This window comes from Neolamprologus brichardi, unplaced genomic scaffold (assembly GCF_056152115.1).
Source record: "Neolamprologus brichardi isolate AB-2024 unplaced genomic scaffold, ASM5615211v1 NODE_ptg000031l+_length_7269946_cov_1, whole genome shotgun sequence".
NCBI lineage: Eukaryota > Metazoa > Chordata > Actinopteri > Cichliformes > Cichlidae > Neolamprologus > Neolamprologus brichardi.
The window spans coordinates 3,204,010-3,276,098 of NW_028270136.1; the positions used below are offsets into that span (position 1 = coordinate 3,204,010).

The following is a 72,089-nucleotide window of genomic DNA, read 5'->3' on the forward strand; positions in this document are numbered from 1 at the left end:
TCTTTTCCAATCCCATGAGCCCCTTTGCAGCCAAAAGTACGGAGCCCCGCAGGGGACATGGGAGAAAAAAAATAAGACGGACTTTTGCGAGATCTCGCAAAAGTTTTGCGAGGTCTCGCAAAACTAACTTGGGATCTCGCAAAAGTTGAATTCCAACAATGGCGGCAGCTACTTAGTTGTAATATTACTCTTTCTGGGTCACAAAATACACTTTTAAGATATTTTGAGGTGTGAATGTAGTTGTGTAAACGTCAGATACCTGCTCGGTTTACAAGACATCACATATTTGCAAAAGTGCTCCGACGTTTTCGGAGATCTAACACCCACTAGCTCAAAGCTAACGGGAGGTCGAGACCTACTACAGCCGGGAGGAACACGGCTTTCCCGGCACATCGTGCCTCGACCTCCCAGTCGGGTTCGAGCTGGCAGCCTCCGAAAAATGTGGCTAAAACTTTTACAGATCTCGCAAAAGTTTTGCGAGTTCTCGCAAAAGTCCGTCTTAATGTTTTTTTTTCTCCCATGTCCCCTGCGGGGCTTTTTTTCATGTGTAATATCTCTGCTTATATTGGTAAACAGATTGTAGTCAATGGGCTTTACAAAGGATTTATATATAAAATAAAAAAAAATAATTCCTGTTGCAAGTATCCTTATGATTCCATGATATTGTATCTAAATTTTATTCAATTCAGTCTTTTCTGGCCACTATCGTTATTAGGGCTCGGTATTGTCACTGAATTCTAGAATCAATTCGATCCACGATTCGATTTGAATTGGGGACATTTTGCCTCAGTCAGAAATATTATAATTTAGATCATGTATCAGTACATTTCCATATTTTTATATCTATAAAAAGAAAGCTGACACTTGCGAGACTTTATCAAAGGTGTGAGCATCACAGCAGATGCTTTTGTGTCAAAGTAGCTGAGGATGGTAAATGGTAAATGGACTGGTTCTTATATAGCGCTTTTCTACTCATCTGAGCACTCAAAGCGCTTTACACAACTTGTGCATTCACCCATTCACACCCATTCGCACAAGCACATCTCTCTAAGTGCTTTATAGCTAACATTCACACACACTCATACTCCGATGGATGCATCGGAGAGCAATTTGGGGTTAGTATCTTGCCCAAGGATATTTGGCATGCAGACTAGGCGAAGCCAGGAATCGAACCACCAACCTTCCGATCAGTAGATGACCTGCTCTACCACCTGAGCTACAGTCACCCCATGTAAAACAGAAAAACATGAAGGTGATTTTCCTGGCCTGGGATTTAAAAAAAAATATTCTGCAGTAGATCAAAAATGAAAGAAAACCATTAATCAACATATGAACATTACCTGATGCTGCTGAAGTGAAGCAGAGCAAAGTTACAGAGGTTTTATTAGAGACACAGCCATGCTTTTTGCAATTTTGCATAATTTTAAAAAGTTTAAATTTTTTCAGTAGCCTATTAAACAGCGGAAGTGAGGCTTTCTTTTCGGAAGTACTTAAAAGGAAAAAAACAGTGGCCGACAGCGCTGTAAACAACGGTAGACTTGTGCGCAACTGAATAACGAAGAAAACAGATTTTTAGATGGGAAACTGTTCTTGAAGTACACTGGGGGAGAGAGAGAGAGAGAGCTGTGCATGAAGTGTGATTTTTTCATGGTGGAAGCAAAACAGGAAAAGTAAGACGGAATTCATGACGACGTTTATCAAATGTGAAGCGTGTTTCATTGAATTTTGGTTGGAGAGAGATAAAACCTGCAGCTCAGAATCTAGCGCAAAAAATACATAAACATAAAGCGCGGACCTGCTGAAACATCAGAATCAGTAAGCTGTCAGCTTTCAGTCCCGACGACATGTCCGTGCCGTTGGGTGAGAAAGGCGACATCTCGCTGATTCTGATGCGTCGGCGGGTCCGCGCTTTGTGTTTATGTTTTTTTGCAGAATCCGTGTTCCTGCTCTCATTTACTGTTTTAGCTGTTTGGTGGTTGTTGACATTTTGTGAGGTTTAACCTGAGATTCTGGCTTTTCAGGCAAAATAAATTTATATAAAAAAATCGGTTCAGGATTTTAATGAATCGATATCACGTTATCCAAGCTAGAATCGATTTTAATCGATAAATTGATAATCAAAACCCACCCCTAATCATTATGCTGCTGTTATATTATTCTTATTTCAATTTCTGCTGCCCTCTTGACCAGCTCACTCTTCAAAAACTAAAAACTAAAAAAAAATTGTAATGTAAATGAAACTGTTCAACCAAATAAATAAAGGACATCTAAATGTCAACAAGTCATTTACAACAGCTTCAATTTTTTTGGCAAATACTGAAATTCCTTTTTGGCAATTACACCGAAAGCTTCAACTGAGAGATGGAGGATGGATTTTTTTTACAGACGCAAAGGAAACATTTTTTTTAAAAGAAAGCCATTTTTCATGTTAATTTTATACATGTTCAGTCATATCTAAGATGTGAGTCAAGACATACAGATTTTATATGACTGATATGTCCATTTGTGAAGTTTAACTATTTAGATGTTAAAGATTTTGCCTTTGTTAATTAACCAACTGTAATGTGTGTTTCTGTGTATCAACAGATGTATATCTTTACAAACTCAAAGCTTTTTACAATTGCTGTTGTTGGTGTGCTGTTCATCATGTTTGCATTCTATATGGGGAATTCGTATAAATGTGCAAGTGAGCTAGTCAACAACAATCTTCCAACATCAAAACAAAGGTAAATTATTCCTGTATCGTGTGTGTGTGGACAAACTGTCCTCTTCAAATTTGTATGTTATACATTTTTCTTTTCATGGCAGATAGACTGAAGCAACTGAGTGAGAAGGATAAAGTGATGTAGCTAAAACAGTGTTGTGCTGAAAGTGACCCGTGCACAATATTTGTAAGACCCTTTGAAAAGAAGCTGAAAGTCTGCACGTCAATTATGTATTGATTATTTGATAGTGTCTTTGTCACAATCATTATAGAGGGCACTGCATATATGTTCAGAAATTTTCTGGGAGATTTATGAATGATCACTAATTCATTTTATTCAACACTGTACATTTACTGTTTCAATAATGACCAATCACTAGAAATTAATAGTGGAGACAACAATTAGTGTAAATAACTGAGTTCAGGTACATCCTCTTTTGTCAGATGGCCATGAACACACACACACACACACACACACACACACACACACACACACACACACTAGGTTCCCTAGCAACTACACTTGAAATGTTTGCACAATAGAGCCTCACTTCCATGCCAACAACTCCTCTGTTGGCAGCATCATTGTATCATTGAGCTTTTCTGGTAGATTTGGTGTACAATGCTTTTTTGAGGCCTTGCTCAGAGGTCAGTGGGTGTCAGCACCATGACAAGGCGATATATAACCTAATGCCGGGCTCACACTGTGCGATTTTTGGCCCATTTTGAGCCGATTTTTGAGTCGTGCGACCGTTTTGGCGATCGGCCCAATTTTGGCCTTCATCGTGCGTCGTGCATCGTGTAGTATACGTGGGGTAACGAGAAGCGATTAACACCTCACGACCAGCTCCCGATCATCAATCGCTTGGTTGCGAGAATTTCAAGGTTTGAAATCCTCGCGACCGTCGTGAGGGTGTCACCGCAGTTTCTCACACTGCGCACAAATGTCAGCGAAAAAGACGGTGCAGCACGGCAGTGCAGCGTGTGATCTGGACACAAGCGATGGAGGCACTTGTAGAACTTTGGAAAGCTCATCCGAGCCTTTTCGATGTGGCCTCACCAAATTATCACGACCACAACAACCGTGAAAATAGTTGGATGGACATTGCTGCTCAATCACAGCTGCCTGATCATGTTTTTCATTAATAATTTAGCAAAGTTGATGGTGGTGGTGTGTGTGTCTGTGTGAGTGAAAGACAGAGAGGGAGAGCGAGCGACAGAATTTCTGTTATAACCTTCATTTTATGGACACACAGTGTGAGTGTAACCCGTTCATGTGTTACGCCCGTCTTTGCATTGTGTTCTGGCGTGAAAGTAAGAGGCAGGAGACAGTACTGGGTCTTTGGCTCTTTACTGCACATCTGCAACACAGAAATAAGTGTCTGTTCTGTGTGTGTTACGCGACTGCCAGTACACCTCTCCTGACGAAGGAAAAAAGAGTGCACGCTGTTAAAAAAACTGCAGCGAATACGCTCACAAGCCGCTAGCGATCAGGCTAACTTAGCATGCTAGCATTTCAGCTGCGTTCTTGGCTAAAACTCATCAAAAGCGTATATTAGCGAACTCCGCCCTCCACAAAAGTTATCCTGAATGAGTCTCTTAATGACAAACAAAAACGCGGCGGTTCTGCTGTATTCACATTGCAGCTTGGGCTCTGAACAAACTTTAATTAGCAGAGAGCAACGTGGCAGTGACTTACCTCCGGCCATGCTGAAAGGAGCTGTGACCGGGCACACATGCACGCACCTACGTCACCACGCAGCGCGCACACACAAACGCACACAGACTCAGATCACACAGGTAGGCGATTGAGATGCAAAATGACATATTTAATTAAAAAAAGGTGTTTTGGGTGAAATTCAAAAGTATTTAACACATATGTTACATGAGCACTCGGGTCGCATCAGAGCATCGGGTCGTATAGTGTGAGACTCTGCATCGTCACCTATGAACTTCTAACCTCTGCGAGTCAATCGTGCAGTTTGAGCAGGAGCTGAATCGCGCGACTGACAAAATCGCACAGTGTGAGCCCGGCATAAGTGAGGCTCTTTACTACTTATTTGATCACTACACTGGTGAGGACGAGAGAGGACAGGAAACTGACAGTGGGGATGCATTAGAGGAGAAATTGTCTGCATCTGAAGGTGGCACAGAATATAATCCATGCAATCTAGACCAAGAAATGACTGATGAGGAGGAATCCAATGATGACTAAGATGGCCATGCTGAGGCTGCCATTAGGATCACATCATATAAGGACATACTTTCTTTTATACTTGACTGTAGTAGTTCATTTAAATGTTGATGTTGAATTGTGACTCTTCAGGACTTCCATATTACAGGCACTCTTCAGGATCTCTGAATTATAAGTCATCTTTGCCCACACAACGTCGCTTACCTGGTCCATGCACCTGTCCTGATGGCTTTACAGTTCTCAAAGACCACATCCCAAAAGACCAGTATGAGGAATTAATGCAGCGACGAGCTAAAGAGTTCCAGCAATACAAAGCCAGGTAGAAGATGGAGCTTTCTGTGAACTGTTAGACTTACAGTTCAGTAATAAATGAATTAAAATGTGTGTGTGTGTGTGTGTGTGTGTGTGTGTGTGTGTGTGTGTCATACTGAGCATTCAAAATTATTTTGTGTAATTTTTTCCAAATCCATCTCCTCAACAGGACTAATTCAATACTATCCAAGCTACTTTTTGCTTTGCCTAACTCTCCTCTGCAGTATCCTATCCAGGGCGTTATAGCACGACCCTTGACTGCAACTGCAATACCAGGTATGTTAAGTTCAACATATGCTTCGGTCACCAATGTTTTAGTTTTTATGTTCCCATAAAAATGTAAATACAAATAGAAAAGGAAGGCAACAAGGCCATGGTTCACAATTGTTTATGAACATAGGGTTAACATGAAAGTGATCATAGATGTTTTTATAAAAGTATGCTGTCAGTAGATCAAAAACAGCACTGAACAATTACATCTGCAAAGAAGTAATTATTTGGTGATTCAGAGTCAATAGACTAGGTAAACTTAAGTCATTTAAAACACAGCTAGAAAAAGTTACATTTCCTGTGAAAATGCCAGGTGAATGCCATGTAGTGGAAATGGTCTTTGAAAAACTGCTGAAGAAGCAGAAGTATCTGCTGAAAAGAGGTAAAAAAGCTGAAAGGCCACAGTAAGTCAAACGTATGCCCCCTGTTGTCAGGGTGCCTGCTCATCTCAGTGAGCTACAACGGTGCTCATGGCAGCGAGCCAAACCGGTGTGCAGAAGAAACTGCACTGTCTGCTGAAAAAAATGTTGCCACGAGAAAGATTAGAATTCACGCCTCCCGCTCTCAGAACGCCTGCTTATCTCAGTGAGCTAAAACATGGCTCACCCCAGCGAGCTAAACCAGCAACCACACTTGTAGTGTGGTCCCAATCATGTCAATGGGACAAAAAATTGCACAAAAAGCGTAATATTTTAAAACGTATAAAAAACTGAGTGAAAGATAGCTGAGGTTTCCTCAAGAACTCACCTTGCAACACTTGTGTAAAGTGAAAAGATGATGTGAATATGTGTATTTGAGTAGAAGTGACACTGAAGGTAGTTTTTATTCCAGGTTTAGCTCTGCATGCTGAAGAAGGAAAGAGCTATAAGGTTGGTCTGATATCACAGATTGGAAACAGGCAGATCTCCCTGACTGAATGGTAGAGGTTGGCTGGTTTATAAAAGATGGCTGCTGAATGTTTGTAAAGTTCAAAGATGTGTATGCTTATTTTATTTTATAAAAGACAATGATGTTCAAAACAATTAAATTGTACTGAAAAGTTAAACATAATTAATTGTCTCTGATCACCTCTGAGACTGTCACTAATTTTGATGTAAAAATCTGGGGATTTTTGTAAATATTACAAGCAATTATACTTCTTTCTTCTTTGACATGATTTTTTAATTAATGTACAGCAGCCATTTTGGGTGACCTTGGGATTTTATAGAGCTTGCTACTGAAAATGCTTTGATTTTGAGAGCCAGTATCTTATTCTGAATTTAAGTTCACATTTTCTCATTCTTATTCCAAGAGAATTATATACGATATACTAACTGTCAAAAAATGTATTATTGCATTCATGTGTGGCAAACAAGGCTTGGTATAATAATAATATCAGGCTGATCCTGCCACAATTTGTTCCCCCTGTCCAAATCATGGACAAAGAGGATCCCACAGTTGTTGTTTTTTTTTTTTTCAACCCATTTTGCACGGAGAGGCATTTTTTGAAAAATGCATAGCAAGCATAAGTACAGAGAAGGATGAGAAACTACGAAAGGTTATTAGGAACCCGACCAGGGCTAAAGGCGAACCTTCTAGCCAGAGGAGCAGACCGTCCATCAGCATGGGTGCTGGCAATGGCGCCGGCCCTCTAACGGCAGGCATAATTATCTCTCTTTTCACCACGACAGACCAGTACAGTGTCTACATCACTGCAGCCGCAGCACCAATCAGTCTGTCGATCTCCTGCTCCCCTAACTCGTAAACAAGAACCCAAGATATTTAAATTCCTCCACTTGGGGCAGGAACTCTTCCCTGACCCAGAGTGGGCACTCCACCCTTTTTTCAGCTGACCTAACCCCCTAACTGTGGCATAGTTTTCAAGAAAACAGCAGGAATCACCTGATTTGTGATACGATATGTATCACATGAGCAACAGATAGTTGTTATAGTTGTTTGTTCATTGGCCTTGAGACTAGACCAGAAGAAATAATGAAGGACGTTATTGTACATTTTTCTGATTCCCAAGTGACCAGAGAAATAGGCTAAATTTTGAACCTGCAGGAATGGAGCTATCATTTAGTACAGTTTTTATGTATAAAATCAGAACTAGGAGTCTAGCAGTACACTGAAACAGCAATGACCAAAAGGACGACAAGCTTTTATAAATTTTCTTCCATGAGGTTCTCTTTGTACAGAGTGTTGTGGCTGAAGGCTCAAGCTCTTTTTTGAGAAAGGTAAAGTCTGGGTGTGATCTTGTTGGATCTGCATCATTCATAAGAGTCACTTAGGCTACGTTCACACTGCAGGTCTTAATGCTCAATTCCGATTTTCTGATCAAATCCGATTTTTTTGTCTGCTTGTTCACACTACAAATAAAATGCGACAGCAAACGCGCTCTAGTGTGAACGCTCAAAGCGGCCGCATGCGCAAAAGAAGACGTCACACACAACGCGCTCTGTTTAGACCCAGAGCAACAGTATTGTTTGACTGATGGCCCTTAATATAAAGACTTCGGACTTTACGTTTCCCAATTTTTGCTTTAAGTTATTTTGTTATTTACATAATAATGTAAATAACCTAATAATGATTCTTATTGCTGTTTTAGAGGAGCGCTGCTTCAAAGGATAGTTGCAGATTTCTGTCAGAATCTGCAGATTATACAGTACAAATAAAATGTTCACGTTTCTCCAACGTTGTCTTCCCAACAGTTTCACTGACATCTACACAGGATGGCCAGGAAGCGTTCGCGATGTCTTCTCGGGCGCTTTTCTGGCGCTGATAATTGGCGTCTGTCTTGTGTCGGTGACGTAAAAGACGGATTTAATGCAACATGAACATTCAAACAGCAGTCGCTTTCTAAAACATCGCATATGTGTCGGATTCAGTACCACATACGAAAGTGACCCAGATCGGATTTGAAAATATCGGATTTGCGCCGTTCACACTGTCATACCATGATCGGATATGGGTCGCACAGGGTCAAAAAAATCGGATTTGATGCGCTTTCGCCTGCAGTGTGAATGTAGCCTAAGGTCCACTAAGTCTCTAAGCCTGCACACACGTCTGTTAATTGTGTTTCAAACAAACAAGCTTTATTCACCACATACACAGTCATACAGAGTACAACATGCAATGAAATGTTTTGTGTCCGAGCTGCGGACAGGCTGCAGACGTAGCCACGCCATTCCAGGGCTTGGTTTTTAGCATGGGGGGTCTAGCCAGGACCCTTATTGAATACTGGGAGGGAATCAAACTTGTGACTCCCACTCCAAAGGTGTGTAGTCTTCCCACTACAATAATAGCTGCCAATTATCAATTACAGCCCCTTTTGGTAGTTGATTTTGTAATTTCTCAAACAGCACAAGCTCACATGATCATGATAGGTTTTAACTTTACTAGCCTTTGACATTTGTCAAAAAGCACGCTCTTGCAATCTCTACATAAGTTGGGGTGGCAGATTTATTTTATATTCCTAAATTTTTACCTTTAAGATTCAAGCACTGAAACCTATGCTTGCAGGACAGTGGATTTCACAGTATAATTCAAACTGTCCTCAGTTGAAGAAGCTGTGCGTACTTGCATCTCCCACTATTTTGCAATCTAACAAGACAGACCACACACCCTTTGGGCTGTGTAGTGCACCTGATATGCACTGAATGCTATAAAACTATAGGAACGCTGAAAGATATGTATTTGCATCAGGTTCTCAGGTTCCGTCTCACTTTAAAGCTTTCTTCTGGTTTAAAAAGACAGCTTGGGTGGTGGTGCAGTCTTGTGGAGGTGGTAGTAGTATTGGTATTGCTAAAATTACTCAGAGTGCTTTTTAGTTTATTCATGTGTTTCTATTCTAGGTTTTCTTAACTGTGTCAAATGGTGTCCTAACCACAGAAACTCCAACTGCAGAGGCCACTGTTCAAGGTGAGTTTCCAAGTCAAAGGTAAATTTATATATACACTGGTACCAAATTAATAGAAGGATCAACACTGTACAGAAAATGCTAATATTTATATAATTATTTTGGATGAAAATTCGAACAGTGGAAGACTAGTAAAAGCTAGGTGTAAGGTAAACTATATGCCAAGAGTGAACAAGACATTGATACACTGATCCATACCAGTACAGCGTCTACAGCAATTACATTGGAATATCATTCAAACTGGAGAAGTTTATTTGAATGGTAACAGAAAGAGGAAAGGTAGTCTGAACTGAGGGGATTGCACTTGTTGATCTGTGGGACCAGCACCCGAATACAGGAATTTTGATCATATGAGTATTACTTCAGTGCAGAGCTTGGATGGAGCTAGTAGGTGAGGGGACTCCCCCAGTTCTAATTGCCTCTAACTTCTAAATACCCCAGTACCCCAGCTAAACTGAGAGGACTGAGTAGCCTTGCAGGCCCAGTATGTACCGGTCACAGCTGTTGCAGCAGCGCCCCTCTTGTTCAGTGTTCTTGGAATATGACTGGGTTTAGTTTAGTGGCCTGGAGTGTAAGACTCAAGGTTCTGAGTTCAATTTCTCTAGCCACACCTGATGGCCAGGGCTTTTCCCATGGAGGGTAGCAGGCCTCAGACCAAAGAAGCTACATGGGTCCAACCACCACCATGGTGGGAGTATACTTGAATCCTCCACCCTCCAACAAGTTTTCTTTCCAGACATTGAGATTTTCTCCGATGAATGAGAAGTGGCTTCTCTATGCCTTTTGGTTGGGGAAAAGGTCCTGACTATCATTTGTCTGTGTGCCAAATGACACTTCAGAGTGCTCAGCCTTCTGGGGGTCATTTGTTGGAGTGCTGGGAAGTGTGCCATCTGGGGATTCCATTGTTCTACTCCATAACTCCACATGGGCAATGATAGCGTGACCTGGAGCGGTGTCATAGGGAGGAATAGGCTGTTATATCTGAATGGTGTTCTGTTACTGGACTTCAGTGTTAACTACAACATAACACCACGATTGAGGGTATTCATAAGTGTATGTGGCACCAGAACACTATGTAGAAAGTTGATGATCAGTTTTGTAATCGCATTATCAGATCTGCAGCCATAAGTCTTGGACACTCATGTATAGAGATGAGATGCGCTGCTAGTTGATCACCACCTGGTGACCAGTTGTGGCAGAAAATTCTGGACAGACCTGGTGAGGGTATGCTGCGGGCAGGGGCCATCTTCAATTCCCACTGTAGAAGACGCATGGCAGATCCTACACATCCTACCACACTTTCAAACACTTCTTTATTCTGTTGGCGTTTGTTTTACACTTGGCTGCAGCTTTTTAGCTGCCAGCCACACCTACACAATAACAACACCCTGGTCACTCTTTTATGGAGAGAGGCGTGATGATCTCATGCAGCTAAGGTGTGTTTTCCTCCACCGCAGTGTGCCACGAACCACACCCCATCACACCCACCTTCAGCAGAGGCTCAACTGCACTCTGAGGGAGGCTGGGAACAGTGAATCTGAGTGGATCATGTGCTGCACTGCAAGGGGCTGTGGCCTGTAGAGCCTGTGGGACTCCAGAGGCAACTGACAGGTTGCAGGCTAAGCAAAGAACAGTTGTGGGTCTTATGTGGCTGATTCAAAAATGTAGGGGTGGAGTTCATTGAGACCATGGAAGAAGAACTTTTTCTTTTTCTAAATTTGTATAAATTATTTGCTAAAACCAGAATACAATATTGTGGTCTAATGGATGTTTGGAAGAATTGTTTCCAGTGCCTTCACAAAACACTCTATTATGTCTAGAAAACAAATGGTAACACGACTCAAGTGCGGGACTCAGGCAAAACAACAAGGCAGAAGAAGTAGTTAAAGACTTAAAGATATTTAATTTAAACTGGGGTGAGTGACTAATTCGACTTAAACAAACACCGAAACACATTAGTGATCTTTTACGTGGGCAAGAGTCTTGACTAAACACAAATATCAGATTAACTTGAGTGAGACACTGTGTCAAGAGATGTATTCTAAAACACTTCTTCAGCTGAGAATCAGAGAGGAGAAACACACAGTTTTACTTGCAGCAAGGACAGCCACAGAGCACCCGCACGAGAGTGAGAGCTCAGGGACTCGCGCTCTGCCACTGCCCTGGTCTTTATTTATAGACATCAGTGGGTGTTGGTTCCTTACATTGGAATGTGGATGGAGAGCTGCACTGGTCCTTTTGAACAGTTGTTGATTGCACTGCTGACTCACACATTAAGGTCAATGAAGGTCAAATGAAGGGTTTTCATGTACTCAGCATAAAGTGTGTCTGATCCTTCCACTGTCTAGGTGGGGATTATCTGTTATGTTCTACAAAGGTTGCTGGCTCTCCGTTATTCCTGTCAGTAACACATTAAACTAGCCGTTATTACTTTTTTTTTCAGATTTTTATAATTTTTTTCCTGTAACATGTGTAAAATAAAAATTATAATCTCAAAAGACTGAATTCATAAAGGAGTAATGTGATAAAATTTAGAAGACAAAGACATATACATGTGTTCTTTTTCTTACAAGGTATCTTGACACTTTTTTAAAAGCACTACCCTGCAACCCAACCCTTTTTTATTACATCTTTTTATATTATGATGGTTTTCCCTTGGACTTGCCTCCATAGCTCCATACAATTTTAGACATCGTGTCTCCTCAATCAGTGTAGTATTGGTGGTTTTACATGAATCTTATTTGGTAAAGTTCAGGACTTCATATTGTCGTTGTCAATTATCAGTAACTTGTGTATTTTGGCTGGGCTAGCGTGGTAGTTAACACTGTTGCCTCACAGCAAGATTGGCCTGAATTCATCTCCACCATCTACTGTATTTTTGTGTGGAGTGTGCATGTTCTCTCTGTGTTTGCACTGGTCTACTCTGGCTTCCTCCCAGAATCCAAACACATGCAGTGAATAAGGTTAGGTTAGTTGGTTATTCTTAACTGCCTGTGAATGTGAGTGTCAATGGTTGTCTGTATGTGTTAGACCTGCGACGGACTGGCGACCCACCCCGACCTCCCAATAAGGATAAGCGCAAGAGAATGGATGGGCGAATTATTTAATTTGGAAGGACACTTTCCTAATTAGCCAGAATAAATGACTCTGAATTAAAGACTACTCCTATTATATTATAAGCCCTTTCTGAGAAGTGACGAGCAGTATTATATTACTGTAAAGTTGTCTGGTTTTAATTCACAGGTTCTGGAGGGACGGAACTGATTATTGAGTCTAGCAGCCTGTTGGTCCTCAATGACCTACTGGCCAAAGTGTCCTATACCAGCACCATCTACCACATAAACACTGGAGACCTTGGTATGTGTCAGAAATGTGAAGAGCTATAAACACCCATTTTTAAATGACAATTGAATTTGCAAAATAATGTGCATTTTATACATGATCATTAATGCGCGAGTCCTGTATGTTTAAAATAACTGTGAAAGAAAAAGTGAGTCCCCCTTGTTCTGAACCTAAACATTTTTTGTTTGTTTAGTCACCTTCCAGTTTGAAAACTATGAAGCCGTGTTTCCCATTACCATCCAGCAGCCTCATGTACCAGTCCTGTATGACATGGGAACAGGTAGAAGTGAATTCTTGATCAGGGCTTAATAGTCAAGCCCATATTCATTTAAATATTGTTGGAAAATGCTTCTTTAACATATTAATTGCATGCTGTTAAGAGCATTAACAGCATCCAAAGAACATTATGTTGACGCAAAATCATTATTTCCTTCAGTTACTGTCATTTTCTCATTATCTTACCTTTCTCAGAAAACAAATCTTAACCCTCTTCTTCTTCACTCCTAGATGTTTCCACCTTAGGAAGTATCTTAAACACTATGCTTTGTTAAAAACTAGTAACTGATTAGTTAATAAATATGACCAAGAAGACCTCACAATAGTATAATATAGTTTGAGCAATCTTCTGGATATGGGTATCCTATACCAAGCCTAGATCATAACTCCATTCTTAAAGTGAGGTGTTTGCAGACATCATAGCATGGTGTGGTAGAACTATTTAGACCAGCTGACTGGGGCTTTGTCAAGATTTTCAATCAGTCCCTATCATATCCCACCAACTCACCCTGCCTGAAATCCATCATAGTCCATCTGCATAAAAAAAAAACTTGCCTCAATGTCTACCAGCCATTAACACTGACTAAACTCAACTGGTTATGAAGTGGTTCAAGAAATTGGTCCAGAGTAATATTATGTCATTAATTTCCTTCACGTTTGATGCACACACATTTTCTTACAGGGCAAATAAGTATACAGAGGACTGTAATACTTGCATTTTCACTGTCACTGCATTGTCATATCTGAAGAAGCAGATAAGCATGGATGCATGGCTGCTCTTCATCAACTGTAGCTCTGCTTCTAACAACACCACCCTCTGTCACTATTATTTAAACTGCATGCTGTTGGATAAAACACTTTTTGATAGATAGATAGATAAAACTTTATTGATCCCTCGGTAGGTTCCTCTGGGAAATTTGTTTTCCAAAAAGCACAGCACCGACAGAAGTTACAGAGTTAAGAATATTATATATATATATATATATACACACACACATATATAAGTACAAAGACATATATAGATAAAATATACAAAGGGGATAAATAGAATAAATAGGAATAAAAATAAAAATAAAAATACAAGTGAATTGCACATTTCAAGTATGGAGTCTATTGCACCGCTGATTATTAACAAAAAGTATTGCACAGTGAAGTGGAGAGGCACTACAGCTTAGTTGTTCCCCCCTCCTTTGTCCTCCTGTCTCCCCTCCCTCTCCCCTCCAGAGAGGAGTTAAACAGTCTGATGGCGTGTGGGACAAACGAGTTTTTAAGTCTGTTGGTTCTTGTCTTTGGGAGAAGCAACCTGTCACTGAACAGACTCTTCTGGATGGATCATACTCAGAGGGTTATATATGATCCCCTCCTCTACACCCACGGTTACACCCCCATTCACCATAGTAACACCATTGTTAAGTTCACTGACAAGTTAAGTTCCATGGTAGTGGAACTTGTGTTTGGCAGTGTTGTGCAGAGAAAACCTGTTTCTTAATCAAACAAAGACAAAGGAGCTCTTTGTGTTTGCTCTTTGTGTTTGTTTGTTTGTTTGTTACTCATTAACAGGGACTTGGAAAGTGTTTCAGACTTTTGTGTACTAACAGATTAGCCTGTCCTCATCAGCTATCATGGCACAGTGGCCCGTGGAAATGGGATGGACTCAAGTGCAGTTTCAAACCCGGAGGCCAGAGGTGCGGTGTAATGAAAAGAGTCTTTATTTACAATGCTCAGAGGCTAACAGAGATTTCAGACTAGAATTAAGGAACATAAACTAGACGTCTGAGGCGAGAGAAAATACTGTGACTATGACTATGACTAGATGGCAGGGATAACTGGGTGCAGGGACTGGGCAGGGGAAACTGTGGCTGGCTTGCAGGTGGGGGTTGCGTGGAGGGGGGAGGCAGGAGAGGTCCAGGTGGGTGCTGCGTGCAATGCAGGGAGGCAGGCAGGAGAGACTGGCAGTTCCAAAAAGGGGAGAGATTACCGGCGGCTGCAAACTTGTATCCAGGAGAGCTTGGTAGGTGGGTTTCAGAGGCTGACGAGAAAACAGAGCAAATAATGTTAATATACACGATGAGTCACCAAGGAACAGACGTGAGGCCGAGAACTGACTAAAGTTGGCAGATAATCTGGCGAAGACCAGTTGAGTGCGCAGGTCATAAATACTGCCGGTATGATTGCCATCAGGTGAGGAACAACAAAGACTCCACCCAGTGGGGAGGAGCCGATGCTGTGGAAAACCACCCAGACCATGACATCAACACAGTGGTGAAGAAAGCCCAACAGAGATTGCTCATGAAAAAATCCCCAGAAAACCGATGGTGTCCTCCTATTGGTGCCCAATAAAAAGCCGACTCTCTCTGAGTGTGGTTTTCCACCTACACAGTGGGGCAGGGGAAAGTGCTCAGGGTGCTACAAAAGTCACCCAGGTAATCAACAGCTGCCCTCGACCCTCTCTGGAGGAATTTCACAACACCCCATATCTCAGTAAATACTAAAACATTTTCATGACTCATTACACCAAAATCTTAAATAAATAAAGCATTAGATGCAATTAAAGCATAGTTTTAATTATTACTGGTGACACTGATGCAATATTTTCAACACAGGGATTGGTCTCAATGTTTGCTAAATGTCTATTGTTTTATTAGGCTTATCTTTTATATGTCTTTGTATTCATTTAGTTTACACTTTATTTATATCCTTCCTATCACAATAAAGAGCTGTGATGTGTACCTACATTTTGCCGGAGGTGGATAACAACTTACAGCACAGATTAAGTTTAAGTTTAAGAGGGTTTACAGTTACAGTATTCCTGTGACATACATTTAGTTTCAGTTTCAGTTTTTTTTGTCATATGCAAGTTAGCACAGGGTCAACATTGCAATGAAATGTATTTGACGAGCAGTAGACAGTCACTCAGCAGTATAGTAAGTAAAAAATAGTAAGAGCAAAATGTTTATAAGATATAGTAAAAAGATACATATATATATATATATATATGTGTGTGTGTGTGTGTGTGTATGTGTGTGTATATATATGTATACACATACACACACACACACTTGTGAATAGATAAAGGAAATGTTAAATAGGAATGTGACCGTTGACATGTAAAAATCTAAATTTGCTACAATAGTAACAACATTTACAAAAATAACCTTACATTTGTTGTATAAGACAAAAAATCATAAACTTTAAGGGACAAGTTTACTGAGGTTATAAATCAAGTGAGCATAAGGGTTAATGTTTCGAGACTTCAAAACATTGTAGGATTTTTATTTATTTATTTATTTATTTATTTACTAACCAGAGAATGCAATATGCTGCATTTAATACTGCATTTACTCTTCCAACCCACTGTCTCTCTTTCATTTAAAGTTTTTGCTGTGTGTTTTCTCAAATTGCTCTGAGAATTTTCTGAAATCACTTCCAAACTGGGAACTGGGACTTTCTTGCTAGAAATTTCTCAAAGCTCACTCAGAGTATGCTGAGAATCTTTCTAATCTGATATCGGTATTGTGACCCCATGCCTAGCAGGCTCCAGAAAGACTCTAAAACATATGTGAAATAATTCATTTATTTCATAATAACAGGCAGATTCTATATCTTTATATCTAACTTATTTTTCATCCTCACACATGCTTTTCCAGAATTATTAAAAAAAAAATACATTTATTAGTATTTTCTTTGGTTGAATGACTCAGAAATGTAGTGCTACTCTGCCATATTAACAGTTCATCTTTTCTTAAAATTATTCTCTGTGTACTTCTGTCTGTTAGATATCAGCTCTCAGGTCACCATCGTCACAAAGACCTTTCTGCGTTACAAACAACTGAGGGTGTTGTTGGACAGCATCCGGAAATTCTATAGTGACATTAAAGTGATTATTGCAGATGACAGTTTACAACCAGAGAAGGTCACTGGAGAAAACATCCAGCATTACATCATGCCTCCAGCACAGGTATGCACACACATTAATTTCAGAATTATGAGTTCTTAGCAATATTTTGGACTTAAATTATATTTATAGAATATAAGACATGCAAATGTCAATTCAGTTCTTGGAAGACTTATCAAGTACAATTCCAGTCAAACCGGGTAAATCTCGGGGTCCCATTCCAATTTATGAATTTGAACTGAGGATGTTTCTTTCTTCTTCTCAGGGCTGGTTTGCAGGCAGAAATCTGGCTGTTTCCCAGGTAACCACCAAGTACTTCCTGTGGGTGGATGATGACTTTTTGTTTACAGAGAAGACAAAGATAGAGAAACTTGTGGAGGTGATGGAGGCGGTCCCTGAACTAGATGTGGTAAGAATGAAATAGCTTGTGTTGGTTCAGTGGTTCAGTTTATAACAGTTTTTTTTTCTTTAGCTCAATCATGTGTAACTTGGACCTACAAGTCTTAAGTTTTCTTGATAAGAGAAGACATCAATTGTTGGGCCTGTGTTTCCACAAGCCCTGCTGGTTTAGAGACTTATTCATCATGAACAAGGCACCGTATATACAGTGTTGGGGAGGTTAATTTTAAAATGTATTCCATTACAGATTACAGAATACATGCCCTAAAATGTATTCTGTAACGTATTCCGTTACATTACTCAATGAGAGTAACGTATTCTGAATACTTTGGATTACTTAATATATTATCATGCTGTTTACAACTACATGAATGTACTATTGCTGTGATTTATTACTGTTACTGAAGGTCCGCGGCTCCGAACCGTAGTAAAGGGACCTCTGGCTAACACGGTGGGTTCTGTGTCGGGCTCGTAGCTGAAAACTAGCTTTACTTTGTTGTCTGGGTCAACTTTGCTAGCAGAGACAGAGAGAGGCGTTGAAAGGCTGCTCCAACAGAACTTATTGTTTCAGAGGAAAACACGAACACAGTGTACAGTCGAGTCTTAATAGCTTACTTACAGCTGGGCTCGTCAGGCTCTCTTCTTGGCTGCAGTGGTTATTATTATATTTACATGCTTCCAGCTCCCGTTTCTGCTCGATGACAGCTCGTACTTTTCCTTTCTCTCCCTCCCTCGCTCACAGACACATAACGGGTATGGCAGTCCATTCTCCCTGCAGCACGGACTACACTGCCCATGATGCTACATTCTTTAGAGCTATACCTGTAGCATTCTGCCTATTAGCTTAGCACAACAACAACAACAACAACAACAAAAAGGCCTCTCTCACCCAGGAAACACGCAGAGAGAGAGAGAGAGCGTCACCCTGTAACCATAGTAACCGTAACGCTGCCGTTAACGTAGCTGTCAAACAAAACCCAAACAGTCCTGACCCGCCACAATATGAAACAGGGAAGTACCGCTGTGTAATCCATTTATTTCAACAAAGTAACTGTATTCTAAATACCACCTTTTTAAACGGTAACTGTAACAGAATACAGTTACTCATATTTTGTATTTTAAATACGTAACGGCGGTACATGTATTCCGTTACTCCCCAACACTGCGTATATATATATATATATATATATATATATATATATATGTGTGTGTGTGTGTGTGTGTGTGTGTGTGTGTGTGTGTGTGTGTGTGTGTGTGTGTGTGTGTTCCTGATCACAACTGTTTCTACAACATCCTGGTCATAAAGAGGGTAGTCTCACCATGGATAACACAGTGAAGCCATACAAAGGGCAGAAAGCTTACCAAACATCAAACAGAATCTTCACAAAGGATGTGTAATAATCCTCCCCCAGCACAGAGTGGATGGGGGAGGAGAGGTGGTCAGGGACAAAGGTATGTCTTGATCCTATAGATCGAACTAAGACCTTACAAATTCAAGAAGCATAATGACAAACATTCAACAATTAGATTTAACATTCCCCCCTTTTTGTCATTATGTACTTAAATTTCAACTTATGCACCCTTGTTTTTGACAGTGTCAGTGTACATTTCATTCATACACAACTCCTCATGTCATTCACCTCCTATTGCAGCAAAAGTTCACACTTAATTCATGAAAGCAGTTAACCTGCTTCTCATTGATCTCATACACAGTAAACTACAACTTGCAAGTAAACAAATGAATGCAAACAATCAAACAAGAAGAATCATCATTCTCAAAAATCATATGTCACTACAAACCAACTGTATACAGACAGGCATTCAAACACATCAGTTGACTTCATTGTTTGTCCATGTGGCTCTCAGCCAACTTCAAAGCTGTAGCCTGGTCAACACCCCTCTTTCTGACTCTGACTGGGGGTTAGAGTCAACTGGTGAATTATCTGCATTTACAACGCTTCTCCTGTCCTGTTGTCACCGCAGAAAAAGCTTTGTAATGGAAATTGGATCAAGCTGTTTAGATCTTCTTGGCTTGAAACTTCAACCAGCTTAGATAAGTGTTCATGATGTAAATGTAGAAAAAACGCTTCTCTGTTTACATCCTTCTTGCAGAGGACAAAAAGCATAGGTGACGTTGCACAAAATCTCCAACTTGGATTAATCCATTGCCCTTCATACACATGGGTAACTGGCCTGTTTCCAGTTCGTTTAGCTGTTCAATGTCCTGCAGCGAGTCAGATCCTTGGAGTCAGACTAGCAGGTGTGTCGTACCAGAGCAATTCACCTTCCCAGCTACTGGTGAATCAACCGTCCATTCAGGTTCAGAGCAGTTGAAAAGTTGGCAGTGTTCCAAGTATGTTTACTCCTGGATGTGTTGCTAAGGCAACCAAACAAACTGTCTTGCTCTCAGTGATGCTATATGGCCACAGTTCAGAAGAATGTGTAGAGAGTGGCATCACAAGCATAACAGTTGGTCTCGTTGTTTATGTGAGCAGTTGTGTTCATCAATTGCCACCATTAGTTGGTTGAAAACCCATGCGGGTACTGGGTGTGGTTTGCTCTGTCCCAGGGCGCTCCTGTCAAACCCACTCAGGGTTAACAGGCTCAAGAAGGTGCACAGCACATCCCTTAGCCATCCTAAATTGGGTTCTGGATCCGTGGGTTTCTTCACCAGGATTGAGACGAGAGGTCCTAGAGATATACTCCCCCCTTTGTACCCTGGCCTTTTCACCATCACCCAGTCGGCCAGGAAGTGTGTTACCTTCTTGCAGTGCGCTTGATATATCCAAGTGCTTCTCTCAGCAATCTTCACTGCTGTGGGCGTCGTCAGCAGCACCTGATAGGAACCTTCCCACTGTGGACTGGACCAGCACTTCCTCTCCATGGCCTTTATCAGCATCCAATCTCCAGACTTCAGGCTCTGTTCCTGCGGAGAAACAGAATCAGATCATTTGTAATCCTCATGTACATCTTAACTAATTCTATACAGTCTAATCATGTCCTGCCTGTCTCCTCCATTGTTTTCCTAAGTCTTAGCTCTACTGTTCCATTAGTTCTCTCTACCAATCCTGCACTTTGTGGGTGATATGAACAATAATGTTTTAGTGTTATCCCTAGATGCTGTGCCATTAATCCAATCACTTCGTTTACAAACTGTGGACCATCATCACTATAAATGGTCTCTGGAATTCTTACACAGGCAGTCTTACACGCCTCTCTGCAGCTTCTCTCCTCCTGCTACCCCCCCAAAAACCCATCTCCATAGAGACTGTGTCTGCTTCCAAAAAGACAAAAAACAAACTAAAAACCAGCAACAAACAACTTAAACTTTTACAAAGAAAGAACAATACAGTATCCACATCTGAACCAAAGAGTAAAACAGTGAAATGTGGATTATTAAATATTAGGTCTCTCTCCTCCAAGTCTCTGTTAGTACATGACTTAATAATTGATCAACAAATTGATTTACTCTGCCTTACAGAAACCTGGTTGCAGCAGGATGATTATGTTAGTTTAAATGAATCAACACCCCCGAGTCATTCTAACTACCAGAAATCTCGAAGCACAGGTCGAGGGGGCGGTGTGGCAGCAATTTTTCACACCAGTCTATTAATTAATGAAAGACCAAGACAGACTTTTAATTCATTTGAAAGCCTGATGCTTAACATTATCCACCCCAGCTGTGAAACTCAGAAACCAGTCTTACTTGTTATCATCTATCGTCCACCTGGGCCTTACACAGAGTTTCTGTCTGATTTCTCAGACTTTATATCTGATTTAGTTCTGAGCTCAGATAAAATAATTATTGTGGGTGATTTTAACATCCATGTAGATGCTAAAAATGACAGCCTCAACATGGCATTTAATCTGTTGTTAGACTCAATTGGTTTCTCTCAAAATGTAAAAGAACCCACCCACCACTTTAATCACACTCTAGATCTGGTTTTAACATATGGCATAGAAACTGAACATTTAACAGTGTTTCCTGAAAACCCTCTCCTGTCTGATCATTTCTTGATAAAATTTACATTTACAATAATTGATTACGCAACAGTGGAGAGTGGACTTTATCAAAGTAGATGTCTTTCTGAAAGCGCTGTAACTAAGTTTAAGAATATAATCCAGCCACTGTTATCATCGTCAATGCCCTGTACCAACACAGAGCAGAGCAGCTATCTGAACGCTACCCCAACAGAGGTCGATTATCTTGTTAATAATTTCACCTCCTCACTACGTACGACTCTGGATACTGTAGCTCCAGTGAAAACTAAGGTCTCTAATCAGAAGTACATGACCCCGTGGTATAATTCTCAAACACGTACCCTCAAGCAGACGACTCGTAATCTGGAGAGGAAATGGCGTGTCACAAATTTAGAGGATCATCATTTAGCCTGGAGAAATAGTTTGTTGCTTTATAAGAAAGCCCTCCGCAAAGCCAGAACAGCTTACTACTCATCACTGATTGAAGAAAATAAGAACAACCCCAGGTTTCTCTTCAGCACTGTAGCCAGGCTGACAAAAAGCCAGAGCTCTTTTGAGCCAACCATCCCTTTAACGTTAACTAGTGATGACTTCATGAACTTCTTCACAAATAAAATTTTTATCATTAGAGAAAAAATTACCAATAATCATCCCACAGATGTAATATTATCTACAGCTACTTGTAGTTCCATTGATGTTAAGTTAGACTCTTTTTTTCCAATCGATCTTTCTGAGTTAACGTCAATAATTACTTCCTCCAAACCATCAACGTGTCTTTTAGACCCCATTCCTACAAAACTGCTCAAAGAAGTTCTGCCATTGATTAATTCTTCGATCTTATATATGATCAACCTATCTCTAATAATCGGCTATGTACCACAGGCCTTCAAGGTGGCTGCAGTTAAACCTTTACTCAAAAAGCCATCTCTAGACCCAGCAGTCTTAGCTAATTATAGGCCAATCTCCAACCTTCCTTTCATATCAAAAATCCTTGAAAGAGTAGTTGTCAAACAGCTAACAGATCATCTGCAGAGGAATGGTTTATTTGAAGAGTTTCAGTCAGGTTTCAGAGCTCATCACAGCACAGAAACAGCTTTAGTGAAGGTTACAAATGATCTTCTTATGGCCTCTGACAGTGGACTCATCTCTGTGCTTGTCCTTCTTGACCTTAGTGCAGCATTCGATACTGTTGACCATAATATTCTATTAGAGCGATTAGAACATGCTGTAGGTATTACAGGTATTGCACTGCAGTGGTTTGTATCATATCTATCTAATAGACTCCAATTTGTGCATGTAAATGGAGAGTCCTCTTCACACACTGAGGTTAATTATGGAGTTCCACAGGGTTCAGTGCTAGGACCAATTCTGTTTACATTATACATGCTTCCCCTAGGCAGCATCATTAGAAGACATAGCATACATTTTCACTGCTATGCAGATGACACCCAGCTCTATCTGTCCATGAAGCCAGATAACACACACCAATTAGTTAAACTGCAGGAATGTCTTAAAGACATAAAGACTTGGATGGCCACTAACTTTCTGCTTCTCAACTCAGATAAAACTGAGGTCATTGTACTCGGCGCTGAAAAGCTTAGAAATTTGGTATCTAACCAGATTCTTACTCTGGATGGCATTACCTTGGCCTCCAGTAACACTGTGAGGAAACTTGGAGTCATTTTTGACCAGGATATGTCCTTCAACGCACATATTAAACAAATATGTAAGACTGCGTTCTTCCATTTGCGCAACATCTCTAAAATTAGAAATATCCTGTCTCAGAGTGACGCTGAAAAACTAGTTCATGCATTTATTACTTCCAGGCTGGACTACTGCAATTCATTATTATCAGGATGTCCAAAAAACTCACTGAAAAGCCTTCAGTTAATCCAAAATGCTGCAGCAAGAGTACTGACAGGGACTAGAAAGAGAGAGCATATTTCTCCTGTTTTGGCTTCCCTTCATTGGCTTCCTGTTAAATCCAGAATTGAATTCAAAATCCTGCTCCTCACATACAAGGTCTTAAATAATCAGGCCCCATCTTATCTTAATGACCTTGTAGTACCATATCACCCTATTAGAGCACTTCGCTCTCGCTCTGCAGGCCTACTTGTTGTTCCTAGAGTATTTAAAAGTAGAATGGGAGGGAGAGCCTTCAGTTTTCAGGCCCCTCTTCTGTGGAACCAGCTTCCAGTTTGGATTCGGGAGACAGACACTATCTCTACTTTTAAGATTAGGCTTAAAACTTTCCTTTTTGCTAAAGCATATAGTTAGGGCTGGACCAGGTGACCCTGAATCCTCCCTTAGTTATGCTGCAATAGATGTAGGCTGCCGGGGGATTCCCATGATGCATTGAGTTTTTCCTTTCCAGTCACCTTTCTCACTCACTATGTATTAACAGACCTCTCTGTATTGAATCGTATCTGTTATTAATCTCTGTCTCTCTTCCACAGCATGTCTTTATCCTGTCTTCCTTCTCTCACCCCAACCGGTCGCAGCAGATGGCCGCCCCTCCCTGAGCCTGGTTCTGCCGGAGGTTTCTTCCTGTTAAAAGGGAGTTTTTCCTTCCCACTGTCGCCAAAGTGCTTGCTCATAGGGGGTCATATGATTGTTGGGCTTTTCTCTGTATCTATGAAGCGCCTTGAGGCGACATTTGTTGTGATTTGGCGCTATATAAATAAAATTGAATTGAATTGAATTGAATTGGAATCCCATGTTCCGGGATGATATTCTTACATATTGCTTTGGCAACCAAAATGGCATCTGCTTTCCTAGTTGGGATGATTTCTACCCACTTTGAAAAAGGGCAAACTATCACTAGACAGTACTTATAGTTATTACAGTTGGACAGCTCTATACAGTCCATGTGAATAACTTGAAATGGGTGACTGGGTCTGCGGAATTTCCCTCTCTTCAGTCTCAAATTACCCCAAGAATTGTGCTTACAACATATCATGACCTGCAATTTTTTTTTTTAAAGTACTAAATCCTAGAGTATAAAAATGTTGCTCTACTGCTCCCATCATCTCCCTGCTGTTGTGAAATGGCACGGCCCATGGCTCAAAATAGCAGCAGTCTTATACAAATTCTCAGGCGGTATTGGTTTATCGCACAGATAATAAACACCATCCTGCAAGCTCGCTCCTTCTATAAGCCACAACCGTTGCCCTGCAGTAGGTGAGTGGGCCTGCATGTCTGCCAGTGCATCTCGCATAATAGGCAATGTCTGCTGATGTTGCACTGCTAAAATGTGAACACCATGTGCTCCTAAAGTTGCCTCTCTTGTGATCTTATCTGCAAAAGCATTCCCTAATGCAACTGGATCTTTCCCTCACATGTGTTCTGCACATTTACAAATGGCAATTTTACTGGGTAATAATACTGCCTCCAGCAGATTTTGCAGGAGTTTGGCTTGTTCTACAGGCTTCCCTGTAGAGGTTGTCACACCTTGTCTCACCCACTGCACTGCAAAGAAATGTAATGTAGCAAATGCATATTGGCTGTCGGTGTATATTGTCTCTCTGCAGCTTTACACGCTTCCGTCTCTGCTGCTTAAGCAGATATGAAACATGCTAGTTGTCCTGCACAGATAACTTTCTCACCATCTACTACAGTAAAACCTGTTTTAGCCCACTCCCTCTGCTGTTTTAAAAACCCAAACTGTCAACAAACCAAACCTTTCTCTCAACGAGTGGCACATCTGTTAAGTCATCCCTCGGCTTACACTCCTTCTCCAAGTGCTCATGAGAAGTGCCCTCTTCATTTGTTGGCAAAAGGGTTGATGGACTCAGAATTGTGCACAATTTTATGGTTATGTGTGGTTGTGAGAGTAAGAGTGACATTAAAGACAAGTGTCTTGTAGGTGACAGAAATGTAAATTTAGTCTGCGGACGATGTAAGGCAGAGCATGTCATACACCTTAGTTGTCTTTCTCAACGTCAACGTCGAAACTCTTCCACTCCTTATGGCTGTTTGCTGTGCAAAGACTCCTCTCGATGATTTCCTGAAAGCCCAGTAGCACAGCTCTCTGCACGATGTCTTCTGTGCTGAAGGTGATCTCTGATCTTCCTGAAGTCTCTCTCCTGGCCTCAGCTCCCATCTTGTGGACGATCCCCTCAGCCACTCCTTCTCGTCATGGCACCTCACAACATCTACAATTTTAAAAAATGACACTCCTCTCGCCACATGGGTTTCGCCATGTGTCAACTCCCCAATGAGACATGTACAAGAATGTTGCACAGTCTCCCTAAAACAATCTCCAGGGTTTCCCACTTGGAGCAGCCATACTCCACCTGTAACCCTGTGTAAAAACATTAGTCAGCAATTAAATGTTTAGCTTGTTTAACTCCCAGCTCCACCCAGAGCCTGTATCCTAGAAGACAAAGTCTTTAAATTAAAACAATTTCACATTTGCAACCAACTGCAGCTCGTAAGTGTAATAAAGTATTCAGCATCACAGAAACAAGAATCATTGCAGGTTTATTCTAAACTCATTAAACTCCTACTTTTTCCATAATTTGTTCCAAATCATTTAACATCTCAACGTCATTCCACATTGTAATCAGTGACTTCCCTTAAGTTTGTCACTCACCATGAGCCCAATATTGGTCAGATAATGAGCCCCATATAACTATTCAGTATCCACTGCACATCTGTTCAATTGTCACTTGTCTGCCTGTGCTGAATCCTCTACAAACACTCTTAGAGAAAAACAAACATTAGCCAAACACACGGTTCATCCTGGTGGTCAGGCGTCGGCCATCCAGATTCCAGGTGCTGTAAAAGGTCATAAAGTTAACACCCTGCTGTAAAAAGATGCAACACTGGTTTCAAACACAGTATCACACTGTATTCACTTCTCCCCTGTAACATTCAACATTTTCTCCAACATTTCCTCAACAACACAATGTAATTTCATCATCAACATATAGCCTGTAACCACAGTTTTCTTCACACAAAATCTCAGTAATCCTGTGGTAGAAAAACATCATTAAGTTGTGTCCTGCTGTAAATCACATGATTAACCATCTGCTGTAAAAAGAAATGTAAATGTTAGCGCTGCGCAGGTGTATACACTCTTTCTCACAGTGATCTGTGTGACCAACACAAGGTAGTGAATAACACACCCATGGTAAATTCACAGACACAGAAAATTTTCAATTCAATTCAATTTTATTTATATATCGCCAAATCACAACAAAAGTCGCCTCAAGGCGCTTCATAGATACAGAGAAAAACCCAACAATCATATGACCCCCTATGAGCAGCACTTTGGCGACAGTGGGAAGGAAAAACTCCCTTTTAACAGGAAGAAACCTCCAGCAGAACCAGGCTCAGGGAGGGGCGGGGCCATCTGCTGTGATTGGTTGGGGTGAGAGAAGGAAGACAGGATAAAGACATGCTGTGGAAGAGAGACAGAGATTAATAACAGATATGATTCAATGCAGAGAGGTCTATCACAGTTTTTCTCAGTTGCTTTGGTGCATTTCTCACAACAGAATTGATCTCTGCACCACTACTAAGGCTCTTCTCAAAACAATTAGTGCAAACTGCAAAACATGGTGGATAACTTGCAAAAGTGAGTCACTTCATCAATCAAAGTGTCAGGGCTGTCACAATTACAAGTCATAACACCAGCATCTTTGGTCACAAAATCAAATGGTTTGAACATGTTCTCATTGTGACGGATTTCTTTGTAGGTGCTTCCCAATGACATGTCAAGTCTGGACAGCATGCATGGCATGTTGAAAACCATAAATTGTAAAGGAAAATCAAGACACTTCATATGCACTCTTGCACAATGCACTCACAGCATTGTGCAACTGGGGAAATACAGTAAATCAAACATTTTACAGCAAACATAAACTCACTTAGACAGTAAACCTTACTGCAGTAGTTATGAAACAAAAAAACCCTGAAAAACAGACACTGCTGCATATCAATCATTGATATCTAGACGCTCCCGTCTGTCTGCCCACATATTTGCAGCAACATCACAGCGAATGTCAGCTCTATCGATGCATCGGGGAAAGTATCTTCTGGAGTGTTTAATCCACCCTCTGCAGGACTCTGCTGTGATGTCATCACAAGCTGCATCCATCGCTGCTAGCAGGGTCATTTGGGTATGTGGATGCCTGTCATATACCTTCCACCTCCAGGAAGAGAAAAACTCCTCAACTGGATTTAGGAATGGAGTGTGAGGAGGAAGAAACTCCATAAGCATCCTGTCGTGTGCTGCAAGCCACTGCCTGACTACAGCAGAGTGATGGAAGCTAACATTATCCCAAACCACTACATACATTGTCCGATTGTCACCAGGATCATCCCTTTCATTTTGTGGGATTAGGTCCCTATAAAGAGCGTCCGGAAACGCCAACAGGTGTTGTGTATTGTATGCACCAATACGAGGAATATGGGTGTGAATGTCATTTTCTGAGATTGCTGCACACATTGTAATATTTCCTCCTCGTTGGCCTGGGACATCAATGGTGGCTCTTTCTCCAATGTGATTTCGTCCACGCCGTCTGCCTTTTGCGAGATTGAATCCCGCTTCGTCAAGATATACAAACGTGTGCAGGGGTTCCCTGGCCTCCAATTCCAGGATACGCTATACAAAGGATGAGAATAAAAAAGTCTGTAATGGTGCATTTGGCACAACAGATTGTACAGTTTGAATTGTAAATAGGATTACAGTAACATGCATAAATGTAAGTGCAGTACATGGCCTAAACTTTTACAGTAAACAGAGGTACATATGCAAACATGTTTTACCTGTACATACTGGTGATGGAGCTCCTTCACTCGATCACTGTTCTGTTCAAATGGTACTTTGTACAATTGGACATTTCATTCCGTCTGAGGACTCTGTCTATGGTGGAAATTGATATTGACTGAATATTTCCGAAGATGATGTCATCTTCTACGACAGTTCTTTGTATTTCTCTCAGTCTCAAAGCGTTGTTTGCAGCCACCATTGCACAAATTCTTTCCTCTTGCTGCGGAGTCAAAAGTGGACCTCTTCCACCTCTTCTAGGTTGTCTGGCAGTCCTTTTTGAGATGCAGATGAAAAAACACAAACATAAATAAGCGCAAACATGCTTACAGTAATTGTTACAGGACTATCATTCAAAACTTCTTTCTTTACAGCATTACTGTATTGTACCACAGCACACTATGCCACACCTGGGCCAAGTCTGCGCTTCAGTTACAGTACGTCTATATGTAAAGATCTATAAGGTCATGTCCTAATGCAAGTCTCCTGTATGACTATGAAAGTGCAGAGCAAATTAGTTTGTGCTGAATAACTACATTACAGTATGCTCACCTGTTTTCCCGACGAAATGTCTGAATAATAGAACTTACAGTAGTTCTCCCAACATTTGGCTGCACCCTTCGACCAGCCTCGGCCATTGTGAGGCCATGGTTTATCACATGATCCACAAGTGTTGCCCTGATTTCGTCAGGAACGTGTCTATGTGGTTGGCCTCTTCTTACCCGGTTTTGTCCTCGTCTTCCACCGATCCTCACCCCTCTTCCACAAGGCTGACGTTCCATGTTCTGCAGTTTTGTATGCACCTCATGCCAATCCTGTCTGTTGGTTTACATTATATATATACTTGTAGAGTAGGGGATACTGTAACGCGATTCACCTGTGACTGGGTAGAAGAGGCTTTTCATTGGTTGCAAGTAAGAGTAACACACCAATTTTCATTAGTGTGATATAAGGTTCACCTGAGAAAAGTAATTTATGGAGATTTTCATGGAAACTCCTTAAAAATAGGGTTTTCAAAATGGGTGTACAAATTGTTTGACAAGATGTTCAACAATTTTGAGTGCACTGACACAAGCAATGAAATGAAGACTATTAGTTGTAAGAACAATGACTATTCAGCCGGTACAAGTATAAATAATTGTGACATTCATGATAAAAGCAAGGAGATAGTGATGAATAGCAAGTCAAAAGTGACCATTCTTTAGATATTTGTACTTACTCAACTGCTTCATGTCCAAAGGCATTTGCCTTTGCATCATGGGAATCCCCATCATGGGAATCCCCCAGCAGCCTATGTCTATTGCAGCATAACTAAGGGAGGATTCAGGGTCACCTGGTCCAGCCCTAACTATATGCTTTAGCAAAAAGGAAAGTTTTAAGCCTAATCTTGAAAGTAGAGATAGTGTCTGTCTCCTGAATCCAAACTGGAAGCTGGTTCCACAGAAGAGGGGCCTGAAAACTGAAGGCTCTGCCTCCAATTCTACTTTTAAATACTCTAGGAACAACAAGTAGGCCTACAGTGTGAGAGCGAAGTGCTCTAATAGGGTGATATGGTACTACAAGGTCATTAAGATAAGATGGGGCCTGATTATTTAAGACCTTGTATGTGAGGAGCAGGATTTTGAATTCAATTCTGGATTTAACAGGAAGCCAATGAAGGGAAGCCAAAACAGGAGAAATCTGCTTTCTCTTTTTAGTCCCTGTCAGGACTCTTGCTGCAGCATTTTGGATTAACTGGAGGCTTTTCAGGGAGTTTTTAGGACATCCTGATAATAATGAATTGCAGTAGTCCAGCCTGGAAGTAATAAATGCATGAACTAGTTTTTCAGCGTCACTCTGAGACAGGATATTTCTAACTTTAGGGATGTTGTGCAAATGGAAGAAAGCAGTCTTACATATTTGTTTAATATGTGCGTTGAAGGACATATCCTGGTCAAAAATGACTCCAAGGTTTCTCACAGCATTACTGGAGGCCAAGGTAATGCCATCCAGAGTAAGAGTCTGGTTAGATACTATATTTCTAAGCTTTTCAGCGCTGAGTACAATAACCTCAGTTTGATCTGAATTAAGAAGCAGAAAGTTAGCGGCCATCTAGGTCTTTATGTCTTTAAGACATTCCTGCAGTTTAACTCATTGGTGTGTGTTAACTGGCTTCATGGACAGATAGAGCTGGGTGTCATCTGCATAGCAGTGAAAATGTATGCTATGTCTTCTAATGATGCTGCCTAAGGGAAGCATGTATAATGTAAACAGAATTGGTCCTAGCACTGAACCCTGTGGAACTCCATAATTAACCTCAGTGTGTGAAGAGGACTCTCCATTTACATGTACAAATTGGAGCCTATTAGATAGATATAATACAAACCACTGCAGTGCATTACCTGTAATACCTACAGCATGTTCTCTCTAATCGCTCTAATAGGATATTATGGTCAACAGTATCGAATGTTGCACTAAGGTCTAGCAGGACAAGCACAGAGATGAGTCCACTGTCAGAGGCCATAAGAAGATCATTTGTAACCTTCACTAAAGCTGTTTCTGTGCTGTGATGAGCTCTAAAACCTGACTGAAACTCTTCAAAGAAGCCATTCCTCTGCAATTGATCTGTTAGCTGTTTGACAACTACTCTTTCAAGGATGTTTGATATGAAAGGAAGGTTGGAGATTGGCCTATAATTAGCTGAGACTGCTGGGTCTAGAGATGCTTTTTGAGTAAAGGTTTAACTACAGCCAGCTTGAAGGCCTGTGGTACATAGCCGATTATTAGAGATAGGTTGATCATATTTAAGATCGAATAATTAATTAATGGCAGGACTTCTTTGAGCAGTTTTGTAGGAATGGGGTCTAAAAGACACGTTGATGGTTTGGAGGAAGTAATTATTGAAGTTAATTCAGAAATATCAATTGGAGAAAAAGAGTCTAACTTAACATCAATGGTACTAAAAGTAGCTGTAGATAATATTACATCTGTGACATGATTATTGGTAATTTTTCTCTAATGATAAAAATTTTATTTGTGAAGAAGTTCATGAAGTCATCACTAGTTAACGTTAAAGGGATGGTTGGCTCAAAAGAGCTCTGACTTTTTGTCAGCCTGGCTACAGTGCTGAAGAGAAACCTGGGGTTGTTCTTATTTTCTTCAATCAGTGATGAGTAGTAAGCTGTTCTGGCTTTGCGGAGGGCTTTCTTATAAAGCAACAAACTATTTCTCCAGGCTAAATGATGATCCTCTAAATTTGTGACACGCCATTTCCTCTCCAGATTACGAGTCATCTGCTTTAGGGTACGTGTTTGAGAATTATACCACGGGGTCAGGTACTTCTGATTAGAGACCTTAGTTTTCACTGGAGCTACAGTATCCAGAGTCGTACGTAGTGAGGAGGTGAAATTATTAACAAGATAATCGACCTCTGTTGGGGTAGCGTTCAGATAGCTGCTCTGCTCTATGTTGGTACAGGGCATTGACGATGATAACAGTGGCTGGATTATATTCTTAAACTTAGTTACAGCGCTTTCAGAAAGACATCTACTTTGATAAAGTCCACTCTCCACTGCTGTGTAATCAATTATTGTAAATGTAAATGTTATCAAGAAATGATCAGACAGGAGAGGGTTTTCAGGAAACACTGTTAAATGTTCAGTTTCTATGCCATATGTTAACACAAGATCTAGAGTGTGGTTAAAGTGGTGGGTGGGTTCTTTTACATTTTGAGAGAAACCAATTGAGTCTAACAACAGATTAAATGCCATGTTGAGGCTGTCATTTTTAGCATCTACATGGATGTTAAAATCACCCATAATAATTATTTTATCTGAGCTCAGAACTAAATCAGATAAAATGTCTGGGAAATCAGACAGGAACTCTGTGTAAGGCCCAGGTGGACGATAGATGATAACAAGTAAGACTGGTTTCTGAGTTTCACAGCTGGGGTGGACAATGTTAAGCATCAGGCTTTCAAATGAATTAAAAGTCTGTCTTGGTCTTTCATTAATTAATAGACTGGTGTGAAAATACACCGCCCCCTCGGCCTGTGCTTCGAGGTTTCTGGTAGTTAGAATGACTCGGGGGTGTTGATTCATTTAAACTAACATAATCATCCTGCTGCAACCAGGTTTCTGTAAGGCAGAGTAAATCAATTTGTTGATCAATTATTACAGTTTTTCTCCATTGGTTTGGCTCATTTCTTGAAACAGAAATTACATTCTCAAAACTCTAAGATCATTTGGCAAAACACTCTTACATTTTAGCACAACACTATAGCTCACCTGCAAAAGCTCATATCTCTTCCAAAACTGTTCACTCAGGCTTCAATCTAAATCCCTTTCTCATTTAAACAGTCAGTGTCTCCAAAATGGCAAAGATCCTCCTCAATAGCTTTGGCTCATTTCTCGACACAGATCGGACATTCTCATCATTCTTGGTGCTTTTGTCAAAATAAACCTGGATGGTTGATCACAACAACATGGTCCACCTGCAAAAGCTCATATCTCCCCTAAAACAGTTCACTCATGTGTCAAAACTACATTTCTTTCTAATCTGAATAGTCAGTGCCCCCAAAGTGCATCGTCCCTTTGGCATTGTGTGAGTACTGCCATACAAAATGTTTAGATGTTTTGTCACTATGGCAGAGGACCAACAATATACAACAGAAAAGAGTAGCCTCCAAGGTTTGACATCACAGATTGCACTCACACTACCAAGGAAATTATAACCATTTTTTATTCACACGCAAAGAAAGTTTCATACATATGTAAAAAGAAAATGTACATTACAGTAGTAAATTGTATGAACACAAAATCAAAAAACAAGGACTCATTCAGTGGTCGCTGTACTCATTCTCCCGCTCTCGTCCACTGTCTTCACCCTCCTGATTATTTACATGCTGTTGTCCGTCTGGCCACAGATTCTCGTCCACATCACAGTGGATACTTTCTCTTGCGATGCAACGAGGGAAGAAATGGCATGCATGCCGCAACCATCCCCTGCATTGATCTCCTGTAATGTCGTCACACGCTGCGTCCATAGCATGGAGCAGGGACGGCTGATCCTGAGCATGATGCTCATACACTCTCCACCTCCAAGCAGAGAAAAACTCCTCTATCGGATTGAGGAAAGGAGAGTAAGGTGTTAGGAACCCCATGACCATCCTTGGATGCGTTGCAAACCAGCTCCTAATGAGTGGGCTATGGTGGAAATTGACATCGTCCCACACAATTACATAAATGGGTAGGTGAGGCCCTATGAGACCTCTCTCATTTTCAGGGATAAAATTGGTATAAAGGCGATCCAAGAAGATGAGGAGCTTGTGTGTGTTGTATGGACCAAGACTGGGGATGTGAGTGGCCACACCATTCTCAGAAATGGCAGCACACATAGTTATATTGCCCCCTCGCTGACCTGGGACATCCACTGTGGCCCGGTGGCCAATACAGTTTTTCTCCATTGGTTTGGCTCATTTCTTGAAACAGAAATTACATTCTCAAAACTCTAAGATCATTTGGCAAAACACTCTTACAGTTTAGCACAACACTATAGCTCACCTGCAAAAGCTCATATCTCTTCCAAAACTGTTCACTCAGGCTTCAATCTAAATCCCTTTCTCATTTAAACAGTCAGTGTCTCCAAAATGGCAAAGATCCTTCTCAATAGCTTTGGCTCATTTCTCGACACAGATCGGACATTCTCATCATTCTTGGTGCTTTTGTCAAAATAAACCTGGATGGTTGATCACAACAACATGGTCCACCTGCAAAAGCTCATATCTCCCCTAAAACAGTTCACTCATGTGTCAAAACTACATTTCTTTCTAATCTGAATAGTCAGTGCCCCCAAAATGCATCGTCCCTTTGGCATTGTGTGAGTACTGCCATTCAAAATGTTTAGATGTTTTGTCACTATGGCAGAGGACCACCAATATACAACAGAAAAGAGTAGCCTCCAAGGTTTGACATCACAGATTGCACTCACACTACCAAGGAAATGATAACCATTTTTTATTCACACGCAAAGAAAGTTTCATACATATGTAAAAAGAAAATGTACATTACAGTAGTAAATTGTATGAACACAAAATCAAAAAACAAGGACTTTTTCAGTGTTCGCTGTACTCATTCTCCCGCTGCACAGTGACTGGAATACTTCTCTAAACTGTATAAATTATGTAATTCCATAGTTTACAGTAATTTGTTCAATATACTTCTTGTCATATTTAGTATCAAAACATTCCACTAGTCCTCTCCACCTGCTAGTATAGACCTACCACTGTAGGCAGATGCACACAAAATCTCTACAGTAAGTTATACATTTTTAGCCTCATGCACAGTGCCCTGTCCTATACAACATATAATTCCATCATAGATTACATAGAGTACATACCTGTTTTCCCTGCGAAAGGTTTGGATAATGGAGGAGACTGTAGAGCGAGGCACATTAGGCTGCACTCGACGACCTGCCTCTGCCATTGTGAGGCCATGGTTTATGACATGGTCTATAATTGTGGCCCGAATCTCATTCGGGACAGCACAGTGTCTTCGTGCTCCTCGGCCTCCTCTTCCCCCTATTCCTCTCAGTCCTCCTCTTCTTCTTCTTCTTCTTCGTCCTCCTCTTCCTTGAGGAAGACCTTCCCCTTGTCCGTTTGCTTGGCCTTGTCTATCCATGTTCAGAGATCAGACTGGCTCTGGTCAAGCTCTATATATCTGTGTTTGGCAGCACACAATCATGGAACACACCTGTGTGTGACACCTAGTTTCACCTGACTGTCAATGACTGTCATCAGTTTATCAAATATTCAAAGAAATTCATATTTGGTATTCATGGTATTATGTTCTTGACCAATTTTGACGATTGAACAGACGGTTGTGCATGCGAGTACTTATACAATGAAATCATGCTGACATGTTTTGGAGAGAATGATCATTAGACTGAGAATCAACTAATCACTTTAGATCTACAAGATCTATTCATTTGGAAAATGTGCTAAATGTGGGCTAACTGTATAACTGTAGGCTACTTGTACTTAATCATTTGCAAAGATGCACTGAGACAATTGAGACATGTACTAAGGCATTTGCCATTTGATAAAATGAATGAGAAATGCCATTCTGTTGTGAACATTTGCCAAGAGGTTTGGAGGTTTGTCCATGTTATTTTGAGAATGTAATTTCTGTTTCAAGAAATGAGCCAAACCAATGGAGAAAAACTGTAATATTACGGCCACGTCTTCGGCCCTTGGCCAGGTTGAAGCCAGCTTCATCCACAAACACCAGGATGTGAGGGGTCTCATGTCCTTCCAATGCCATTATTCTCTAAAATAGAGTAAAGAACATAAAATCAGTCATACAGAAGAGTCATATACTACAGTTAGACAATTACATGTTCTCCCCCACAGGTTCAATATACTACAGGCCACTACCCCAGTGGTTCTAAACTAGTGATAGGCCTATGAGGAAGTACTGCAGGGGTATTTGATAGAAAGGGGAGTGGGAAATACTGATGACTTACTGAGATGTTACAGTAAAACCTAAAGTATTAGATAGATTTGATTGGGAGACAACAAAATAAGGATTATAATGAGAATTGTATCATACAGTAAACTGCAGTTTTCTGTTGAAATTGTTGAAGTCAGATGAAGCAAATACTGATTCTGAAATCAGGTAAAGGAGGTATTGAAACCAAATAAGTGAACTACTGCTTACTGTGATTACAGGTAAGGTTATAATGAGAGACAACCAGTAACTGACATACATTTACATACTGGTAGCGCAGCTCCTTCACTCTGTCAGAGTTCCTCTCAAATGATATGTGGTAATTGCACAGTGACTGGAATACTACTCTAAACTGTATAAATTATGTAATTCCATGGTTTACAGTAATTTGTTCAATATACTTCTTGTCATATTTAGTATCAAAACATTCCACTAGTCCTCTCCACCTGCTAGTATAGACCTACCACTGTAGGCAGATGCACACAAAATCTCTACAGTAAGTTATACATTTTGTGCCTCACGCACAGTGCCCTGTCCTATACAACATATAATTCCATCATAGATTACATAGAGTACATACCTGTTTTCCCTGCGAAAGGTTTGGATGATGGAGGAGACTGTAGAGCGAGGCACATTAGGCTGCACTCGACAACCTGCCTCTGCCATTGTGCGGCCATGGTTTATGACATGGTCTATAATTGTGGCCCGAATTTCATTCAGGACAGCACAGTGTCTTCGTGCACCTCGGCCTCTTCCCCCTATTCCTCCACCACGCATTCTCAGTCCTCCTCCTCTTCTTCTTCTTCCTCCTCCTCTTCCTTGAGGAAGAACTTCCCCTTGTCCATTTGCTTGGCCTTGTCTATCCATGTTCAGAGATCGGACTGGCTCTGGTCAAGCTCTATATATCTGTGTTTGGCAGCACACAATCATGGAACACACCTGTGTGTGACGCTCCCCCTTCGTTAGTCTAATTTCACCTGACTGTCAATGACTGTCATCAATTTATCAAATATTCAAAGAAATTCATATATATTGTATTCATGGTATTATGTTCTTGACCAATTTTGACAATTGAACAGACGGTTGTGCATGCGAGTACTTATACAATGAAATCATGCTGACATGTTTTGGAGAGAATGATCATTAGACTGAGAATCAACTAATCACTTTAGATCTACAAGATCTATTCATTTGGAAAATGTGCTAAATGTGGGCTAACTGTATAACTGTAGGCTACTTGTACTTAATCATTTGCAAAGATGCACTGAGACAATTGAGACATGTACTAAGGCATTTGCCATTTGATAAAATGAATGAGAAATGCCATTCTGTTGTGAACATTTGCCAAGAGGTTTGGAGGTTTGTCCATGTTATTTTGAGAATGTAATTTCTGTTTCAAGAAATGAGCCAAACCAATGGAGAAAAACTGTAAGTCATGTACTAACAGAGACTTGGAGGAGAGAGACCTAATATTTAATAATCCACATTTCACTGTTTTACTCTTTGGTTCAGATGTGGATACTGTATTGTTCTTTCTTTGTAATTGTTTATGTTTAAGTTGTTTATTGCTGGTTTTTGGGTAGTTTGTTTTTTGTCTTTTTGGGAGCTGACACAGTCTCTATGGAGATGGGTTTTGGGGTGTGTGTGTGTGTGGGGGGATAGCAGGAGGAGAGAAGCTGCAGAGAGGCGTGTAAGACTGCAACTCTGCTTCCTGGTCCCAACTCTGGATAGTCATATTTTGGGGGGTTTAATAAATTTGTCCATATTTCTAGAAATGAGAGCTGCTCCATCCAAAGTTGGATGGATGCCATCTCTCCTAACAAGACCAGGTTTCCTCCAGAAGGTTTGCCAATTATCTATGAAGCCCACATCGTTTCTGGGACACCACTCAGACAGCCAGCAATTTAAGGAGAACATGCGGCTAAACATGTCACTCCTGGTCTGATTGGGGAGGGGACCAGAGAAAACTACAGAGTCCGACATTGTTTTGGCAAAGTTACACACCGATTCAATATTGATTTTAGTGACCTCCGACTGGCGTAACCGGGCGTCATTACTGCCGACGTGAATTATGATTTTACTGAATTTACGTTTACCCTTAGCCAGCAGTTTTAAATTTCCTTCAATGTCGCCTGCTCTGGCCCCTGGAAGACAATTGACTATGGTTGCCGGTGTCTCTAGCTTCACATGTCTGAGAACAGAATCACCAATTACCAGAGTTTGACCCCCGGCGGGTGTGTCACCGAGTGGGGAAAAACGGTTAGACACATGAACAGGTTGGTGGTGTACTTGGGGCTTCTGTTTAGGACTATGCTTCTTCCTCACCATCACCCAGCCGCCCTCTTTCCCCAGCTGCTTGGGATCTGCCGGGGAACAGCTAGCGGGGGCTACACTACCTTTGGCTGCACCAGCTACAGGGGCCTGGCTAGCTAAGGGTGAATGAAGGGTGCGAAGCTGACTTTCCAATTCAGTAATCCTGGCCTCCAGAGCTGCAAATATGCTACATTTGTTACAGATATCATTACTGTTAAAGGAGGCCGAGGAGTAACTAAACATCTGATACAATGAGCAAGAAAGTGCAGGAGGGACAGGTGAAGTAGCCATGGTGCTAACGAGTCGGCTACGAGCTAAGCTAAGCTAGCGAAACAGTACAGAGACAGTGAGTACTTTGGCTATAAATTAGGTAGTGAGTACACAGAAAGTGTCCTTTGGATGAAGCACGTAAAGATTATACTATGAAAAAAGAATGTATTTAAAAGTTTTTAATTAAATTGCTAAGCAGATAAGCTACGCAGAAACACCACTGTGTTTGAGCAGGAACAGGAAGTGATACTCTACCACAGAGCGAGCGAACACCAAGTGACAGCGCCACCAAATTTAAACTAAAAAGATTAAATTTGCAGAGTTCACATAGTCATGTGACCCAAGTTTCCTCCTGTGGTGTCCTCCTGTTCCTGCAACAGAGACCCACACAAAGATACAGCCACACCTTTGTCAGGTGGGGGTTAACTTCACACAATGGTGTTAAGTCAGTCAGTCTTGTCAGCTTTAACCAGTCAGTTCCCCATTTTTTTTTTTAAATTCTCACTCATTCATTCACTCAGCGATTCTTTCTTTTGCTGATAGTGGTAATTATTGTCGCATTTTGTTTCCACTCTCAGCAAAACGACGACACTTCAAAAAGAAAAAGAATTTTGACTGGATTTCCTCGTTGAATCCTTTTGGACAGGAACTTACTTTCTAATTGTCCCAAATAAGTGGCTTTCTCCCGAGCCCATTTTAATTTTGGAGAAACTCACTTTGCAACCGTTTGCAACAAGATGTTGTATAGTTCTTCCTATTCAATGTTCAGATCTGCTTAGATGACAGAAAAATGATCAAACAAAACTTTAGTGCACCATGAGAGTAACAAAATAAAAAGAAAAGAAAGAAAATAAAGGAAAGCAAAGGAAAGAAAGGCTTTGTTAAGTCATGACAAGTGTTCTTCAATTCAGGGGGATAAATCATACCAAACCCAATTGGCAGGCTCAACTTAGTAACAAAAGACAAATCAACAGCCAGTTTAATCTCAAACATTCATCTAATCACACACAACATACAGCATAACCCTGTTGTCTCATCACATAATAAGTTTCTTCTCATGTAACCAAATGTGTGCCATGTTACAACTTCTTCACACACCAGAAACTCACAATCAGCTCACTCAGCTCACTCATTTAAGACCTCTCATCAGAATTCTGTTTTCTCCTCTATGATGCAACCATCTGTCCTCCTATAATATTCAGTCCACTAGTCTATGTATCACTTTTATCTTACTAGTGACTTGGACAAGATGACAAACAGAATCTCATGCTTAAGATGCTGTCTGGTCTTCATGAGTATCATTGTATGTGTATATGCATGTAGGGTTAGTATAGTTAATGCATTTTCTGTATGTTGTTGTGTTCCTCTCTCATCACATTTCCATTATTCTCATCACTGCTTTAAACAACACACATCTCTCTGTTTGTTTGTTTTTTAAACTGTCCTTTCCTCCAAAACAGAAAATAGCATTACAGCTGTTTCAGGCTGAGAAACACCAAACACTCTTCATGCTATCATCCATCAACACAACTATTTTATTTCTTTTGTCCACTGAGCAGGTGACCTGCAGAATCCCGTCTGCCCCAGCTGGATACATTTTCACACACACCGTGACGTCAGACACACTCACACTCACTTCTGCTTAGCGCACAATTTCACTTCATTCGTCAACGATCCACACACCACGTGCTGCCCAATAAATACTTTGCAGTGTATTTCATCCTCTTTCAAGGTAGACTTCTTTTAAGTTTGCGGCAGGCAACGCGCCTTACCCCAAAACCCAGGCTACGTGTACACAACAGGTCACAGAATTCCGTTAACACCACTTAGGTTTCCTTCTGTGCTGCTGCGTTCACTTACTGGCACTCACACACATATACTCTCATTCACACTCTTTTTAGGCCTATAACCTCCCTTACCGCAGCGAGCTCTATCCTCCTAACTATTGGAGGAGAAACCAAACATTCAACAAAAATGTTTTATTTTTTAGAGCTCTATCCTCCTTTCGGTGGAGAAATCGTCTTAACCCTCCTTAAAACACTGGCGAGGAAACCAAACCTACCTCCTTAAATTAATCAAAAAGATTTAAAAAAAAACAAAAACACTGGCGGAGAAGCCAGGCAGCTTGCGTCTACACGCACAGCTTGCGCACTCACGTAACTGCATTTAACCGCACGGTCACTAATGTGGCTCGCTAAGGCCTTCTATACTCACTGTTCGTGTTGTTTCCGTTCATGGGAAGAATCTCTGGATCCTGTCAATCGCCATTCATCCCGAGGGGTGTTCAGACGCAAACTCTCCGGCCTGGTGACAAAGTTAAGCTCCAGGGCTTTCGTCAGGCATCCCAGACACTGGCTGCTAGCAGACTGCGGTGGCGTCATCTCCCTCTCCTCGGTGGATGCGATGTGTTGGGCTCCGGTTCCGAAGGACCAAATAAATGTTGGGTCTGTGTTTCCACAAGCCCCGCTGGTTTAGAGACTTATTCATCATGAAGAACACAAGACAGTCAGCGATCGATCGATTTATTTGCAAGGGAGGCCTCGTCGGTATCTCAGAAACGCACTTCGAATCTCATTATGAATGACCCCGACGACGGCCTCCTCTCGCTGCCTTTTATTGGGAAAAGAGTTCACACAATACACATCACAGCAAAGCAACGCCCACATGGTTCTAAGACAAGGCACTGTATGTATATATGTGTGTGTGTGTGTGTGTGTGCCTGATCACAACTGTTTCTACAACATCCTGGTCATAAAGAGGGTAGTCTCCCCGACACCCAATGTATGGTTCACCATAGATAACACAGTGAAGCCATACAAAGAGCAGGAAGCTTACCAAACTTCAAACAGAATCTTCACAAGGGATGTGTAATAATCCTCCCCCAGCACAGAGTGGCTGGAGAGGTGGTCAGGAACAAAGGCATGTCTTGATCCTATAGATTGAACTAAGACCTTACAAATTCAAGAAGCATAATGACAAACATTCAACAATTAGACTTAGCATCAATCTTCTGCCTAGTCAAGAACAGCTTTAAAGACAAAATCTTTCATTTGTATGCAGCATATAGAACTTGATGAGTTTACAACAAGCAAGCTTTTAGACATGAACAAGGACAGAACCCCTGAATTGGGAAAATGCAACAATGTGGAACCAACTGAAAGTTTGATTCCACATCTGTTTCAACTTACTGAAGAGCTTTGACCAGACATGAGCATGCATCTAAGTTTGTTTGATGCAACCAATGCAAATTACAACTTAGGGATTGGTCTTTGAAGGTTATAAGAAAGCATCGAACAGATTTAAAAACAGAAAAACATTCCAGATTGTGTTCACTTTAACTGTTGATCTCAACAAAGACCAACTGAAGAGTCCAAACCAGGCTTAGCAAAGGTTAGTTTATGTAACAGACCCCAGGACAGAAAGGTGAGTATCTAAAAAAAACTAGACTTCTAAAGTGGCCTAATCTAATCTTGAATAATAATTCAAGATTATTTTTTCTCAATCACCAGTTTTGAACCTTGGTTACATGGATTGTGTTGTACTGTATTGTGTTGATTTTATAATGTTTTTTTTTGTTTTTCTCTAATTAGGTTGGTGGGTCAGTACAAGGGAACCGCTTTTACTTTTCTATTCTATATGAGGAAGGAGATGAAAATGAAGGTGGCTGCCTATACAGGAAGTCTGGTGGAAAATTCCACCGTCTTCCTGGTTACCCACAATGCCATTTCGCCAGTGGAGTGGTCAACTTCTTCCTGGCTCGTACAGATGCCATGCAGAGGGTGAGATTTGACCCCAAGCTCCAGCGAGTAGCGCATTCAGGTAAGTCCAGACCTCAAAAGGGGTTTAGATCGAAAATGACACTAAGATGATATTTTCTTAAATGGGAAATGTCTGTTTCTGACTCTAGAGTTCTTCATGGATGGCCTGGGCTCTTTGATGGTTGCCTCATGTGGTGATGTGATAATTGACCATCAACCCAAAACACAGGAAAACCGTAATCCTACCTACAACAAATTCAGACACCCTGAAAGAAGTGAAGGCAAATTCAAACTGCAGCTTCACTTTTTCAAAAACCACCTTAAGTGCATTAGATATGGATAGAAGACCATAAACGCACATAAGGGTCACTTATTGTCATTACACATTGCACTTAATCTGAACATTTTCGTCTCTTTCATTTTAATTGTTTAGCCATTACTCCAGGAATGACAGAGCTTGGGATTCATGTGAATAAAGCTATTTTTTCTTTCTGTTGGGTTTTATTGTTCCTGGTTTTATTTCTTTATGATTCTATAGGAAGTTTGATTTCTTATGCTATTGTTGATAGGGTTAGTGTCATAAGGTCATGTTTTTATTGTTAATCTAATATATCTGGTAATAACACAATAGTTTGAGTTCCTCTTATTGCCTAGTTTTTATGGAGTGCTGGATGCTGTTCTAATTTAGAATACTTGATTTTTCATTCAGTTTCTACTTTGAATATGTTTATGTTTAGTTTCTTTGTTGTTTCCTTAACTGTTCTTCTCCCTCTCTTGTCTAGTGGTGCGAGCATTGATACTGAAATACTGATTCCTCCGATACCAAATAATGTGTCTATTTTAGTAGTTTGGGGAAAATTGGATTTTATCATTAACAGAAAAGCAGTAGAAAGTAACTATATTATTGTGATCATTGAAATGACTGGTAGGAACTACTTCCTCATCCGCCTGTTATAGTGAGATGCAAAATACAGCTCTATAAATTTCCTGTGTGCTCACTCAATCCGTTGATAATAATGGCTGATTGTAAGTGAAATGTAACAGCCAAGACACAGTTTGTGACAAGACCACAGTTTTTGTCAAAGACAAACACAAGTAAACCATAACAGAATAGAAGTTTATGATGAGGAGAACTGAACAGGAGGAGAGAGATATTAATTCATTTGGCTTAAATTTAATACGGCAAGGTTGTATAAAGTGGATTATATAGGCTAGCTATCATTAAAATATGCAGCCTACTTGTAGTAAAACAGTCACTGTAGGTTTTAAAAATAAGAATATAACTCAGAATATTTCATATGATAGATAGATAGATAGTCTATGAAAATGGTTCTTAGCTTTATTGTTGTTTTCAATCAGTCATATTTGTTTTGAGTCATTGTTAATTGAATATTTTAAAGGTATGTATGATTGTATGATAATTCTTCATAATTAAACAATAAGAACAAGTAGTGTGATGTCTTGTATTTATTGTTAAGGTATAATTTAAAATACAATACTGCTGATTTTGATTTTCCAAGCACATTAAGTTATTGTACAAAGTACTGATATCGAATCAGTATTGTTGATACCAGCCTGAACTTTACTTGGTATGGGATTGGAAAGGAAAACAGAGATATTACTGTCACATAACTACTCTCATATTTAGTTATTTTATGTTTAATGTATCTCTCTTGTTTCTGTTGTTGGGTTGGGTTCCTGTGATATTTTAATAGATACTGGTACCTTTGCCACTTATTCTTTAATCACACGTTCACAATTTTCTCTTGCAAAACAAGTCCATACTTACATTCCAATTTTTTATTTATTTATTTTTTTTACTTAAAACATTTTTCTTGCAAAACTAAATAGTCAAAAAAATATCAAAACTGGTAGCCATATGGTTGGTCACCTTACAGCAATATGTAGTATATGAAGTATAATATGTATTATATGAAGCCAAAGTTACGGCAACTCAGAATTTAAAGCCCCAAAGACTATTTTTCCGCATTCACACAAGGGCCATTATGCATGTGTGTATGGGTAATTCCTCGAAAATTATTGAAAAACAAGCATTTTTAAGGTATTTAGATGAAGTTAAATAATTTCTTCTGTTCAATATCAATACCTAAGAAATTGCAACTCACAGATTGTGCCAAAATGGACCAGATTGCAAAACGCCTGGCTGTGTATTCATAAACACCTCTGTGACTTTGCTCTTTTACTTCAGCAGTATCAGTCTTTGCACAAATAATGTTCATACAACCGTGGGATGACCGTGGCTCAGGTGTTTGGGAAGCGCTCTAGGTCTTGAAAGCACAAGAGTCTTTATTACAATACACCAGGTGATCTATTTACAAAGGTGAGGGGAAAGCCGGGCCCGGGGGTCCACACACGAACGGGAAAGACGCCGAAAGTCACACACACACTCCGTCCACTCCTCACGCTCCTCTTCACACTCCAATCACTCAGGTAACACAGGGGTTGGTCCAGGGAATCTGTACACAGAGACACGAAGGGATTATAAAGGCAAATCGCTGAGAAAACACTCTCGAGGTAACTGAGCTGGGGTTACACTGATGAGGGTCGGCACTGTGGGCCACACTCTTGTGATGAGCCACAGGTACGTGATCGCAACCAGTGCATGGGCCAAGGGCAGGAGCCAACAGCCGCCCAGGCAGAGGGAGGAGGGAAAGGGAGAGAGCAGGAACAAAGAAAGAAAATAAAAACGTATGTAGCCATACTGAGCCGACCGGGTAGGCACAGGGACCCTAACAATAACCTTCCTTCCTCCTCCACAAACAATTCCCAGCTCTGGCCTTGCCTGTGGCTGTTAAATTCATTAATTCAATTAAGTAAATAAAAAAAAATTATATCATTATATTTAGTCCTTGTGTATCTATGAGTGCGTATGCAAAACACCCAAGATATCTTACGATGTTTACTTGGTTTGTAGAGTATTTTTAGGCTTGTGAAAATTTGTATTTTAGTGGAGAATTTTTCACAAGTGGGAAGCAGTTGCCTAGTTGAACAAAGTCCAAATGAGTCTAATTTATGAGAGGTAACAAAATCATCAACAATAAAACGTTTAGTAGATAAAGCTCTGTAATTTAAACAGGGTGATAACTGCTGTACTGAGAGGAATAGGAAGCTGCAATTCATAGAACACAGCAATTACATTATTGTCAGTAGATATTACTATGGAAACAGGGATAAGGTTACTATATCTGAGCAAAGACTGACCACTTACACTAATAAAAAATATTACGTTTTGTAAATCACACATTACTCTCCAGACTTTCATATATACTGGGAACAATTTGAACCATAAATTTCAAATTTTGAATTGATTGCTCCACAAGACCTGTTTCTGCTGATTTTCAGTCCAGTTCTTGTGTAATTGGCATATTACACACATATTCCTATCTCAGTTCTTTTCGCATTCTGCTTTTCTACAAAATGGATTCTTGAAAGCCACTGAGAGCATTTCTGATGTGGCTTTCTTCCTATTTCATAAGGAAATGAATTTCAGATTTTTCCCCCTAAAGTACTTGCAGAAGAAGATCATATCAAGATAGCCCTAAAATTTGTTGTTATCCAATCTGGACATTAGTCAACACAGAGAAGACACAAAGTTTCAGGCGATTCAGGAAAGTGAAAACTCTTAGTGATCCTTTATGTTCAGAGTAATATTAACAGTAATATTACAGTTTTTTCCAGTTGTTTACACACAATTACTTGTACTTCAGACACAGTGACTACCACATGTAACTGATGCAACAGCCCCCTGAACCAATTCTGCTAAACTACAAGCACAATTCCTGCTTTACACTCAAATTGCAGTTTTAAAACACACTTTTTTCAAAACACTACACATAATTCTCTGCATTTGAAACTCTTTTCATGAAGAAAATCTCTTGTTTTCACAAGAAACACACTGTCATTCAAAATTGTAAACTCAGTTGCCCTACTTTGCATACTAACTCATCACATAGGTAAACACCTTTCACACATAATTGCAATGAAAAAAATCAGAGCTTTATAAAAGGGCAACAGGTGAGTTCTTCTGTTTTGGTGCAATGGATGCCAACATTGGAAACAGAGGCAGAGCCAGAGGAGTGAGAGTAAGAGGAGGAGGACGCGGAGGATGAGGACGATGAAGACTGGTTCACCCACGTTTTTTAGTTTTTTCTCGATATTCTCCATTCCTCCCATTACAGTAAGGAATCTTTTTCATGCCTGTTGATGGAAAGTGTATGAACGAAATCCACACACATGTATACTCCTTCTCCAAACTATGGAAGATGCATGTGGAGATATAGCAGTTGATGCTATTCATGGCTGGATTCGCCATGCTAGGCGATATTTGCCCTGCTGATCGGCCAGTGAAAATATTGCTTGTGATGTGGATGAGGTGTTGTGGCCAAATAGAAACAGAAAAAACGATGCAGCATAATTGTTTTTGTTTTGTTTTGTTTTACTGTATTCAGTAAATTCTTCTGTTGTTTGTATCTGTAGACCACGGTGTGTGGAACTTTGTGTTGGTTGGGATGAACACTGTGTACATTGTTTTTGTGGGAAGAATACAGTACAGTAGAATATATTTGTGTGTTTTTGTGTGCAAACATTCTGAAATATTTTACAATGCACTTATGTCTGTAGTAAGTGTTACACTGAACAAAAAGGCTTACAGTAACTCATTATGATGACTGGAGGAGAAATGGTCATATTGTTTTACATTAAGCACATCAGTGTTCAACTGATTCTTATAAATGTCTATTCATGTGATGGTTTGTGTGTGTCATTTGAAAACAAAATACTATTTTGACAAGAAATGACATTGTTTTTAATGCCGAGTTTCATTTTGCAGGAGAATTGAAGGGTTTTGCCCTTCAAATGAGGCATACTTTCAGGAAATGTGTGTAAACAATTGGGAAAACTGTAAGTGCCAGGATGATTTACAATGATTCATACATCGGAGAACTCAAACAACCTCTGACCAAGCGGATGGCAAAACACAGAAGATCTAACTTGTCATGCCAGGACTCCACAGTCTGTTGAGGGTGTACACATCCTGGAAAGGGAGGAAAGCTTGTTTGAGTGGTTAGCAAAGCAGATCATTTACAGGAAAAGAGAAAGACCATCTCTGAATTGGTAGTCGGGGGGCAAAGGTACATCTTTCAGTACATCTTTTGTACTCTTTACAAAGTTGGGTGAAACCTGCAGTGAGCTGACTGAAGAAGTCGCTTTGAGATGTTACAGAATGTTTCGCCCACTGAAAGATGCTACATTCAGATGAAAAAAAAGATTATCTTTTCTGAAATCAGTAACAACAATATGTTCATAATTTAAAATAATGTGGTTACTAAAGTTTTGTTTTGTCTGTTGTAGGTGTTTTATTCCAGCGTCTCATTGTGTTCTCATTATATGGTGTAACCAAAAGTTTCTTTTTGTCAGATATCATTTGTCATTATTGCCTTAGTGCCTCTGCTAGAGGAACAAGAGCTAGCTAAATGAAGTATCTTGGATTATTTGGATTTCGTCTTGATGCATTCTCAATCATCCAGGAAAGTAAATCTCCAAAAGTTGATACTGTTCATCTGGACGTAGAGTTTTGTGGGAGAAACGTTTCGTCCCTCATCCTCCTTTTTTTTATTTTTTATTTTTTTTATTTTCTTCTTTTTTTTTCCTCTTCTTTTTTTTTTTTCTTTTTTCTTCTTTTTCTCTTTTTTTCTTTTTCTCTTTTCTCTTTTTTTTTTCTTTTTTTTCTTTGTCAGCATGTGTTTTGGGGGTTATTTGGGTGACCAGCAGGTTTTCCTATGCCTGGGGCTACTACACAGGAGGTAAGACTGAAATGAAGTGAATGGAGTTATGATACGTAAAATTTATACACTCACGTTAATATTTTATTAATAAATATAGAGTTATGTTAGTATTAACCCCTAATCAATACCACAATCAGTAATGTCTACATTGGTGTTTGCTAAGCTTGGACAAACAACCCCATTAATCACACTTGTAAGATTTAACTCGCCATGCATATTATGCCATGTCATAATATGTGTGATATGGCAGTTGGACAGATGTTCAGAGCTGACGTCCAGGTGTTGCACAAGTTACAGCCCTGTGATAGTCTGAGCAGTTTTATTGCTCAGTATCTACGTTGTTTAATCATTTACATTTGATAACATATGAGTGAAAAATTACTAAGCTAAGAAGTCAAAGATCTGCATTATTAATGGAAGCAAAACATTTTAATGATCATGTGTTCAGAACTTCAGAGAAGACAGAAAAGTTTAGCCTCGTTTTCTTCATATAATCCTGATTTGATCAATTTCTCTTTTTATTGCAGATCCTGCCAAGAGGATGAACGGTGCTTACGGCTACATTGGCTATTTCGGAGTCATCATTCTCTCCATATCTGTTGCCCTGCAGCTGCTCGGCTTCCTCTAAGATGACTGTCATCTTGTGTTTGCCCATCTTACTGAAGAATCTGCTCGTGTATAGTGAACAATATTGCATCTTAACAAAACCATGCTATTCTGATAATTCTGTGACTATATACTCCATGTAATCAAAATTCTACAATAGTCATCAATAAAGTAGATGCTGTCTGATGGTGCAGCCTTAAATGGATCCTGCGTGCACTCAGGTAGTACAGATTAGGGTCACCGAGAGGGTCAGAGGCAGCAGGGCTAAAGAGCGTGTCATGTGACTCACACATGAGGTATCAGGCGCAAATCCCCCATCTGTTCGAGCCCATAGTCAGTGGCTTCTAGATGATCTACATCCTGAGAAACAAGGCAAGAAAATACTGTAGAAATCTGTTTTCTTTCACATCTGATGCACAAAAAGTGTGAACTTTATCCAGTTTTAACTGCACCCCTAGATTAGAATCAAACCAAACAGGCTACTGTGGAAATAAAATAAACTTCAGTCACTTCTGCCTTCCTTCTCTTATTTATCATCATCTTTTAAATAGTATTTACATCTCTGTTAAGAATTTGCTTATTTTTATTCCTTTGTCGTGATCCGTCTGTGCTGTGAGTGGAAATTTCCTCATTTTCTTTGGAAAAACGTACGTTTTTAAGTGTAAACTTAAGTGTAAAGTTTCCACAAAAAGGCAGTTTTGTGTATTCAGTACTACGTTAATATTAAACAAAGTCTAGGGGCCAAAGCCAGCCAGTTGAAAGATCCGATCCAGCCTACTGCATGGCCCTGGAAAACAAGAAAATGCCAAGGATCATTGGACTTGCAGCCTTCTTGCTGACCTAAGATATCACCAATTACCTGCTATAGTACACCAAGGTCAGCCCAAGATAATAAACTCCTGTTTTTTCACTACTGTACAATAGAATTACCACAGAAAATGTTTTTTTTAATTGACAGGGAATAAGTCCAGGTGATGAGCTGGTGGAGTGTTTTCTTTCATTTTGCACACTTTTTTTGTCTATGTTAAAATGTTACAGCTAGGGATTCAACGATACCAATTTTTTCAAACCGATACGATACCGATACTTGGATCTGAGTACTTGCCGATACAGAGTACAAAAACCGATACTTCTACCACACACACACACACACAAATACAATGAATTGGAAGACAGGTTTTATTTTATTCTCTGCCGATAAAAAATAAAATCTTAATAAAAATGACCACACAAAAAAAAAAAAAATTTCTTCGCTTTTCCAAAACCTGAGTTAAAGTTGGCTGTTCCGGTCCACACTGCTGACATTTTGTTTAGCCTAGCTACAGCAGCCTCCAGTTTCTCTTTTTTATCTGGAGCCGCCAGTCTCACTCACCTAACCCTGCGCCTGTTTAACGCGGGATGTCCCCCTAGTGGCCAATCTAAAAAACTACAACAGAAATGACAAGCCACCCTCTGATTAATGAAATAAGTTGGTATCGGTTCATGGTATCGGTTAACTTTTACAGTATCGGCCCCGATACCCGATACCAGTATCGGTATCTGTGCATCCCTAGTTACAGCCCATATAGTTGTCCTGAGACTCAAGCTTTTGAAATGCATTTTTAATTTCCAGATATTTGTGATGAGTTTAACGTGGTAAATATAATTTTTTTTTTTTTTTTTTTTTTTGCCTGTCCCGTTTGGCTCTTTTGCCATCAGAATTATTGTCTAAAGGCGAAGAAAGATGCCCAACGGATTTTCTTTACCAAATTGACCATCCCAGCTTTGCCGTAATGGTCCATTTGATTCACCTTTTATTATTTATTTTATTTTCACTTGCTGAATACGGGACAGACTTGACTGGGGGAAAAGAAAAGGGAGAAAGAAAGAGGGAAAGAAAAACAGTTGAGAAGAGGGACGGGGAGAAGGGCAAAAAACAAAAACCAACAGAATAAGCAGAAAAAAAAACCAAATATCGATCACCTGGATCACCTGTTGAGAAAGAAAAAAGAAAACAAGCAGAAGAAAACGAGAGTAATAGAATAAACAACATCACGATGATCTATGGGAATATGACAGTAAATACTAAATATTAAACATTATTGTGCAGCACGTAAGATCGACAGCACAGTGTGCTTTAAGGTAGGAGCCAAAAAGGGTGTAGTTTGTGTGTGTGAGCACCCGTGTGTACACCTGTGAGCATGGACGCGCTTGTTTTTTAAAAGGTTCCTTCATGTAATGATCTGCTAGAGGGTGTGGGGGGCCACTGCCCCATCCTCCAGGGCATGAAGCAGGTATGGAGGAGATCCAAACTCCAGACATCCAGAGGCCCCCAGAACACAAGAGACCAAGGAAGACCAACAGAGGGGCAGCTGAGCCACTGTCCCAGAAAGAGCTGAGGAGAGTCCCAGATGAGGGGTCATTCAGCAGCCACGGAGCAGAAGCCAGGGGGGGTTGCAGTGACGTCCCCGTGAGCTCCGCCAGCAGCCAGCTGTACCTGAGTGACCGAGCCCCAGGCCAAGAGGCCGGGGGCACCCCACCTCCGAAGTGGCCCGAGCGAGCCCCAGGCTAGAGGCCCCGATAAGCAGCCGCCAAGGAGTGAGCCGGTGTGTACCTGGACGCCCATCCCCGGACACAAAGAACCACCAACGCACCGATGTCTGAGGGAGTCCGCCCCCGGCAGGGGAAGTGGTGGGGGGAGATAGGCCTCCAAACCTTAGAGGGCCTGAGATGTCCACAGAGAGGTGGCGTCTGATACCCAACCTGACATATAGACACAGACATACAGGCACACACAGATACAAACATCCATTCCCACCCTCATGCTCTCATATGCACTTACTCCACACTCAACCAACGTGGAGACAGACATAAAGAGACGCTGTACACACAATCACGATCTTCTTATGGCCTCTGACAGTGGACTCATCTCTGTGCTTGTCCTTCTTGACCTTAGTGCAGCATTCGATACTGTTGACCATAATATCCTATTAGAGCGATTAGAACATGCTGTAGGTATTACAGGTATTGCACTGCAGTGGTTTGTATCATATCTATCTAATAGACTCCAATTTGTGCATGTAAATGGAGAGTCCTCTTCACACACTGAGGTTAATTATGGAGTTCCACAGGGTTCAGTGCTAGGACCAATTCTGTTTACATTATGCATGCTTCCCCTAGGCAGCATCATTAGAAGACATAGCATACATTTTCACTGCTATGCAGATGACACCCAGCTCTATCTGTCCATGAAGCCAGATAACACACACCAATTAGTTAAACTGCAGGAATGTCTTAAAGACATAAAGACTTGGATGGCCACTAACTTTCTGCTTCTTAATTCAGATAAAACTGAGGTCATTGTACTCGGCGCTGAAAAGCTTAGAAATATGGTATCTAACCAGATTCTTACTCTGGATGGCATTACCTTGGCCTCCAGTAACACTGTGAGGAACCTTGGAGTCATTTTTGACCAGGACATGTCCTTCAACGCACACATTAAACAAATATGTAAGACTGCGTTCTTCCATTTGCGCAACATCTCTAAAATTAGAAATATCCTGTCTCAGAGTGACGCTGAAAAACTAGTTCATGCATTTATTACTTCCAGGCTGGACTACTGCAATTCATTATTATCAGGATGTCCAAAAAACTCACTGAAAAGCCTTCAGTTAATCCAAAATGCTGCAGCAAGAGTACTGACAGGGACTAGAAAGAGAGAGCATATTTCTCCTGTTTTGGCTTCCCTTCATTGGCTTCCTGTTAAATCCAGAATTGAATTCAAAATCCTGCTCCTCACATACAAGGTCTTAAATAATCAGGCCCCATCTTATCTTAATGACCTTGTAGTACCATATCACCCTATTAGAGCACTTCGCTCCCGCTCTGCAGGCCTACTTGTTGTTCCTAGAGTATTTAAAAGTAGAATGGGAGGGAGAGCCTTCAGTTTTCAGGCCCCTCTTCTGTGGAACCAGCTTCCAGTTTGGATTCGGGAGACAGACACTATCTCTACTTTTAAGATTAGGCTTAAAACTTTCCTTTTTGCTAAAGCATATAGTTAGGGCTGGACCAGGTGACCCTGAATCCTCCCTTAGTTATGCTGCAATAGATGTAGGCTGCCGGGGGATTCCCATGATGCATTGAGTTTTTCCTTTCCAGTCACCTTTCTCGCTCTCTATGTATTAACAGACCTCTCTGTGTTGAATCATATCTGTTATTAACCTCTGTCTCTCTTCCACAGCATGTCTTTTATCCTGTCTTCCTTCTCTCACCCCAACCGGTCGCAGCAGATGGCCCCGCCCCTCCCTGAGCCTGGTTCTGCCGGAGGTTTCTTCCTGTTAAACGGGAGTTTTTCCTTCCCACTGTCGTCAAAGTGCTTGCTCAAAGGGGGTCATATGATTGTTGGGTTTTTCTCTGTATCTATGAAGCGCCTTGAGGCGACTTTTGTTGTGATTTGGCGCTATATAAATAAAATTGAATTGAATTGAATTGAATCACACTCCCCAAGCGTACTCTACAAACCGGGTCTAGGTACCCTTGCCCCTGGAGGGGGGAACTGCACCCAGACCCAGGTTGTGTTACCCTTTTCCCTGCGGTGGGGAGAAGCAGACCGCCCCGACTCCGCAGCAGCAGGGAGGCCCCACATTCCGGACCCCAGTCGGACGGCCAACTCCTCCTCCTAGCCCCCCCGCTCCAGCAGGTCGCAGAGAACGTAGGGTGAGAGAAGACTCCTAACCTCCCTCCACCCGCTCATTGTAGTGTTGATGTATGTATGTTCTAAGGTGCATTTAAAACCCAGGAGGGCATGGAGCTACCTGCCAGAGAGCAGCAGGTAAGCGCATAGCCCCTCCTGCTAGCCCTCAATGTCTACGTGTATTTAAAATTGAGAGGTGGGCAACGACGCCAGGGGTGAGGTGTACACCCTGATGGTAATTTGGATTCCGTGTAGCGTGCCCACCCCCAAGATCCTATACGTATGTGTAATGAGAGTGTGAGTAATGTGAATGTCTAAGTTGTGGGATAAAATTGAGGCAGAGGCAGCCAGAAGGGGACAGAGGGGGGGGTTACCTCCTCTGCACCCTGGTGACACACCCCTACTCCAAGGCCCTGCATGTGTGGGTGGTTGTGGTGGAGCGGGAAGAGGGAGGCAGCTGGAGATGGGGAGGGAAGGAAGGGAGGGGCAAGTGACCCCTCCCTGGGGCCAGCTCCCCCGCTGACCCCAGTAGGCACCCCCATACTCCGCGACCCGCCAGGGAAAGGGAGCCCAGGCCCATCCGAACCGGGGCCCAGTGCAACGGTGCCGCCCGGCCCCACAGAGCCCGGGACAGTCCACCTGACCCCACCACAGAGAAAACTGCACCCACCCCATCATCCACTCATCTTCCAGACTACATAAGACAATAGACGCCCAGGCTGAGATCTTCCTCCACCTCTCCTGTATCTCCCCCTCTTGCAGAGAGAGTTCCTGAAGAGAGGAAAGCTCCTGCAAGATGTGACAACCACCCCCCCACCAGTTGAAGAGCCCCCCAGGTGGCTCGACGGACCGGCGGCACCCCGCGCCAGGGCTGGGCCCCCATACACCCACCTGCCCACAACCCCGGCAACACACCAACCAGGACCCAAGCCCCCGAGGCCCGGCCAGGGCCCCAGGCCAGAGCCGGAGCGCCCCCAGAACCTCACACCCGTCCAGGACCCACCCAGGGGCAGCCAGGCTACCAGGTCAGTAACCCCCGTCCGTCAGCACAGACCCTCCCCTAGCCCCGCTGCACGCAGCCACGAGGAAACCGTCACCTAAGAGCCAACAGAGCCCCCACTTGGCCATGACCGCTACCCCGGGTTGAGCCCCCCAAGGAAGATGCTCCCGGGGAACCTCTCGACGCCCTAAGCCCGACCCTACCCCCACACCAATCACAACAGTGAAGGCGAGACCAAACTATGACCCTCCACCCCCACTAGGTGATGGAGCTGATCAAAGGAGCCCAGAGCGATTGATCTAATGTGGTGGCAGAGGCTGTATCAAGACTAATGTAATCTAATAGATAATTTCTGTATTGGTTAGAATTAAGATTGTTTTTATTTTTCCAGTTCATGAGGACTGTTTTCTTGGCAATGCATAGGGCAGTGAAAACCACATGGGCTATATTCTTTTCTGAAGTGACATTATCTAAGCTGCCCAACAAACACACTAAGGGGTAAGTTGGAATGTTACATTTCAGACACTTTGATAAGTCTTCACATATCTCGCGCCAAAACTTCTGAACTGGTGGACAGAACCAAAGAGTGTGGATATAATTGTCCGGTGAATTGGTTTGGCAGTGTGAGCAGTTGTTGGTAGACGTAAAGCCCATCTTGAACATCCGATGACCTGTATAGCGCACTCTATGTATTATTTTGTATTGAATTAATTGAAGACTGGGATTTCTGATTAGATGAAAGGTTTTTAAGCAAATCTGAGACCAGACGTTTTGGTCTAAGTTAACTGATAAATCCGCTTCCCATTTTGCAATAGGAAGTGATATTGATTCATCTGTTTTAGAAAGCATTCTGTATATTTTGGATAGTAATTTGGGGGTTTTAAGAGTAAGAAATTGAACCACACTTGGTGGTGTTTGTAGTTCAACTTGACCCGGTTTAAATTTCTTTTTTATTATGGATTTAATTTGTTGATATTCTAAAAATCTTTTCTTGTTGATCCCATATTGTGTAACTAGTCTGTCAAATGAAATAAATTCTGTTCCTTCTAGTATATGTTCTACATATTTGATTCCTTTACCACTCCAATCCCTCATCCAAATGACTTCTTCAGTCTCTTGGATGAGTGATCAACTCGTCTGCATGATCTGTCTGCATGATCAACTCTGTCACCTATAACATCTCCAAGTTTCTGGCTTCGATCCTCAACCCGCTGGTGGGCAGCTCTGAACACCACATCCAGAACACCCTGGATTTTGTTGAGAAGGTGAGAGATGTCATTAGGGAGGCAGATTGTCAATAGAAAATTTAACTTAGTGGTCAGTATAATCTTTTAATAATATAAGTTTACATATGGTAGTGATAGGATGTGCGATCCTTAATTGACTCTGTGCACGAGAAAATGCTAACTTCCTGGTTTGAGACCGGATGTGGGGTTGTACATTTCCGGTAGCTTTACTTTGCGGTCAATCACTACTGCGAAGATATACTCCAAAATCATGTCCAAAACTCGAAAACGGAAAGATCGTGTTAAGTTACAAAGAGCAGAAGGTGGGAACACTCACCACTGTTGTGTCATAAAAAATCTAATGATCAATTTTGACGTTTAAAGAGTTTAGATCGATCAGTTGTTTACATCACTCAACACAAGCAGAACTGCATCACTGCAGCAGAAGACACATCGTCCACATTCAGAAGCACATCTCTGTATAGTGACTGGTCTTATGATTTAAACAGGCAAATGTTCAGCATTCAAACTACAGGTGAAGAATAGTCAAACCAGATGTTTCCCCGTTATGTCGATATCAGCTAGTCAAGTACACACCTACACAGCATGTTAACAAACCGTGAGAAAAAGCCACACAAAAATGAATGATTGCTGGTAACGGTTTCTATACATTAGTATTCACGAAGGGTATGTTGTGACTTACCTTCAAAATTACAGCGGTCCCTCGCTATAACGAGGGAACATTTTCACATTCTGCTTTTCTACAAGAATCCATTTTGTAGAAAAGCAGAATGTGAAAAGAAAGACTGAGATATGCCAATTACACAAGAACTGGACTGAAAATCAGCAGAAACAGGTCTTGTGGAGCAATCAATTCACCTTTTACCTCGCTGTTTCACAGATTTTTTAGTGCAAGTTTGCATGCTTATTTTACATCACATTGTGTCCTGCGTCCTGATCGCTGCAGACGATCTCCTCCGTGACGTCTCTCCTGTACAATACAGAATCGCTGCATCGATGCTAGCAGTGTGACTCTGAAGTGCAGTGCTGTATGTCCACGATGTCCACGAAACGTTTTGCACCGTCAAAAAATAAAATTGGCTACTTGATTTCACCTATCGCTGGTTATTTTTAGAACATAACACCCGCGATAAACGAGGGACAGCTGAGAAATATAACATTTGAATCCCTTTTCTCTTTTGCTCTGAGGCGTGGGGAAAAAATATCGACAAGTCGATGAACATCATTTACAGATATATTGGGTAAATGCCCGAGACATCTATAGAAATGTAAATCAGCGCTTGATTCATTCATTTGCTTAACTTGTTTTGGACCGTAAACCAGGCGTGAATAGGACACTGGAAACAAAGCTCCCCACAGGAGTTTCCGCACCGGAAGTAGCATATGCTAGCGTGCACATAGTCTATTGTCTGCAAAGGCTTTGTGTGCATTCCAGAGTGCTCTGGCATTTACACCCACATCCTGGGAGCATGGGAAAGGTCGTACCTTCTTTTATTGTTTTACGGTAGGATAAACGTAGCTATGTCAGTTTTAGTCTAAGTGCCTTTTTTACATTTAGATGAACTGTTGGACTTTCCAGGCCAGCAGGTTTAGGGAAGTTGTTTATGGGGTCACACTCTGACACACACACACAGACATATACAAACATATACATGTTTGTATACTGTAGGCTGATTGATTGTTGTTGTCGATCAGTCCTATGATGGTGTTACTGGTGTGGATTGGAGAACAATCATGGGTGGAAATTGAGTAAAAGAGGGGACTGAGAACACACCCGTGGGACGCCCACGTTCAGAATGAGGGTGCAGGAGGTGTGCTCTCCCATCCTGACGTTCTGAGATCTGTTGCTCAGGAAGTCCAATATCCAGGTGCACAGTGAGCTGCTGAGTCCTAAGTTGAGTCCTAGTTTATTAACTGGTTTGTGGGGTTGAACTGTATTGAAGGCAGAGCTGAAGTCCACAAACAGCATTCTCACATAGGTGTTACTACTGTCCAGGTGTGTGAGGGTTGAGCGAAGAGCTGTTATTATGGCGTCCTCCGTCAACCTGTTTGCCCTGTATGCAAACTGGTATGGATCAAGGTCTGCAGGGATGGCAGCTTTAATGTGCAACATGATGAGTTTCTATTCAATTCAATTCAATTCAATTTTATTTATATAGCGCCGAATCACAACAAATGTCGCCTCAAGGCGCTTCATAGATACAGAGAAAAGCCCAACAATCATATGACCCCCTATGAGCAAGCACTTTGGCGACAGTGGGAAGGAAAAACTCCCTTTTAACAGGAAGAAACCTCCAGCAGAACCAGGCTCAGGGAGGGGCGGCCATCTGCTGCGACCGGTTGGGATGAGAGAAGGAAGACAGGATAAAGACATGCTGTGGAAGAGAGACAGAGATTAATAACAGATATGATTCAGTGCAGAGAGGTCTATTAACACATAGTGAGTGAGAAAGGTGACTGGAAAGGAAAAACTCAATGCATCATGGGAATCCCCCGGCAGCCTACGTCTATTGCAGCATAACTAAGGGAGGATTCAGGGTCACCTGGTCCAGCCCTAACTATATGCTTTAGCAAAAAGGAAAGTTTTAAGCCTAATCTTAAAAGTAGAGATAGTGTCTGTCTCCCGAATCCAAACTGGAAGCTGGTTCCACAGAAGAGGGGCCTGAAAACTGAAGGCTCTCCCTCCCATTCTACTTTTAAATACTCTAGGAACAACAAGTAGGCCTGCAGAGCGGGAGCGAAGTGCTCTAATAGGGTGATATGGTACTACAAGGTCATTAAGATAAGATGGGGCCTGATTATTTAAGACCTTGTATGTGAGGAGCAGGATTTTGAATTCAATTCTGGATTTAACAGGAAGCCAATGAAGGGAAGCCAAAACAGGAGAAATATGCTCTCTCTTTCTAGTCCCTGTCAGTACTCTTGCTGCAGCATTTTGGATTAACTGAAGGCTTTTCAGGGAGTTTTTTGGACATCCTGATAATAATGAATTGCAGTAGTCCAGCCTGGAAGTAATAAATGCATGAACTAGTTTTTCAGCGTCACTCTGAGACAGGATATTTCTAATTTTAGAGATGTTGCACAAATGGAAGAACGCAGTCTTACATATTTGTTTAGTTTCTCAAAGCGTTTGGCAATTATGGATGTTAAAGCAACTGGACAGTAGTCATTCAAGCAACTCACTGTTCTTCTTGGGCACTGGAAGGATGGTGGTGGACTTAAAGCAGGATGGTACTACAGACTGTAGAAGGGAGAGGTTGAAGATGGATGAAAACCTCTGCTAGATGGTCTTATGCAAGCTTTAAGCACTCTTCTACTCTGTCAGGACCCGCTGCTTTCCTCAAGTTGACTGAGGCATGTTGTATACAGCGCTTTGAGTACTCCGGGAGAGTAGAAAAGTGCTATATAAGAATCAGTCCGTTAACCAGTATATGCTTGTCTTTGGCACACTAATTAACCCCTGTTAAGCAAACCGAGTCTGAGTCAACAGGCTTGTGGCCCACATGCTGCCCATACCTACAGCACATGTGCTTTCATCACAGTGAGTGTGGGTGTAGAGGCTTGAAGTAGTTTAACATCCTTATAAAGAAAAAACAATAGCCACTGAAACAGCCTGATGAGCCATCTGTAATGTGGTGGGTTTGTACTTTTGATAACTTTCTTATCAGTTCGACTCATCAGATCTATTTGCACAAAGCATATGGCAGGCGCTCACACACATCATTCTAACAACTCAGTAACCGTCAGTCTGCCCCAGGGCAGCTGTGGCTACAACTGTAGCTGCCTTCACCAGTGTGTGAATGTGAGAGTGAATGAATAGTGGTATTGTATTGTCTTTGATGCTATCCATTATTATTGTTATTATTATTAACAGACTGTACCTTCAATTTCTGTAATGCAGCTGATTCTCCTGTCTGAGGACAAGCACAATACGAATTGCAAAAAGTTTAATACTTCATCATGCAGGCTGTGTCTTGATGCAAGCTCAATCACTCCTGCTGGATTATGTGGGCAGTTCTTTACAGTAACTATAACTGGGGATTTGATTCCATCAGGAACGATCCTAGGTCAAAACTTGTTGGGGTGCTCAGCCCCCAATCATAATGTCACTCAAACAATGCCTTGCAATTGCTATTACAACATTAGATTACAAAGTTATCTTTAAAAGCAACTCAATAGGTTGGACGACAGTAGTATATGACTGCCACCTTTGTGGAGGAGGGGTGAGGTGGGGTTGAGGTGGGGTATTCCGTTTGGGGTATGCCCCCCACCCCCCCATCAGCGAGTTTAAGGACACTTTCTCAATATAAATAGGAGTTTATCATCTGTAGTTTTTTTTTAAAAAGTGCCACATTAAAAACAAATCAGTAGATCCACAAATGATGGATACAGACTCTTTTCAGCTATAGAGGTAGAGGTACACTTCATGTACTTATCAACATACAGTTCAAAGGCCTGCATTAGAGTGCATTGGTGCACACTTGGGCATCTTTTATTTAGCGTCGTTATACCACTGTGAATTTTGTTGCATAAATATTCTCAAGAGTCTATCATATGTTTGACATCTAGCTAAAAACTTGAAAATATATATTTTTAAATCAGTAGCTTTGCAAATTTAGAGGAAATGTTTTTGGACTACAAATGAGTCACATGTTTAAACACGGTCTGAATAATCAGCACTGACAGACAGACATTTATTAAGCGCAGGCTATAACAGACATGCTTACCATGTGAAGGGACTGGATGTCTTGGAGCAGAGAAAAATGCTGTATTGTTGCTATTCTCTTTTACATAAGCAATGCCCGACTGTCAGAAATGCTCTGTGCGGGTGACAAAGGCTCCAACGCACATCCAGGCATCAGCCGGTCTTTCCACCAGCTGGCTGGACCCTCAGCTTTCATGCTGGGATCTGCAGCACAACCTCGCACTGGCCCCTGGGGCACGGCAAAACTTGTAAGTCCTAGTTTGGGTCCTCACTGCTCCCAGAGGATTAACAATTAAAGAAAGTGATCCAACACGAAACTCAAATCAAACAGTGCAGTCGGAATTGTCCACAACCATCCTCAGTTTCACAAAAAAAAAACTTGCACCAGCCATACTGTTCATAGCCACAGGAGGGAACATTGAAAACTTCCCAGAAACTGAAATTGTAATAAATGAATCACAAAAAAATCAGTTTCTTTAACAGAGGACACATGAAACTGGCAAAGCTGGCACTTCTGAAGGGTGGTGCACGCTCTACTTTCACAAATTGACCAACATTTTCCAAGGAAGACAGGAAGACCACACAGTTACAACCTGTAAAAATACTGAATTAAGAAAAAAGATTCACACTATGTTTCACTAACTTAAAAACAATAAACAGCAGTGATCAAATTGAAGAGAGACCTTTGCCAGATCAAAAACCTCTCAAAAGTTGTTCACACCTTTTAAACTCCAGGTGAGAAGAGTTCGCTGGCTCTTATCAACCTTTATGCCTCGTCCCCCATCCTCAAAGACAGACAAAAAGACTCCATCTCCCCCATTTCTCAAGATACACGGTGTTATAAAGTCTGAAAAAGGCATCAAAGCACTGCTGTTAAAACAATGTGACAATGTACACCAAAGGCATTGCAGCACCTGTGACCACGTGTTGGAAAGCCGTCAATTTGGCTTAACAAACCTGACAAAATTTGCCGTTTCAGGTCAACTGTCTAAAAACAAAGTCTTTCTATAAGGCTTATCCATGTTGTCAGGATAAAACAAAGATAAATTCACACTGAAATATCTTTTTATAAACCTAATTAAAACGCTCTCCCATTGTGCCACTTTTTGGATGAGTGAACGCGCATGCATGAGCGTGCATGTGTAAGGTGCCAGTCCTGGAGCCCACTGATGGGGGTAGCGGGGCATACCCCCTCACCTCACCCACCCCCCACCCCTCCTCCCCCACGATAGTGCCAGTCCTATACTACTGACGACCTACTGAAGTGTCTAAGTTTTACCCTGGCACTCCATACACCTGGACAAGAAGCAAACTATAAATAGAGCTGCTTTTACACGAACGTTTTTGAACTAATTACTGTGCAGACCCAACACAGGATATCAGTGGTGAATAGATTTGTAGCGGCAACCAACCTCTGTTTGGAGTAATATGCACCTTTTTAAATGCTACCATTCATATCATAATCTTATTTTCTGTTTCCCCACCTCACTATCTCCCCATTTGCTTACTTTGTTCTTCCTGCTCTGTTACAGTCTGCCATCTCTCTGTCCATTTCAGTTGCACACAAATGTATAGTGTTAAACTAGAAAATAAAATAAATCTTATATAGTATATAATACAATATGTTATATTGTATTCAGAATGAGGGATCACCTGGATCTGGATCTGTACTGTAAACAAACACTGATGTCTAATTTGACCAAAGGAACATAATTTTTTAACAGACTAAAATAATAAAGTACATCAGCTCCTCAGCAGGTAACGAGTGATATCCCAGGAGAACAGTGGATCAGAAGGTTAAAATGAGCTACTAATCTCTTTATATGTCACGCCCTCACATTATCAGAACAGTTTGCACTTTTGCTCGTTAACGTTTCATGTAAAGTGTGTTTCAATGTGTTAAATTACCTTCTTATTATGACAAGCCACACTGTGCTAAAGCACACAACACCTCTGTGTGGGCACACTGTAACAGCATGATATCAAAAACACTGGACAGTTAAACTTGTTTTCATTTTATACTGTCTCCAGTAGACAAGCTGGCAAAACATTAACATTAGAAGACATCAAATAATACTAAAATTATTTATCATTACAAGTTTTGATTTTGGTCTTTACCAAATGTTGAGGAGAATTTCTGATTAAATGCTTTAGTGTGAATATTTCAGAGCAGGGCGCGTTTTTAGAACTGAAGACAGCCTCCTCCCACTGTAGAGACAGTTAATCTGGGGTACCACCAACTGGTTAAAGACGGAACTGCACTCAGAGTTAAAGTGACACTTTGTGTTACCTAATTTATTCATCACCACGTATGATGTAAATATTCTGGCTTTTATCAAATGAAAAATTGCAAATATCCAAAACACAGCAGCAAATGCAGTGATACCAGACTGACAATTTCAGAACAAAATAACCCAGCTGACAAAAAAATAAATAAAATAAAATAAAAAATCACCCCCTGGATCCAACCAAGCAAATAAGTAAAAGCTTTCCATTAGATGATTACTGCTGTGTACGAGCTTCTCATTAAGCATTAACCAGCCGTGCTGGAAAGCATTTATATTAACTGCAAGTTCTAACAAGATTACAGACCCTATTTCAGTAAATGCTGCTAAAGGTCTCCTGAGATCTCAGACACTTATTGACTGCTGCTAAAGAAAGACAGGATGTGACACAGAGGTAACTACGTGCTATCTTTTTTGAGTGATTGCTGTCATCAAATCATCTATTATTGAGAATCTTGTTGACTCAGGGCTCGACCTGCTGGTCAAAGACAAAACTGCACAGTTCCCATGAAACTTTGTGTTACATAATTCACTCGTCTTTGTGATCAGGGAAAATCTTCAGGCTTTTGTGCAAGAAAAAAATGCATATATCATAACACATCAATGTGTAATCTTTTTACCACATGCGGTAAATATAAATGTTGACATTCAACATGTGATCTCTGTCTTTCCATCAGGTATTTTAAGCATTGTGATGGCAGCTTTGTTAATGGTGATGGCCTGACGGACATCAGAGATTCATACGAGCTGGTGGAGTACGCCAAGAGCCTTCCTGATTTGTTCCACAGAGTTCCCACCTCCTCTGTGGAAAACAGCAAATCCAGTGTTACTAGGCCGAAAATCTTAGAACAAAAGACACCAACTGACCAAAGAATAAGTCACAGTCTGGAGTTACCTTAGCAAGCAAGTAAGAATAAGCTTTCTATTGGCTCTCTATAATCCTGATGGCATCACTGTCACATCTGTGTTTTGTTTTGTTGAAAATCTCCCAGAGATACAGAGAATATTTCAAGTATTTCCTCAGGCTGAGTAAGATCTATTTTTTTTTTCAATGTACAAAATATATGCACAGTGTCCCTCTGAAGAGCTTTACTGTCTTTAGAGGGACATTTTGGACAAGTGAGAAACAAATTTACATTCGGAAAGTAAAATCAAAGTTTTAGTTTTCTACAACAGCAGAATGCGTTGCGTCTTTGTCAGCTTTTGATAGGTTTGTAGCTTAAACCTATTCGCTGGAACGTTGAAGACAATATAATTACACAGCAAAGCAAGACACGAGTAGGCAAAGTTCTTCATGTTTCTCGTGCACGGGAGAGAACCGGACAAACGCCGTTCCTTCGCTTGACCCCAGTTGCTCTCGTCCGCTCCCCCGTAACACTGCTCTTTTATTGAGGTTACATGAATATGCATAGGTTCATTAACATACGCCGCCTATATACAAACAAAGAGTACCTTGCCTGTGCGTTGTGTAAGTGTGTGTGTGTGTGTGTGGGGGGGGTCAGAGTGTGACCCCATAAATGACTTCCCTAAACCTGCTGGTCTGGAAGTCCAGCAGTTCATCTAAACAAAAGGCACTTAGACTAAAACAGATATAGATACGTTTATCCTACCATAAAACAATAAGAGAAGGTACGACCTCTCCCATGCTCCCAGAGTGTGGGTGTGGATGCCAGAACACTCTGGAATGCGCACAAAGCCTTTGCAGACTATTAAGGATCACACATCCTATCACTACACAATCGATTATACACCTCTACCAATCTAAAACTAATTATAAAACTCTAAGCATATATAAGTAGATATTTCTAAGCATAAATGACAATCAAAACCTAACAGCTTTTTAAAATCAAGCTGGTGTCAGAGTGTGTGATAGAACTGAATACTAAAATATTTTAATAATCAAATTATTTTGTCTGTTTTTTTATGTAATTCTGGCACATCTACTGAAATACATCAACTCCTGAAAGAACCACTAGGAATACTCAGGTTTTAAATTTTATTCACTTTACCACAACAGAGGTTAGAAAAAGAACTTAATCCTCGTAAATCTGTCACAGTTTGCCGAGGCAAACTGCGTGGAGTGTGAAGAGTGGACCCAGGTGCAGACATTCTAAAACTCAAACTTAACTGATGAGCTGTTTATTAAGGCAGACAGAACAGTACAAAATAAAAGGGCAAAAACAATGCAAACTAAGCAATAACCTAAACTGGGTAAACTAGAAAGGAAGCACGAACTATGAAAAACCCTGGCAGAAAAACAAACAAAACTCTAAACATGACAATGAAGATGAGCGCATATATATATATATATATATATATATATATATATGAAAACCTGAACGCAGGACTTGACATGGGAACAACACAGACGATCCGACAAAGACTGAATGAGAACGCACGGACTAAATACACACAGGAGGCTAATGAGAGAAGTGGGAACACATGGGGGACGGCTGACACACATGAACATAACGATGTCACAGTGGAAGAGTAAAACTAAACACGATGAACACAAGATCTCTTCAAAATAAAACAGGAAACATGAGAGGCAGACATGACAACATAAGACACACAGACATGAAACACACGAAGGGCAAGGGAGACGTCACAGGGGTTGAAAACACAAGGGGGAGCTAATAAGCAAATGAACATAAGAAACCTAATAAGCTTAAACAAACACTATAAACATCAAAAGAACTAAAACTCAAAACACTGGGTCATGAGACCCAGGATCGTGACAAAATCAGCGTACTCAGATTTAAATGTTTTTCCTAAAGCTAGCAGCCGTAATCTCAGCTACACGGTTGCATCTATTTTCAACCTTTCCTAAAGGTTCCCTTGCACTAATCTGCCATTGTTACTTCCCTATTAAAAGGGGGTGATCATATTATTTTAACTAATTATACACTAATCTAAACTTTCAGTTTTGGTAAACGTACTTCAATCTCAGATCTGTGAACGGGTTAACTCTCTACGGTCTCCTTTTCAGTCATATTTTCCTAAAAGTTGCAGTACTGTTACTGCTGCTATTGTCATATATGATACAGCCTCAGCACACAAAAAATGTATGTCCTCTATAGTCTTCAGACGTTGTGAGATCAGCACTGTCTGAATTAAATTTGATAAAAGTGGTCAACAAACTGAGTTGGTGTCTACTTTTAAATATCTAGGATTTCCAAGTGATAATCATTTAGTTTATTGCAAGAAAACTGAAACTTTTTTTTTTTTCGGGGGGGGGGGGAGTGTGTTATAGAAATAATTCCTGCTTTTCATTTTATGTAAAACAGAAACAGGTGGAGATCATTTTTATTGATTATGGATGTGCTTCTGTTCATTAATTGGATAGTGTTTTTCATGGGGCACTAAGATTCATCACCAACTGTGGTCCCCATACATATAACTGTGTACTCTAAAGTTATTTGGGCATCTTTATGTATTTGATGACTCGATCACAGGAAGGTGTTTATTAATAAAATCATGTTGGTCCCCAGAAATTACATTTGTCATGAGAGCGTTTAGACCAAATGGTCTGAACTTCAACACCGCCTTCATTACTGTGCTGTCAGATATATCAGCAGTTTTTAAAAGTGCTGACCTTGTTAGCTACACAGCACTGGCAGTGTTTCAGAGTCCACTCTGGACATCAGGGGTTGGTTTCAAGTAAAGTGGCCCCCTGTGTGTAGATGTCCGTATGCCTTAGCAAAGTGGAAAACCTGAGCTTCATGCCTCTAGAATGATTTAGATTGTGGCCATATTTCTTTTTAAAAAGAGGATTCTTTATATTTTGTTAAAACACTGTGGTGTTTTCCACACAGTTTACTTGATGCCCGAGTGTATTCACATTTTAATTAATTAATTAATTTATGTGTCCAAGAAAAATGATTATTTTACTAGTGGATGATTCTCTCACTCTTGTCTTTGGAAGAGCTGCAGCTGTTCCTGTCTCACATTTTCCATATCAGCAGGCCAGTTTGCATGCTTTTCAGGTCATCTTGCAGTGCAGCTGGTGTGAACTGGAAAGCCACTCTAATCAGAATTTACAGCAGATGATAACCTGGTTCATTGAGTTCATCATCACGTGGTCAAGCTGACAGTCGCTGTGTCCCAATTCAGGGTCTGCACGCTTGAAGTACGCATTTCAAGTGCGGTTACGTCACCGCCACGTGACGATGGCTGTCCCAATTCGAAGTGTACTTGAAATGCATACTCCAAATGCGCCGTCGATTTCCCCAAATATCAAGTGTGGTCCGGTGCACGCTTCGTGGTCCCATATATCCCACAATTCATAGCGCGGCGGTGGGTGTGGATAATTTTGCCGCAAAATACGGCAGAAGGGAGCGGCCGAAGAGTGAACTGTCAAAAGTAAGTACTGAATATGACGTCACTTATTCATGTGCGAATGTTTAATAACGAAGAACATTAAAACATTGCTGTTGGCCACATGTCAGCAAAGTTATGTGACACTAGTGATGTTTGTACTTTCAGCACTAACTTGGTTTTAAAGCCTCTACTTCTGAATATATATATATAGTTACAGAGAATCTGATGATTTTATGGATAATTAAAGTCAGTCATATATTCACAAACACAACAAGCTGAAAGTCAGTGATTGAGATTTATATATATATATATATATATATATATATATATATTTATTTATATATATATATATATATATTTATATATATATATATATATATTTATTTATATATATATTTATTTATATATATATATATATATATTTATTTATATATATATATATATATATATATATATTTATTTATATATATATATATATATATATATATATATATATATATATATATTTATATATATATATATATATATATATATATATATATATAATCTGACAATACTATAATATTGGCCATATTATATTTACATTACCATAGTGAGATGACTTTAATCTCATGAACAACATTAACTAATTATTATTTACTAGCTAATCTTAAATGACTGTTCAGTACAGAAATGAAGCCCAACAATCATGTTTTACAGTCCTGTGGTTTCAGCCTCAGATACTCAACTAATCAAAGTGATGTCATGACAAAAATGATTGACCAACAAAACATTTTTCTCCCTCATTTCTGTCAAACAAAGCTGTATGTAACGTGTCTCGCGGTTAGAATCATGGTTGCTAGGCAACCTGAACAGCGCAACGAAGCATATACCGTCCCATTTCACACGCCTCTCACTTCCGCACTTCTCGTACTTATAGTACGCACCGTACGTATTACGCGTAGTGCGCGTACTTCAAGCGTGCAGACCCTGAAATGGGACACAGCCAGTGACTGCAGAACTGGATGGGGACTACAATGAGCAGCACAAAATGAGAAAGCGAAACAATGAGCTGCTCCATGTGTGGTGTGGACCCAGCTTTGAATGGATACACATACATACACATTTCCCTGTAAGTGAGAAAAGCTGCACTAATAAAGTCTTCACATAACTTTAGGTTCTGGTTTCAAGGTGTAGAAAAACTGAGAACACCGTGTTTGATGGTGCAGAGTTGAACAAAATGAAATTCCAGGCCCTTAGAGCTAAAAGTTTTAATGTTCACAATTTTTCAAGGTTGAAGAGCTACATAGTGAGTCAGGATCCTGCAGCAGGTGGAGGAGGCTGCTGGGAGGAGGTGGGGGCACTGTGGAATGAATCAGGAAGGCTCTTGGCGTACTCCACCAGCTCGTATGAATCTCTGATGTCCGTCAGGCCAAACCAGAACACAGTCCACATACCATTAACAAAGCTGCCATCACAATGCTTAAAATACCTGATGGAAAGAGAGAGAACACATGTCAAACAAACAAAATAATCTCTTGAAATGATCAACTAAAAGACTGGACTAAAAATGAGTGAAAAAGCAGCCAATAAGGAGCAAGACTTTAGCGCATTGCATCATCATCACATTGTCATCTTTTTCTTCTGCAGCATTTAACATATATTTAGATGTTTGTTCATAGTGTGGTTCATGTAATGTAAATGCCAGTGTGAAAGTCTAAAAAGCTCACGTCTTACCAGGGGTTGATTCTGTTGGTGGCTCTAGACCTCCAGAAGAGTTTACCCAGGTCCTGTCTGATACACTCCCACAGGATGTGGCTGGTGCCCTGGCCCTGCTTACTGCTGCTCACCACAAACTTGTCAAGGTAGGGAGTGCCGCCGTTCACCGGCTCCATGGTGACGATAGCTGCTGCGCTGTACCTGGAAGGACACAGATGTCCAACAGCTGACATTCTCACAGTCGGTGGACATATATAAACTGACTGACTGATTTTCTGCTTTATCTTGAACATGTAAATATAACTGAAACAACAAAATTCATTGTAAATTGAAAAAAATAAAGTAAAAGACAACAAGTTGCCATGGAAATCTCTATTCACAACACACACGACTATATACACATATACACACAATGACACATAAAGAAATATAGCTTTACAAAACCAAACAAAAACATTGCATTTTCCACACTGTGATTAATACCTCTACAAGATTGAAAATATTTAAATTTTAACTGTAACTAAAGTACATTCTAAGTACAAGAACTGTAGAGAATGAAGTGATTTTCTCATTTTCAGAATGAATTTCAGAATTATTTATTTATATCAAACCATTTTCTAAATTTTGTTCATTTCAGAAGTCACACCCAAGATATTTGTGTCATCAGCAAATAAAACAAATATTAAACAATCTGACATTTTGCATAAATCATTGATAAACATAATAAATAATTGTGGCCCCAAGACGAATCCCTGTGGTACACCGCACACAATGTCCAAATGTTCCGATTTATACTCTCCCATTTTCACAAGGTCTGGTTTCCACTCCCCGTCATCCTAATAATATTTCATGGTTAATCGTATCAAATGTGTTTTTAAGATGAAGAAATGCCCCAGCCATGAATTTCTTATTGTATTTTGTCATTGACTCGTCAATTTGTCATTTCTTCAATGAGATCTGTTACAGTTTTTTCTGATGGCTTGAGCACATTTTTTGTAACTATTGGCTATTTTTGCAAAACTCTACACACAAATAAGAAAACTCTTCACCCAATCAGTATCCAACAGTTACAGTTTTTTCTGAATGCTTAAACCCTAACTGTGATTCTTACAGCACAATTTCTAAAACTATTAATACTCATAGCAAAACCACTCACTGAGTTTGCAAAACTAAAAGCACAAACACTGCTTTGCACTCAGTTTGCCATTTTGAAACACACACTTTGCAAACCTGTAGCTACAATCCACTGCACAGCACTCTTTTTGCAGAACTGTAAACACAACTCACTGCTTTACACTCAATTTCCAAATGATCAACACACTCCTAGCAAAACTATACACGTTTAAGGCCATTATTTACACTATTTTGCCAACTGTCTGGCACACTGTCACATGTGAAAACTTTTTTAGATAATTAGTTCACTTTACAATCAGCCCAAGCACTATAATACAGGTAAGCTCTGTGTGTGGAGTACAATGGAGGGAGCAGGAAGAGTGAGAAGTAGAGGAGGCAGAGGAAGAGGACGTGGAGGTGAAGAAGTAGGATGAAGAGGACGACAAGGACAAGGAGGAACAAGAGGAGGACGAGGAGGGGGGAGAGGACGAGGAGGGGGGAGAGGAAGGGTAAGAAGAGTAAGAAATAGAATTGCTGATGACATCAGAGCTACAATAGTGGACCATTTAATCAGTGACCCTGAGGGAAGCTGGCCAACGGGTTCAGCCTAACTCGAGCTGCTACACTGTAGCAAGCATCATAAGGACATTTTGAAATGACAATCGGCTAGTACAGTCACTTTGCACTAAGTCTGTAGCACTGCCGTATGCTAATGAGAAACACAACAATACCATAGATGTAAAATTCCAGAAGATATTTTCCCCAGTGCCTTGGACTTGAGGATATTGTATGTGATGTAGACAAAATTCTGTGGCCAGATCCAGAGAGACGACACGATGTAGACTGATTTCTTTTTTTTCCTCAGTGAAATTACTATTTCGTTTTGACTTGGAAATAAACACTTGTGTTTGTTTTGATGTGTGTGAATAAACACCAGTACTTGAAGTTTGGATCCGTCTATGCTTACGGATCTATGACAAAACTATGAGCTCAATCTGACATGGCCTACCTTGTGCACAGAGAAAGCAAAAGCCAGATGTGTTTTTTATTCATACCATCAGTGTGCAGTCAGCGCATTGTGTGCTTAGTAGATGATGGCTTGTGTGTACTGTTTGATACGAAAACACCATTTTTACAAAGGTGTGAAGAGTTAATCTAGCTGTGTTCGCTTTTGCAAGAGAACTACAATGTTTTGATAATTGGGTGACAGGTTTTCTTATTTGTGTGTAGAGTTTTGCAAAAATAGCCAATAGTTACAAAAAATGTGCTTAAGCAATCAGAAAAAACTGTAACACAAGCCATCACATTAATAAGTACACAATGCACCAACTACACACTGATGGTATGAATAAAAAACACATCTGGCTTTTGCTTTCTCTGTGCACAAGGTAGGCTACGTCAGATTGAGCTCATACTTTTGTCATAGATCCGTAAGCATAGACGGATCCAAACTTCAAGCACTGATGTTTATTCACACACATCAAAACAAACACAAGTGTTTATTTCCAAGTATAGGATTATTTGCAATCGCCATATTGACTATATGGGTTTCTTGGTCTGCAGTGAACATGCTTCCTCTGCCCCCAGCATCTGGTCGTCTAGCAACTCTGTAAAGTAACAATTTCAGTATTTTTACATCTATGGTATTGTTGTGTTTCTCATTAGCATACGGCAGTGCTACAAATCTTAGTGCAAAGTGACTGTACTAACCGATTCTCATTTCAAAATGTCCTTATGATGCTTGCTACAGTGTAGCAGCTCGAGTTAGGCTGAACCCGTTGGCCAGCTTCCCTCAGGGTCACTGATTACATGGTCCACTATTGTAGCTCTGATGTCATCAGCAATTCTATTTCTTACTCTTCTTACCCTTCCTCTCCCCCCTCCTCGTCCTCTCCCCCCTCCTCGTCCTCCTCTTGCTCCTCCTTGTCCTTGTCGTCCTCTTCATCCTACTTCTTCACCTCCACGTCCTCTTCCTCTGCCTCCTCTACTTCTCACTCTTCCTGCTCCCTCCATTGTACTCCACACACAGAGCTTACCTGTATTATAGTGCTTGGGCTGATTGCAAAGTGAACTAATTATCTAAAAAAGTTTTCACATGTGACAGTGTGCCAGACAGTTGGCAAAATAGTGTAAATAATGGCCATAAATGTGTATAGTTTTGCTAGGAGTGTGTTGATCATTTGGAAATTGAGTGTAAAGCAGTGAGTTGTGTTTACAGTTTTGCAAAAAGAGTGCTGTGCAGTGGATTGTAGCTACAGGTTTGCAAAGTGTGTGTTACAAAATGGCAAACTGAGTGCAAAGCAGTGTTTGTGCTTTTAGTTTTGCAAACTCAGTGAGTGGTTTTGCTATAAGTATTAATAGTTTTAGAAATTGTGCTATAAGAATCACAGTTAGGGTTTAAGCATTCAGAAAAAACTGTAACACTTATGTTGTAGACTGGCTTGTTCTAAATCCGTACTGATTGTAAAGAGTAGTTTGCACTTGTCAGTGATTTTTTTCCTGACAGTGAAAATCATTTTTGAGAATTGTAGTAGAAGGAAAAAGACCTGGAATTAATGAAGTGGTGTTTTTTACCTTCGGTCTGGGTGTTCTTTCATTTGAATAGTTGCACTCACCCTTCAGAAAGGTAGATGGAGTGGAGTCGGCCTTTCAGAGAGTCAATGTAGCATTTCTTCAGAGTTTTCTCAAACGACTTGTTGATGAGCGCCAGCAAACAATCCACATCAATTCCATCTAGAGAGTTATACCTACACACACACACACACACA

General features: G+C 40.8%; 2 protein-coding genes across 2 annotated transcripts in view; one reads left to right on the plus strand and one right to left on the minus strand.

Annotated features, from left to right (window-relative positions):
• The first annotated feature begins 2,562 nt into the window (after window positions 1–2,562).
• On the plus strand, window positions 2,563–42,418 carry LOC118455326 (beta-1,4 N-acetylgalactosaminyltransferase 2-like). The gene is made up of 11 exons (XM_087837260.1): window positions 2,563–2,726; window positions 5,047–5,217; window positions 5,380–5,486; window positions 6,312–6,349; window positions 9,314–9,380; window positions 12,622–12,735; window positions 12,914–13,000; window positions 16,773–16,954; window positions 17,157–17,300; window positions 41,704–41,932; window positions 42,021–42,418. The coding sequence occupies exons 1-11, from the start codon at window positions 2,563–2,565 to the stop codon at window positions 42,212–42,214; spliced, it is 1,497 nt and encodes a 498-aa protein (XP_087693386.1). The 3' UTR covers window positions 42,215–42,418.
• Window positions 42,419–67,678: 25,260 nt separating this feature from the next.
• Window positions 67,679–72,089, minus strand: part of nags (N-acetylglutamate synthase) — an 8,075-nt gene continuing 3,664 nt past the window's right edge. Inside the window, exons 6-8 of the mRNA XM_087837357.1 lie at window positions 71,937–72,068; window positions 68,227–68,409; window positions 67,679–67,981 (exon numbers count right to left, since the gene is read on the minus strand). Coding sequence (XP_087693483.1) covers window positions 67,804–67,981; window positions 68,227–68,409; window positions 71,937–72,068 — 493 coding nt within the window. The 3' untranslated portion in view covers window positions 67,679–67,803. The remainder of the gene's footprint in view (window positions 67,982–68,226; window positions 68,410–71,936; window positions 72,069–72,089) is intronic.

Coding starts and splice junctions, on each gene's coding strand:
- LOC118455326 (XM_087837260.1), top strand. CDS start 2,563: ATGTGTGTTTCTGTGTATCAACAGATGTATATCTTTACAAACTCAAAG. Junction 5,487..6,311: donor GACTGCAACTGCAATACCAG/GTATGTTAAGTT, acceptor TTTTTATTCCAG/GTTTAGCTCTGCATGCTGAA. Junction 17,301..41,703: donor CGGTCCCTGAACTAGATGTG/GTAAGAATGAAA, acceptor TTCTCTAATTAG/GTTGGTGGGTCAGTACAAGG.